Consider the following 72,089-nt stretch of genomic DNA (forward strand, 5'->3'; position numbering starts at 1 on the left):
ACACTTTATCTAGGCCATCCATTTCATCCTAAAAATAAGCGTTTACAGATCCCCAAGATCTATACCATTTTTTGAACTACAAATTTTATAACCAGTAGTGGAAATAGATTTTAAAACACCCCAAAGTATTTGCCAAATGAGGTTTGGTGGGATGAAGTTTCTATAAGGCCTAGGCTTTATGAAAATAAAATAAAGCCTCGCCTCAAATTCTCATCTGGAAATAACTATGGTGGCTCTAAGTTCAATTTTCAACACCAACAATAAAATTTGAAACTTAAAAATCGGTACAAATCTTGCGAATCTATCAACACTTATTTTAAATGGATGGTTTAGATCATTTGTTACAATATATACCATTTTTAAAGCTTGAAATCCTTTTTTTTTTTTTTTTTTTACAATCATAATGGTCAAGCCGCGATGAATGATATAAAGGTTTTACAATGCTTAAATTGCAATTTTCAATAAGTTATGAGGTGAGGCTTCACTTATTTGAATAGGGTGAAAGCTCTATCAAACCAGTTTCCTTCAAAGTGAGGCTCTACTGTTTTCTCTTTTTTTCCAATAAATCATAGGCGTTATGGAAAGTGCATCTCTTATTTCTATGAGGTTGCTACAAGGCCTAGGCTTTATGAAAACAAACGAAAGCCTCATCTCAAATCTTTGTCTAGAAAGCACTTTTGGCAACAGAACTGTCTATCGCTTTAAAATCAATTTCCATCACCGACAATGAAATTTGAAACTCGCAAATGATACAAATCTTTCGGATATTTGAACACTTATTTTTATAACAAAATAGAAGATCTAGATAATTTTTTACAATATACACTGTTTTTAGAGCTTAAAATCCTATTTTTTTTCACCACCCTGATGTTCAAGCGAAGATAGGACATATAAAGATTTTTTAATAATTCAATTGCAATTTTCAAGCCAAGATACAATATGTAAAGGTTTTTTAACGCTTCAATTGCAATTTTCAATAAGTTATGAGGTGAGGATTACTTATTTTGATAGGGCTACAGCCCTATCAAATCAATTTTTTTTTTTTTGACAAATGTTCGATCTTTTATTAATCTCTAGAAACCAATTATAGAAACAAAAATAACCAAAGAGAGAAGCTGCCCCCCCTCCCCCCCCCCGCCCCATTTGCCAATACATCAGCTAAAGAATTAGCTTCACGGGTAAACATGATAAAAAGAAACTGTGATAGAGAGGGAGATATCCATAACTCTAAGCCAAAGTGAACGTAAATCCCAAGGCATCCACTGCTCCCTTTATTACATTCAAGGAGTCGCCTTTGATCAAGGAGTCACCTTCAATCCAAACAGAATCCCTAGAATTCATCTCCTTGAAAATTTTCAACACATGATACACCGCACTTAGTTCAGCCTTATTAGCAGTAGCACAACCAATGGGACCAGCAAAAGAAAAAATAACATTACCTTATCCATTTCTGAGCACCCCACCAATACCTGCAATAGCTGGATTACCTAAGGAACTACCATCAAAGTTAAGCTTCAAAGTACCTGCCAATGGTGGTGACCAAAATGAATTGGGACGACAACTCCTACCTCCAAGCATAATGAGAATGCTGAGATTTGCCCCCCCCCCCCTCCCTTCCTTAGTGGCTGAAAACCATAACCAAATCATCGATTTAATTACATAACTCATTTTTCTCATTTTTCTTATATATAGGGTGTGGTTTGTATAGAGCCTGGGCTCTAAACAATCAAATTAAATCCTACCTTCAAATAGCGTTGAGACATGGTTTCCATATTGAAAATCTTTATGATAGCCTTAAAATATATTTTCAGCTTTATTTATAAAGTTTTAAGCTTCAAAAATAGTGTAGATCGACATATCTATGAAAACTTAAAAATCTTGAAAATTGACGGTTCAAAAATTTGTTACAAAATAAACTATTTCCAAAACTTGAAATCTTTTTTTTTTCTCATATCCATACATCTTGATGTCGAGATGATCAATTTGAAGATATTTGGGCATAAAAACAACCTCTTATAGTGAATTTTTTGTGATATACTTCAATTTGATTGTTTAGAGCCTCCCCTCTATATAAACTTTTCCCATATGTAAGGGTGCAGTTTGTATGGAGCATAGGCTCTAAACAATCAAATTAGAGCCTACCTTCAAATAGTGTCAAGAAATGTGGATTTAATATTGGAAATCTTTGTGATAGCCTTAAAATATATTTTTATACTTATTTATAAAGTTTAAAGCTTAAAAAATAATGCATATCGATATATCTATGAAAACTTAAAATTTGACGGTCCAAAAATGTATTACAAAATACACTATTTTCATAACTTTCAATGCATTTATTTTTTATGTCTATGCATCTTGATGTCTAGATGATCAATTTAAAGATATTTGGACATCAAAACAACCATTTTAATGAAATTTTTGTGGTAGGATTAAATTTAGTTATTTAATGCCTCGCTCTAAATATACTTTTCCCTATACATAATCCATATTGCTGTTACTTTTGACCTACATTTGTCAGTACATGTGTCCCTTCCACATTACACGCTACTTCAACCATCTACGACATGTGTCGACCCGCCACTTGGCCCTCTCCATAGGATACGCTTAAAATATATAAAAAATCATCAGCTTAAAATTAGAAGAACCTGGAAATTTGGATGAATGTCAATGACATATATTAAAAAAAATTAACATGAAAAAAAAAAGTATATAAATTACTCTAGGGTAACCTACAATATGATCGAATATTATCTTGGATCATATTATACTTTTCCATAATAATTAATTGTCAAAGAAAGAAATTGTCAAGATCACCAAAACTATCACATGCTACTCTAATGACTTCTTGGCTTTAAAGACATTGAAAGTTCCAAGCACGATGATCGCACGCTTTCCATTAATTTAGAAAAATGAATATTTCAACACTCTACCTATATTTATTGATTTAAGTTCAAAATACGCATAGAAAAACACATCGTGTTGAGTTAGAATAGTTGCAAATGGGTAAAATACTAAATACTTCGTATTTACGGGGTATTTCGATAAATTTCCAATTAATTTATAAGAGAAATATTTTGTGGCCCTTCACGACCAACGTATCACCATGAACTCGTGATCCATTTTCCAAAAACATATGATATTCTTTTGATAGAAATAACTTATGATTACTTTGATTCATTCTTTAGATCAACCTTAAAATAAAAAAACAAAAAACAAAAAACAAAAAAAAACCAAAAAAAAAAAAAAAAAAACCAAAAGAAAAAAGCAAAAAAAAAACAAAAAAAAACAAACTAAACTGTTTATGGTGCTAAAAAAAATGTACCATATGAATTTCCCCTCATAACTCTTGATCTTCTATTTGAGCAACAGTCAAATATGGGTGTGGTTTCTATAAGGTTGCAAACTTAAACAATCCATTTAAGGCGCACCTCCAAATTTTATCATAGCATATAATTTTGATGTACAAATAGTCTTATCTCATAATCTATTTTCATATCTAATTTTAAAATTTTAAGCACCAAAAATGATTAAAATCAAGTACATCTATAAACATATGAAAATCTTGAAAATAGACGGTCTAGATAATGTGTTGTAAGATGCATCAGTTCTGGGACTCAAAATCCTTTCTTTTTTCATAGTCATACATGAACATCGAGATGATCAATTAGAGGGTTTTTCAATATTTAAACAACCTTTTCCAATGGATTTTTGAGGTGCATCTGTAGTTCTACATTTTAAAGTTGCACGCTTATATAAACCTTTCCCATCAAATATAGGGCTTGACATAAAACTATTTCTTTCAAAGTTGTTCATAAGATAGATCAAAGATGATATGAAAATATTCAAATAAAAACGAAAATCCACTGGAAATAATTTTAGATAAAAAATTATTCAAGGAAATCATTTATCTTTAGTACAAGGTACTCACAATTAACCTTGACTATTGGATGTAAAATTAATTTGCTATACTTTTTTTCATTGACCAAGCTCAAACTTCAAAAGTAATTTTCTCGAACTTTGAAGCACACTCGAGCTATCAGATTTTCACATGATTTGGTGGTAAGTATATGTAACCTTATCAAAAGTAAATAGTTTCTTTGTATACAATCCCATTTTAGTCTACCATAAATGGGCCTTTATTTAGTCAACCATCTTACAAGGCTTGTGGACCACCATTTGTGCCCCTATTTTATTTATGCACAGTCCCGGGCTCTATTAGACCAACCCTATACAAATTGGGGATTATGTAAAGGACATGGAGTATAAAGAGCACGCCTCACCTCTCTGTAACTCAATTCAAGATCTATCTAAGATGAAAGGAGCACCTACAGTGGCGTTGCTACTTTTCTTCTTGGCCATAGCCACCTCCATGTCAGATGACTGGAGAGAGACCGTAGGCATGGGCCAACCCAAGGTGAGTCACCTCCACTTCTACTTCCATGAAGTGGGCAAAGGATCAAACCCCACCCCCATACTCGTGGCCGAAGCAAATAGCACAAAAACCTCACCAACCAGCTTCGGTAGCGTATACGTCGCTGACGACCCACTAACAGAAGGCCCCAACCTCACGTCGAAGCTTATTGGCAGGGCACAGGGAATTCAAGCAGCTTGTTCTAAGACTGAGTTCAGCCTCATCATGGCGCTCAACTTTGTGTTCACGGATGGCGAATTCAACGGAAGCACGCTCACGGTGGACGGGAGGAACCCTATACTGCAGGATGTGAGGGAGATGTCTGTGGTGGGTGGAAATGGTGTTTTCAGACTGGCTCAGGGCTATGCACAACTCCGGACTTTTTTGTTGGCCACCGGCTCATTGACCGTGGAGTATAATGTCACTGTGATCCATTACTAGCTTCTTATTTCACTGGTGTTGTCAGCTATGGCGCAAATTCTATTTGGAGAGAATAACAAATTCAGCATGTATGAGATAAAAGGGATTGTTGTTTACCAATTTTCTTAAAATTTATCAATTAATGTTTTAATATTTGGACAAAAAGACATAGCATCTCATTAAGTTAGCCGTCTTGCCTTTATCACCGTCCGGGTATCTCATCATCATTAATTAAATGTTTGGGCCTCGATCTTTTATATATATTTTTTATTAAGAATTTTTTATTTTTGAGAAATTTACGCTAATATGCCTTAAATTAGTGTATTTAAAGAATTTCATTTCAATTTTCAATTTTCAATTTTACGCGTGTAACTTTGAAATCGGGCCTCTATATATAAAGCCAAATGTGAATTGGAATCTTCAAGATCCAAAATCAAACTAGACTAAAAGATGTTGTTTTGATCTCCAAAATCAAAATAAAATTTGTAACTTCGTATCTTAAAAATCTAAAGAGGGGAAAATTTTGGAATAAAAAAAAGAGAGAGAAAAAAAAAAAGGTGACTATGTAAAATAAAAATTTTTGTGGGTGTGTCATTAAGGGTGCAGTTTGTATAGAGCCGAGGCACTCAACAATCAAAGTAGAGCACACCTTCAAATAGTGTCGAGAACATTTTTTCAATACTGGAAAACTTTGTGGCAACCTTAAAATATAGTTTTATCATTAATTATAAAATTTAAAGCATAAAAAATAGTGTAGATCAAGCAGAGCTATAAAAATCTTGAAAATTGAAGGTCCAAAACTGTGTGACAAGATGCACTATTTCCAAAACTAGAAATCTAATTTTTTCTCATGTCCATGCATCTTGATGTCAAGATGATCAATTTGAAGATATTTGGGCATCAAAACAACCTTTTCTAGTGAAATTTTTAAGGTAGGCTCTAATTTGATTGTTTAGATCCTCGATTTTATATAAACCTTTTCCTTTTTTTAATAATACTAAGTATCGAGAAAAATTTCATAAATTTCTCTTTTGTTTTTTTAAATCAATGTTGTTTCTCAAAACCGAATCAAAAAATAAATTCAAGCTCTAGAAACCAGTATGCCTTTGAAGCTACGAAGTACTAGATCTAGAAACCAGTAAGTCGTCACCCTGCATTCGTTGAGTTCAATGGATTTTGCATTCAACCAAAGGCGTGTGGAAATATTTTCTAGGGAATATTTTCACGTGAATGAATTCCTTTGCGTGAAAAGATGTATGGAGAATAATTAATATAAAAATATTCTCACATCTATTCACATGAAAGGATATTTTCACGTAAAATAATTTTTGAAAAATATTTTCACATAAAACAAACATTCCTTTTTCCATACTTTGTCTAGGACGGTTTGTAACCTCATCCGCTTTATATATGAATACACAGGTGGAATGACTAAATTTACCAAGTCCCATAAAAACAAAGACAAACTACATTACTGTCAAGACATTGGATTAAATTCAAAAATACCTCTAGAGTTACAAAATTATACAAAATTTTTTCCACAGAACTTACAATTGTTCAAACTTAGATACAGACAATTTCTTACTTGAACAATTTTTAATAAATTCGAATAGGCATGCCGTAAGGTACACTATATTCCTTCTCTCTTTTTTTCTTACTATTTAGTAAGATTCTGAACTTGGTCATTTTTCACAAATAAATTTTTTTACGTGGTTGTTTATTTTTTTTTTTAAATTGCTTGTTTTCTGCTTATTAGAAATAGCTTATTAAACATTAAGAGGTAGTTTTATCAACATACATAACCGATTAGAAACCGAATAGGTAGCTGAAACAACTTTAAGAAGAAACTAATAATATGTACAATTTTTTAGTTTATACTATAGAAACTAACAAAATTTATGATAATATCATTCTAAAGGATGAAGTTTTTATAAAGCATGAAAACAAAATAAAGCCTCCTCATCTTAAATCCTTATTCAGTAACAGAAATCTCTGTTATGGCTCTAAAATCAATTTTCCAACACTGACATAAAATTCGAAACTTAAAAAATATAAAGATCATGCTGATCTATAAACACTTATTTTTGGGCCAAATGGACGGTCTAAATAATTTGTTACAATATATGCTATTTTTAGAGCTTGAAATCCTAATTTTTCTTCACGACAATAATGTTCAAGCCGAGATGATTGATGTAAAAGTTTTCCATTGCTTGAATTACAATTCATGATGAGTTATGAGTGAGGCTTTACTTATTTTGACAGGGCTGTAGCCCTATCAAACCATTTTCCCATTCTAAATTACCAATATTCAGAAATCCCACAAAATGTTTTAGTTTAGATTCATTTTTTTTTTCAGTTCCTTTTTTTCTTTTCTTGTATTACTTTTACTTCTACCCTTGAATGTCTGATGTTTAATCTTTTTTTTTTCTTAAAATCTGAAGGTTCAAAGTTGATACTTGCAACAAAATTTCACAGAAGGTCACAAACTTCAATTTCGAACCATAAAAGGCCCGAAGTTGATGTTTGCGGGTTGGGGGGAGCCAACTTTAAATGTCCAAAGATGTCTGGAACAACTTAGGAGAAAAAAAGATTGAACTTGAGGAAAAAAAAAAAAACGACTACAGAGGCAAGGCTATAAACAATCATAATAGAGCGCACCTTCAAATAGTATCGAGAAATATGGTTTCAATACTGGAAATCTTTGTGATAGCCTTAAAATATATATTCATCTCTAATTATAAAATTTAAAGCTTCAAAAATAGTGTAGATCTAGCAGATCTATGAAAACGTGAAAATATTTAAAATTGATGCTTCAAAAATGCGTTACAAGATGCACCATTTCAAAACTTGAAATCTAATTTTTTTTCTCATGAACATGAATCTTAAGCATCAAAATAATCCCCTCTAATGAATTTTTCTAGTGAAATTTTTTAGGTGGGTTCGAATTTGATTGTTTAGAACCTCGCTTTTTCGATTCTATAGATTAGTATTGCATTGCTCTATTTTACAGCATTAAAGCACATGCGTAACGCATGTGTAACACTAGTATAATAATGAATGACTCGACATCTAATTTTTCTGCTTATGAAACTTAGCCATTGAATTGGTCCAATTGACTTGGTGTATTTTACAATTTGAACATAATTTTTAAGCTGATGTCCCTAGAAAAGTTAAATTCCATTTAGTCCTTATATTATCACCATTTCGGCCGTTGAATGTCCGATGTTTTTTTTTCCCCTTAAAATTCAAAGGTCCGAATTTGATACTTGCAACAAAAATTCACAAGATGTTTCAAACATCAACTTTGGACCTTGAAGATCTGAATTTGAGGTTTGTAACAAAAACACTCATAAAATCAACTTCCAACAAAAGGTCATCAACTTCAAATATTAAAGGCCCGAAGTTGATGTTTGCAGGGTGGGGGGGAGCCAACTTTAAATGTTCGAAGATGTTTGGAGCAACTTATGGGCAAAAAAAATATTAAACTTAGGAAAGGGGCTGGAATTGTGGTGCTAGCATCCCCACACCTAATTACCACATTGTGGTATCCATTCCTACCGTTGACACCCCCAATTTAACACCTTTAAAATGTAGCTCCCTAATCTATTGAAAAAACAAGTAGGGGCATGTCTTCCCTACTGAATTACTTAGCTCATATGAACATATGAGCCCAACGGCAAAGAATGAATCTGGGCTGATCTGACGGTCACGACATCATTCTGTATTTTAATTTTAATTTTTTTCTATAAATCCAAATAAATTGAAATTTTAGGTATGTGTTCTTCAAGAATAGGATAATCTTAAAAACATATCAAAAAATTAATTTGCAAGAAATAGATTGATCAAAATACCCCAGAAATGTTTTAGATATATTTTGTCAATTTATTTTTTGAAACTTATTTTTTAAATAGTTTTATTAGGTGCGCTTTGATGAGAAGAATGGACGCCTAAAATTTCAAATTATTTAGATTTGTAGTAAAAACATTAAAATTCAAATAAAAAATGACGTCGTGACCGTCACATAGACCCAGATTAAATCTGGGCCATTGGGCTCATATGTTCATATGAGTTAGTAGGCTAATCTCAACATTTTCTATATATATAGGAAAATTCTTCTCAACACTTATATGTGAAAATGAACAGTGATTTTGCTTACCCTCATCAACGTCCAAAGTTCATCGTATGGTCACGATTGTCCGGTAGTGTTTTATTTTCATTTGTTTTCTACAAATTGGAATAACCTAAAATTTGGCGCGTGCATACATCTTAGTGAGACGCATCTAATAAAAATATAGAAAAAATAAGTCGCAAAAAATAAATTGACTAAAATATCCCTGAAATATTTTGAGAGTAGTTTGGTCATTTATTTTATGTAAAATACTTTTTTGATATTTTTCATTGATTCACCTATTTTTTATGAACACACGTTCCAAATTTTAGGTTATTCCGATTTGTATAAAAAAAATACAAATATATCACTACTAGACAATTGTGACCGTGTGATGAACTTTAGACGGTGACAAAGGTAGGCGAAATCACTGTTTATTTTTTCCTATAGGTGTTTTGTAGCATTTTCCTCTCTCTCTCTGTCTCTCTCTGTCTCTCTCTCTATCTCTCTCTCTCTCTCTCTCTATATATATATATATATATATATATATATATATATATATATATATATATATATATATATATATATATATATATATATATATATATATATATATATATATATATATATATATATATATATATATATATATATATATGACGATGCTAGGGTGAGCCCATGGGCACTTGGAACAGTGTAAGCCCCATGGCATCTGGGCCAATCTCAATGTCATGACTGTATATCGGTAATATAATTTTAATGCTTTTTATATAAATCCAAATAGCATGACATTTGAAGCATAAATTCTTCTCATCAAGGCACACCTAACAAAATATTAAAAAAATAATTCACATAGAATAAATTGACCAAAATACCTTTAGAACTTTTCAGGGGTATTTTGATCAATTTAAATATACGAATTATTGTTTTTATATTTTTATTAGATTCGACTATTATTGAATAATTGACGCTCCAAATTTCAAGTAATTTTAATTTGTTGAAAAAAATTAAATTTCAATTATGAAATACAATTATGATAATTGAATCGGTCCATATTCAATCAGAGCCATTGAGCTTACAATGTTCCATGAGCCCATAGGCTGACAGGAGCTTTTTCTATATATATATATTAAACATGGAAGAAAGAAAGGTACGGCAAAAAATCAAACTTGGAAGCTTTGGATTCCTTTGCAAGGGAAAATGATAAGGGCTGTCTTTTGTGTTTGCTAAATAAAGCACCTAGAGGCTTTGGATTCCAAACTTATGACTGGTCCATCTTAAAGCCATTGATACTAAGGGTCTAAATGTTTTCGTAGTAGACTAATTGTTTCTAATTGTTAAAATTTATTTAGTTTTTCATGTTCATGATCTTCAGGTTAGAGATTAAATATTTTTAAAAGTTAAATCCAAAATCCATCTCAAAAGTAGATTTTTTAAAGGTGACTCATTTCTACATGGACTCATAGATATCGTGTCCAACACTAAATTAGTTTTGAAGTGCATTTGTATTCGGATATTCGCGAATGCATACACATGCAACGTTGTGTGTGTAGCTCTTAATTTTTATATCTAATCTTTTTCTAGATAAGCTTTATAGTTAATACTATAACAGAAATTTTTATTTTTATAATTTCTATGCATAGTTATCATGTAAAAGGCATTTGGAAATTTGATATTAAGTTTTTTTTTCTGTTTGCTCCTAATTATTTTCCTTATAAAACTATTTTTTTCTGTCAAGTGTTAGACTAAACATAAAATATATTTTTAAGGAGAGTGAATGCATTTTTTGTTTTTTCGCAACTCTATGTATCAGAGCCAAGTAAGAACTGATATTTATTGTTGGATCTGGATATAAATTGCTTTTAATTATCGTAGGTGGAATGATCCAACATTGGCCAAAATCAAGAAACTATAAAGACCCATGAAGGTTATAGTATTTATTATGATATTGTCTCTAAAGAAACTTTTGACAGCATATGTGTTGAGAAATTGCAAATAACATTGAATAATGTGTCTTTAATGCGTAAGAAGGGCGATGAAACGGCAAACCATATGTTTTTGCAAAGAAGACGATTTGGAAAATGGAATGTTGATTGGGTTGAATTGCGAACAGTCATTCCGGTGCATGTAAATGATGTTTTTGTCAATGGAAAACGGAGGATAATTTGGAACGTAGTAAAAGTAGTTTTTGCATGAGAACTGTGGAAGGAATGGAACAGAAGTTGACTAATAGGCAACAATTGAGAAGGTAGATGAGTTATAGAGAGATAGGGTCTACGTGATGTAAAAAAAAAAGAGATAAAAGGAAATGTATGGGAGAGAAAAATTGAAAAAAGTAGGTAGAGGGACAAGGAGAAAACCGTAGGGGAGAGATAAATGTTTTATTTAATTATTAATTTTATTTTTATTATTTCAGTTGTATTTAAAAGAGAAATATCCATTCTATGTAAAGAGGCTGGAATTGATTAAAGAATTTAGATATTTTGAAACGATCTTTAGGGTGGACTCGCTTATATACCCAGAGAGATGGTATATTCTCTCAACTGTTTTTATTTTTTGTTTTGGAAAAATATCTGCTTACCCCTTATTTTTAAGTTTCATTTCTCAATAGGCCTTAGGTTTCAAAACATATCTTGGGACATGAAAATCTTAGGTTTTATCTCTTTTAACCTTCTGGAATAATATTTATCTATTTTAAACCTATTTTTTAGCCCAAACAAATTTAAGAAATACACCCTTTCTAAATCCCATCCTTTCTCCCTCTTCTCCAAACTTCTCTCCCTCCCGTGAGTCTCCCCAAAGATACCATCCTTTTGATAGGTTTAGAAAAGATGGAGCGTAAAAGGGTTACAGAAAGTGCAACTATCTCTATTCGTCTTGATGGAAAAGAACTACAATTTATGGTCTTTCCAAATGCGACGTTTTCTTATGGGAAGAAAGTTATGGGGCTATATTGATGGTTCTGTTCCTCAACCTAAGGACGAGAATGGACGTAGTAATTGGCTTGCTATATATAGCTCTATTGTGACATAGATTATATACTCAGTTGGGCCTAAAATTGGGGCGCAACCTCACGTATCAATCTACTGCCAAAGCAATGTGGGATTATTTACATAAGAGTTATTCTCAAGCCAATACTGCATGTCTGTATACGCTTGAACAGGAGAGCATGAAGACACAACAAGGGGACTCATCAATCCATATACTCTTTCAGGTATATGGAATGAGATGGACTCGATGGAGACAGAGCCACCCACTGAAGCAGTTACTAAAGCACGAAATCGGCCTCTTTTATTTCACTTTCTTAATGGGTTGCGATCGGAGTTTAAAAGCATGAGAGCATCCATTCTTCATCGTACTCCCACTCCACCATTAGATGATTGCCTCTCAGATCTCCTTGCTGAAGAAACTCGATTAAGCTCTCTTGGGGTTTGCAAATCCGTATCACAAGATGTCACTGATGTGGCCTTAGTCGCGTCCAATTTCTCAAACAAAGATATGAATTACGTCCAAGTGCAATATTACATATGTAAACAAAGAGGCCACACGGCCGATCGATGTAAGAAGCGCATTTTTTGCAATTATTGTAAGAAGCTCGGGCATGTAATAAATGATTGTTGAAAATGCCCTCCGGCACGTGGGAAGCCTCCTACACCTAGTCAGACTCAATGGGCTGCAATCGCCTCTATCCCTAGCCCACCTAGCATGGAGGATGCCACTTCTAGTCACTCTCATTCTTCCTCCACATCGGTTACCCCTGTATCATTGACAGATCTTCACTCTATTGACTCAAGCAAGGAAAGGTGCGGCATTCACAAAGTCAGATTAGGGAAGTAGAGAACTCTTTTCATTCCAACTTTCAGCTCCTCTAAGAAGAACGTGGTTTCCCTAGGGTCATGTTTATGTGAGGGGTTTGGATAGAAGAATCATGGATCCCGATTGTCTGCAGTCATAGGCACCACTCCTGTGGGTATGGGATGAAGATGGGCACGGATAAAATCGGGCATTGTAGTTTTTGGGAACACTTGTTGTTTGAGCTAGTGAGAGAAAGGGGATTGCTGATTTTCACATGAAGGGAGCAGGAAACGGGGGCCAATGTCCTGCAATAAGGTAGAGCTTCCAATAGTTGTCTTTTCCAATAGTTGGAGCGAAGAAGATATACATGGGTTTTTAAGAGACAGAGGATGAGAGAGAAAGTGGGTTGTCTCACTTTCGTAACAACTCAAGAGCGTGCTCTTTAGGGGAAGTTCCTGCTCTCTCTCTCCAAAAAATTCATCTTAGGGTTTTCTTTCTTTGCAATTTTTTACAGTGATTCCTGCCTACAAACAGCAAGTAAGCATATTCAAGGTCAGATTCCTAGAGAGAGAAACAGAGAGATAGAGAAAAGAGAAACAGGGGAAGAGAGTCAAGGGGAAGAGTCTCAAAGGGAAGAGAAGGAGCTATTATAATCCAGTCAACATTGGAAGGAGGAAGGTTAGATAAGGAAACATCAGTATTTCAGAGGGAAGGGGAAAGAGGTTAGACGTTGGAAAGTGGGAAGGATCTCTATTTCAGAGTCTTTGACACTGTAAGTTTTCTTATTAAAAAGCTCTGATTTTTATTGTTCTTTATAGAGAGTGGGTTTGGGTGAGAGGGCATGAGAGGAGATACAGATTTTGGGGGTTTAGAGAGTGAGAGAAATGGAGTGTTAAAGAGATTTTGGGCGGCTTCACGATGGGGGAGGAGAGAGGAATCGAGGGAGGATAGAGGGCGGTTCAAGGAGCATGTAACGTAAAACATACTCTAGATGGATCTTCATCCCCCAAGCCTTTCTATTGCTCCCTCTTTTCTTTCTGAATCTCTTAAAGACTATTCTCTTCTTGTTATTGGTTACTTTTTCCCACCCTTTAATGATATCTGGGGTCTTAGCGACTTGGTTAAGAGAGCCTGGAATCGACCCTACTTCCATATGGTCTTTTCTTTCGGAAGTAACAGGACCTTTTTCTCTCTTTCCTCTACTGATGACGTTCGTAAAGTCCTCCTTATTCGAAATACCTGGCGTGTTCAGAATAAACTCTTATCGGTGGATTTTTGGAAACTGCGAGATCACGCTAATCTCAGTTCACGCTCCCCTTGTTGGGTATGATTTGGAGGTATCCCTCTCCATGCTGGGAATATGGGAGTCTTTCAACATCTAGCCAACTTGGTGGGGGTTTTTGTTGACGTTGATAGGGAATGTATGGTGGGTCCTGATCTCTTTTTTATTAGAGTCAATATTCTTAGATATGCCAAGGACCTGGCTTCCCTCATCGATCAACCTTTTTATTAGTTCAAACCTTTATACCATTGATGTCACCATTGAAGGTGAAGATTTGAAGACTGCCAACCCTCCGGCTCTGGCTCCTCTTGAAGTTTCTACTGGTAAGGAAGACTGCTCTTGGGTTGAGGTTCTTAAAAATCTTAAAGCTAGACCCCATGTTCAACCTCCTGGAGCATTTCTTGGACATGCTAGGGCTCGACCTCCATTGGTGAAACAGGGTCCTCCTCGATTGAACCCTAGACTGGTTAGGCCATGTGGCCATAGATCTGAGATTGATTCGCTTGGATTTTCTTCCTCCTTCTCGAATAAAGTTAAAATTTAGAAGCCTACTGGCCATTTTTTTGTCAAGGATTTTATGAGATTTCATTCCTTGAAACCATTAGATTTTTTGGAAAATAAAGGAATGAAGCCTTTTCTCTCTGATTTTATTTCTGACCCCACATTGCCTGCTTTTTTTAGGTGCCGCACCAAAGCCTCCTCGTTTTGGGCCTTCTCATTATGGTCTTGCCTCTTCATCCAAAGCCTTTCTTTCAAGCTCTTATCGCCTATTTTCAACTTAGCTTCCTTCCCTTGTTCTGTCACCACCTCTCCTAACCTATCCCGCACCTCTCCCCAATTCGGCCTCCACCGCCCATCTTGCTCCTCCTCTCTCTCCACTCCCTACCCATCCAACACCTTTTCTCAATACTACTACCACTGTCCGTCTTGCCCCTTCTCTCACGTCTGTTTCCACCACCTCTGTCTCTTCATCTTGTTCTCACCCTTCTTCTCTCGTAGTGACTTCTGCCTCCCCCACTAGACTCCTTACCCCTTCAAGCCCTTTCAATCATGGGACTTGCATATTTTCATTTGCTCCCTTTTCTCCCATGGTCATCCTCTTTCTGCTCTCTTCTTTTTCTCTTCACCATAATCAATTGGAGGATTCTTCCTTTCCGTTTTTCTGTGCAGTGTTCTAAGGTCCCGGATTTGACACCGTCGCCTGCTGCCTTTTAGCCGGTTGTGGTTGTTGATATCATTGATTTTGTTGAAGATGAGGTTGTCTACACCAATACCATTTGTGAACTGGCTTTTGGAACCATAATTGTGATGGATAACCTTGTGTTTGTTGCGGTCCCTCTTTCTATGGTTGAACCGAACGTACCACCACTTTGACTGGAAACTATTGGTGAGCCTCTGGCTGATGAAGCTATCTCAACAGAGATAGTTGCGGAACACCTTGTTAAAGCCTCAGATTCATCGTCCTATATCACTTCAGGCTCGGCCCCTGAAATTCATCCAGGTGCTACGGCTGATTCCAAGCCTATTCACGTGACTAAGCATCATTCAAAGACTCTACCAAGCAACCCCAGCCATGTAATTTTTAATCGTATATACAAGGGCATGGGCGCTACTTTCGTTGCTCCTCCGAAGGTGGTGCTTGCAGTCATGGATGCAGCGGTTAAGGTGGTCCAAAAAATGTCCAAAAAATTAAAGAATGAGACCCGGACAGACCTAGCCAAGCTAGCTGTGCATCATTATTCTGGTCTGACGGATGACCTGGAGGTCTCCTTACCTGCCTCAAAGGTGCTACAGAAACCCAATTTAAAGGGGACTCTAAAGCTGTGTGCTCATGGGCTAGACTGACTGCTCGTGGCTCTCGGGGCTCTTCAGTTTGTCCTTCAGATGGAGTGGTTTTCAAGACAGGTCCTATAACTTCAAAGACCCAGTCCTCTTCTAGTCGCAACGGCAACACCTGTTCGTTCAGCTCTTTTTGTCCACATGAAGAAGGTGGCTTCGAGGGACCTGGTGAACCTTCATCTTGCCAATGAAGATTATCAGTTCGAATGTGCGTGGTCTCTGTGCTTATCGACGTAAGAAGGAGGTCAATTTCTTGATTTCTAAATTTACACCTTTTGCTTTTATTATGTAAGAAACTAACTGTGCTTCACCCTCTATTTTGGATGTCAAGACTCTGTGGGGTAATGGTTCTATCTGCTTTGCGGGTGTGGATGCCATTGGATTTTCTGGAGGTCTGTGGGTTCTTTGGGACCCAACATATTTGCTCTACTTGGATGTTTTTAAATCTGATGGGTTCTTGGCAATTACTTTTGAAGGTCTTATCAGGTCTTTCCTTTGGGTGCTTATTAATGTGTATGGGCCTAAGGTTGCTACCCTTAAAGGTGTTTTTTTGGATGATTTGAAATCTTTTATTTCCTCATTGGGTCTTCTAGTTTGCATTGGATGGGATTTAACCTTATTCTCCACCCAGATGAAATTTCCACTTTTTCCCGATATAATTCCCATATGCATCTATTTAATAACTTCATTATGGGGAATGATTTATTAGATCTTCCTACTACTAGTTCTTACCAAACTTTCATCTGATCACCTCCCTATCTATCTTCATACTAAGGAGGTCTTATCTGGGCCTAGACCTTTTCGTTTTGACATTCACTTGCTAGATGAGCCTGAACTTGTGGATATGATCAATCATACTCGGGGTAGTTGTTATGTTTTGGGCAGCTTTGGCTTCCGTTGTCATAAGAAGCTAATCTGCCTAAAGCACAAACTCATCTCTTGGAAAAAAGCAAACCAGTATCAATTTAAAGGCAAGATTGATTCCACTTTGATGGACTTAGAGATGATTGAAAATTCTGTTCAGGAAAACCAAGTTTTATCCGATGAGATGATTGTTAATAAAAATTCTCTGTTTAATAAGCTACGTGATCTCTTTAGGATGGAGGAAATTTATTGGAAACAAAGATCAAGAGTTAAATGGTTTAAGAGGTAAATTTCCATAAGACTTCAATTGTGTGCATCTCTTGCTCTAACTGCCTTTTGGATTCTGTTGCTTCAATTTTGGGTGGCAAAGTTCAGAAGTTTCCCCTTAAATATTAAGTGGTTTCTATCTCGGATCGTACGCACACTCGTACAGCCTGGGACCCTTTTATTCACAGTTATCATGTTAAATTGACCTATGGAAGACCAAGATTTTATCTTTTGGTGGGCATATCACTTTGATTAAATCCACTTATGCACATCTTCCTATTTACTTGATGTCAATCCTACAAATACCTAGTGAAGTAATCCAGCTTATTGAAACATTTATGCCAAACTTCATTTGGGGTAATATGGAGGATAACTGCAGCAATTTTCATCTGGTGAACTAAGACCAGGTGTGTATGCTGTTAATGCTAGGGGGTTTGGGTATCAAAAGGCGTTAACTTGTAAACTAGGTGCTTCTTTCCAAATGGTGGTGGAGAATCTTTCAAGACTCCTCTCATATCTGGAAGGATGTGCTAATTGCTAAATATGATTTCGATCATCTCACCCACTCGATTAAAAAAAGGTTGAGGAGGCCAAATCTGTAATTCACCTCACAGATTTGGAATGATATTTATAGCTACAGAAATATTGTTTTGAGCAACATCAGATGGCTTACTGGCAATGGAGATAACACTCTTTTTTGGTTCAACAAATGGCTTGGTGATGCACATTTTTCTTCTACTTATCCTGACCTCTTTGCCAGAGTTGCTCAACCTGATGCAAAACTTTCAGAGTTGATTTCCCTCTCCCCCTCTAATTGTATGGTCTGGAACATCGGATGCTGTTACAATAGACTATCGGACATGGTTATTTCACAGCTTCATAATCTCCCCCAACTACTTGAACAAGTTTACATCACTTCTAATGCTGAAGACTTGGTCATATGAGAATCAGAAACTAACGGACGTTTTTCGGTCAAATCAATGTATAGGCTCCTTTTTATGGATCGGGTCCGTATTGTTGATACCTCTTAAGGTTTTATTTGGATATGGCTAGTTCAAGTTAAAATCCAAGACCTCCTATGTGTTGCATGTCAAAGGAAATGTTTAACAATAGACAATTTGCAAAAGACAGGTAAAATTCTTCCAAACATCTGCTTGATGTGCAAAAATGATAAATAATCTTACTCTCATCTTTTCCTTCACTGTTCTTTTGCCTCTAGCTTATGGCACTGGGCCTTCTCTCTATTGGGTTTTTTCCTCATGATACCTTTGAATCTCATCAATATTATTAACCATCTTTCTGCCAAGGGATTACCAAAAAAAGATGTTGTGATTTGGAAAATTTTCAGCAACGTAATCTTATGGCAGATTTGGTTAGGAGAACCTTTGATGGGGTGTCTCAAAGTATTAAAAGGGTAAAATATCTCATTTTAAATTCTCTTTGGAATTGGTTTTCCTTCACACCTGAAGGACGGGGCCAATTCGGACTGATATTTATATCAATATGAAATTTTTGGCTCATTCTTCTTCTCACTCTAGTCGTCCCTTTAGAACTTGGATTGCACCTCTAGAAGCTTGCCTCAAACTTAATTTTGATGGCAGCTCATTTGGAAATCCAGGGCCTGCAGGTATTGGTGGGCTTCTTCGCAACAATTTTGGATCTGTTCTTTTTGCTTATTCGGGTCCTTGCAGGTCTACAATAGCTAATCATGCTGAATTGGTTGGTCTCCTTCAAGGCCTTCATATTATCACCGACAGGGGTTTCATTGGTGATATTATAATTGAAGAGGATTCCTTGAATGTTATCAAGTGGTGTAAAAAAGAGCAAAGTATCCCATGGTCCCTATTTACTCTTTTGTTTAAAATTCAAGACCTATGTGCCTAGCCTCATTTGAGGATAAGCTTTGGGCACACCATGCGCGAAGCCAATGATGCAGCTGATAGGCTCGCTAAACATATTGTTTATCTTCCCTTTTTGTAAGTTTCTAACGATTTCATCGAATCTTTGTAATCGCATCTTTCGGAAATGCATGTAGTAGTTGATTTATGTTTTTTCAATATAAGTGGCTTGTCGGCTATTGTTCTTTGGTTATAAACTGTGATTTTTCTATCACCAAAAAAAAATTTGTAGGAAGTAGTAAAGATTTTATAAAATTTGGATAAATAATAAGAGTGGTGAGAAATTCAATTGTCACACTTCAATTTCCTTATACATATTTTATAAGGAGAAATTATCTATCATAAATAAAATAGGGAATTACATTGAGGTCTAAGTTTGCAAATTTTAAGCAAAGGTATCTCTCATTTGTTTTTCATATATATATATATATATATATATATATATATATATATATATATATATATATATATATATATATATATATCATTCTTTTTAATTTTTTTCCTCTATCCAATAATCATAACATCGGACCACTTTTTTATTTTATCTATTAGTTTTGTGAAGTGTAGGTACCTGTTCGATGTTTAGATCCTCGGACCGCTAGGTTTTTGTGAGGATTGTGTGAGTCAAGAAGTCAGAGGTAAAAAACGTCAAACCAATCCCTAGACTGTGAATTTTTGTCCAAGGATTGGTTAGTGATTCCAAGACTCAGACAGCTTGGCTTGTATAAACATTTTGCCAGCCTAGCATCCAAGGCTCTAGACCATCAATGGGATAAGAAAAAAAACAAGATCTAGTAGGTTCAGTTTTAGGAGGTTCGTAAAAATTAATTAGTAATTAATTTCTTTCCACATACCTCCATTCTCTTTCTATCCTAATAAATTAACTTTCTTAAAATTTCTCTACCTCTCCCCACATTTCAAAACTTCTCTACCGTAACTTCCATTTTCTTGTTACACATATTATACTTTATTTTTTATCCTTATTCTTGCGCCACGTGTCTCTATTTTCTCTTTTCTAATACATCTCCACCGATTTTTTTTCTCTCTCTTTATTCTCATGTACCTACTCTCAGTCTCTTCATAAATCAACTTTCTTAAAATCTCTCTTATTTTTTCTCTTCTAATAAATCTACCTCTCTCTCTCCCTCTTTTTTAAAAGTTCCTATTATAACATTTCTAAAATCACTCTACCTCTCTCCCCCTCCGATTGTTTTTTTCTCTGGTTAACTCTAAATGTTTCTAAACGTTTAATATTTTCCTCTATTTACTCTCTCCTCCCCCATAATCTCAAATTTAATTGTCTCTCCTCCCTCTCTACTGTTTTAAAATTCTCCCTAAAATCGTTATATTTAAATTTCTTTCCTCTCTTTGTCTCTATATGGTTTTCCCAACACTCTCTCCATCTCTGTGATTTCTCATCTCTATATAAGTTTGTCTCCCTCATCCTCTCAGTCATATGCAACCACATTTCTCCCCTCTCACGCTCTTTCCGTCGCATATAAGTATGTTGTATTGAATTTACTTTGGTTATTACTTTGTATTTTTTTCTTGTTTTCTCTAATGTCATGTGATGTTGAGGTGGTCTATGCTTGCAATTTTTATTTTTATTTTTGCATTGAAACATGAATACTATGATTAGAACTACATACTGATTAGGCTGCTTAATGTTTTGATTTACTCTATACAATTTTTTTTTTTTTGTATATGCCAATGGTAAAAATATTAACTACTTGAAAAGAGAATTCAGAGATCATGGTGAAAATATTAACTGAACTAAATCAATCGCATAGGTGTAAAATATTGAGCCACTGATAAAAAAGTATCTGCATACTAAATCAAGAAGAGACCAATGAGAGAGATTGAAAGCAACATAACTACCATTGTTATTTCAATAGAAAAATTAAAAAAACAATAAATTTGGGAGTTACTACAATTCCATATATACATGGCAATGAGATCGATGAGCTACTCGAAAGATAAACAATGAGCAACATGGGTTGATGACGAAGGTTCAAACCATTGCTTTCAAGGAATGGGAGAATCCCATTATCCCCTTTCTCTTGAAAGAAAGATGGCCAAGAATTTATTTTGTCAATTTTGCCATGAATCCCACCAGAAAAGCTCATCTAATTCATCCCAACAATAACCAGTCCAATATACTTTGGATGGAAATGACAGTCACCTACAGGGCCTTCCAAGACTTTCTTATTTTTTTGGGTAAATTAGTGGGGAAGAAGGCTTCTTATCCAAATTTTTCGTCGGTGGGGGAGAAGGCCTCCTACCCAAATTTTTCATAAATAGAAAAAAAACGAATATATTATTTTACAACCCTGTAATAGTGCAATTGCTCCAAATCATGTAATTATAGCTTATTCCATACAACTAAATACACATTCAGGTAATTTATCAATAATTGTTTAAATTATTTTACTTTTACATTTTAATTTATCAATAATTGTTTAAATTATTATAACTAATTACTTTGTTATAATAACTAATAATAGTAATAATTGTTATAAAGTTCATGTGACAAATATATGTGCACTTAATTATACAAAAAATATAATTGAAATCTGCAAAAAGATTCAAAATCCTAATCAAATATTATGAATATCTCATGATCAGATAAGCATAACTTTGTAATTATTTATTAAGAGTAAATAAATTCTAATGTTATTTATAGAATTTATTACTTTATATTAACTAGTTTAGCTTACATTTAATAAATTTTTTTGAAATTGAATTATATTCATAATATTATGAAATTGAATTATATTCATAATATTATCATCTCTACGTTATTAAGGTATCAATTTTTATATTTGTTTGATATTACGTTATATAGTATCAAGAGAAAGGCATATATATCATTTTACTTTTTTTGGCATGTATACCAACTTTATTATTAGTTTTAATTGCAATAAATATCTAATTATCATGGGTTGTTTATTACACATACCATGTGACACATTTTTGGGACTTTATTTTTTCAAATTTTTTAGAATAATATTTACTTATAGGTAAAAAAAAAGCGTTCGCGAACTTTATATTAAAGTAATTTTAACAAAAAAATAATTCTTTCTTTGTTTTTCTTTTTTGTATTTTCAGTTTCTCCAGTTTTAAAAATAATACTTACTTATAACTAAATAATGTATTTACTAATATACGTAAAAGTAAATTTATTTATATTAGTTAATGATATGCTTGCATATACAGAAAAAGGAAAACAAGATAGTAATTTACCGTAACTACAAATTAGATATGTAAATAATGTAATTGAAATTATTTTTAAGAAAATAATTACCTCAAAATGCAAGTCATTAATACAATTATAAGCATATTTTGAAATTTATGTGATATAAAGTTTTTCTAATTGTCTAGAAGAATATTTACTTACTAGTAAATAACATATTTACTAATAGGCCTACCTTCAAATACTATTAAGAAATGTGGTTTTAATATTGGAAATATTTTTGATAGCCTTAAAATATATTTTTATCTTTAGTCATAAAGTTTAAAGCTTAAAAAATAGTGTAGATTGACAGATCTATGAAAACTTGAAAATCTTGAAAATTGACTGTCTAAAAATGCGTTGTAAAATACACTATTTTAAAAACTTAAAATCCATTTTTTTCTCATGTTCATGCATCTTGATGTCAAGATGATCAATTTGAGGATATTTAGGCATCAAAACAACTTCATCTAGTGAAATTTTGACGTAGGCTCTAATTTGATTGTTTCAAGGCTCGGCTCTATATAAACTTTTCCCTTACTAATATGATTAATAATAATTTTAAAGTGGGTTATAAAATAATATAATTTTAATATGAGAAATTATTTTCTAATAGAAGCCCATATGTGAATATGGATCAACAAAATCTCTCTTTCTATAACTCTCTAAAAGCGAATATGCCAGTTTAAGATTAAATATATATTTTATTGACTAATATTTAATACACGTGCACCGCACATGCATATCCCTAAACTTAAAATCTAAAAGACAAAAATAACACCAGACTTAAAATCTAAAAATAAGATTAAAAAACTTAAAACTTAAAAAACCCATTGTGTCAGAGGTCACATACCAAAATTTGAGGCATCATTCATAAGGGATTTATCGACTAGTTCCAACCATAGTTACCAGGCCGCTCCGGAATTTTGCTCCGGCTTTCCGGAACCAGGATTTCGCTCGAACCCATTCCCATATTTTTGGGATGTCGCTCCAATTTTTAGGATTCTCAATCATATTCACAACGGAGCTCGCTCCCGATACTTCAAGGATCTTGCTCCCTCTACTTCAGGGATCTCGCTCCCATTAACAACGGATCTCTCTCTCGCTAAAGCACGGATTTTGGTCCCATACACAATAGATTCCGCTTCCTCTACTTCATGGATCTCGCTCGTACTGTCTCACAGAACGCGTTCTGTAACATTGTAGATGATATGTTGCAAGATGCACAATTTCTGGCACTCAAATTTATTTATTTTTTTCATACACTCGTACATCTTGATGTCCAGATGACCAATTAGAGACTCTTTCAACATTAAAACAACATTTTCCGATAGATTTTTGGGGTGCATCCTTAGTTCTACATTTTATGGTTGCAACCTGATATAAACATTTCCTATATCTTTGATTTTATAAAATACTATATAATTCTCAAATGAGTTCCCAAATTTGGATATATATATATAAAGTAAAACACTACGCAACTCCTATAGGTGAAAATGAATAGTGATTTTGCCTACCCCCATCATCGTCTAAAGTTCATAGTGCGGTCACGATTGTCTGATAGTGTTTCATTTTTCATTTTTTTTTTCTACAAATCTAAATGACTTGAAATTTGGATCGTGTATTCAACAAAAATAGGGGAATCTTAAAAAATTAGAAAAACAAATATTTTACATGAAAACAATTGAAAAAAATACCTCCAAAATTTTCAGGGGTATTTTGGTCAATTTATTTTTCACGGATAACTTTTTTTATATTTTTATTAGATGCACATCATTAAGATGTACATTTTACTAGATGCGCATCAGTAAGATGTACATACTCTCCAAATTTCAGGTCATTATGATTTTTTTAAAAAAATTAAAAATAAAACACTACGGGGCAATCGTAACCGCGTGATGAAATTTGGATGGTGATGAGGGTAGGCAAAATCACTATTCATTTTCGCCTATAGGCGTTGGGAAGACTTTCTCATATATATATATATATATATATATATTTAAAAAATTATCTTTATGTCTATGACAATAAATTTTTTCAAAAATTTGAATAAATTTATTTTACCATCTTATAACTTTCTAAAAGAAACTTCTTAAATAAAAATAAAATTTAAATATAAAAATTAATTCTTTTAGTAAAATTTTCATATAGTTATTTCTGCCAAAAAATAACGGTGATGCATTTCCCAAATTTAAGTCTAACAGTAACCATATATACTTAGGTTGTATCCAAATGTTACCCAAATCCTAGACAATATATTTTCATGTATATAAACGACAACGTAAAGCTCATTTTCGTATCATATATGTGAATTTGAATAATACTAAGATTAATCATTTATAGCATTAAAAGACTTTATTTCACACTAGATTAATGGGATTTAATTAATCCAAGGACACCAAGGATTGGTTGCGCATGGATCTAGCCGCATGGGCCATTGATAGATAGAACAATGGTTTTTATATTTAACCAAATTGATATTGCATTTGTATGTGAACAGGCTGCCGTGCTTACTTGGTGCACGAATCCATGTGTAATGGAATTGGGTTCTTCATACAAGTGGAGTTCTGCGATGGGGGCATGGACCACCATTGTGCGAAATGCGATCCTACAATGAATGGAGCTCGATTCTAGCTAAATAGGATCGTGGTATTATTTAGTTGGGGGCGAGACTCAACATTAAATGGGATCTCGTACTTGTTGTCGATGGAAACGCGATCCTAATAGATATGGGAACGCGATCCCATGTTGCATGTAACGCGTTCCTGTCAAATAGGGATCTCGATCCCAATGTATCAAGATCTCGCTTCGTACTCAAACGGGATCTCACAACCTAATCAAACGGGATCTCGCTCCATAAATACATGGAACGCGTTCCCGTTAAATGGGGATCTCGATCCCAATGTATCGGGATCTTGCTCCTTGCTCAAACGGGATCTCGATCCGTAACTTCTACCCTCACCAAAACTCGCTTCTTGAGCTCCAGAGCTTTAAACAGTCATCGATCCGGCGCTCACTGTTCCCTGAACCGGAGCCGCTCCTGCTCCCGCTCCCAGTAACTATTGTTCCAACGCAATATAGAAAGGATAATAACCATTTCCTTTCGTTCCTAGGACCCTTTGTTTCCTCACAAGACTAGAAGATTCTCTTGAACTCCCAAAATCTAAGATAATCCCAATGAGGCAAAATGATTAAGATACCCTTTTCACTTCTGAATTATTTTCCCAACACAATTTGCATGTACCATCTAATAATATTGAGGACTGAGCAAATAGAAACGGAAATGCTTTTTATAGGCTACTAGCCATAGAGAATTTATATATTTGCCTCTCTCTCTCAGCCGTCTATTCTAAATGGATGGTGGGGAAAGCTTCAGCCCTCATATCACGAGTGAACTTCTCACTGTTTGATCAGATTCGACGTCTCAAAGTATTTTATTTCAATTTTTAAAAATTATATAAATGTGAAATTTGGTGTTTCACCATCTCAATGGAACATATCTATGTAAAATATTGAAACAATATTTTCAAAAAATAAATAACCAAATTACCAAGGAAGCTTTCAAGTGTATTTTGTCATCCAATTTTTTTAAAATATTTTGTTAGTATTTTTCGAAGGTGCTACTTTATGAGTGTATTTAGGCAAGACATTTGAGTATCTACATGATTTAAAAAAAAAAAAATGGTATTTACATGATTTAAAAAAAAAATTAAAAATAAAAAAGTATTTTTAGGTATGACATTATGATTGAAGTCATTTCCCGATCCATTCGGATCGAAAAGTTGAGAGGAATGGCATATATACGCTTTCCTAGTGGCATACAGAAAGCTTTCCAAGTAACAATATCTCGTGTTAGTTATGGCGTGATACAACGTAAAAAAGATTTTAAAAAAAAGAATCAAAACGAAGGGTATGAAAACAACGTAGCCAATTGTGGCCAAATGTCAAACTTGTTAATTCGAACTCTAACATTGCCCTTTCTCCTTGGCTTATATTTCCCCACACGTGTGTTTCGCTCTATTACTCATCTTGAAATTAAAGAAAAGCCCTGCCACTAGCTCGGCTATGGACGGCCCGAGCCCGACATGAAAAATCCTGGAATTTTCATGATTGACCCGGGCCTGCAAAAATGATTTCGGGCCTAACCTAGACCGGCCCGAAAAGCCGAAGCTGGCATGTAAAGCCTGTTTCAATATTTAAACCCTATGGAAGAGGTGTGGAGGATATGCCGCCACCCAACCACCACATTTCTCTCTCTTCCACAAGCCCAAGCTTTGCCCTTCTTTGTACCCAAGTCCATCTTTTGTATCAGTCGAATAAGTCAATTTTCAAGATCTGTATAATTTTTTAGCTTCAAATTTCGTAATTGGTGATGGAAACTGACTTTAGAGCCATTGGACAGATTTCCAATGTCGAAATTGTTTTCCAAATGCACTTTCGATGCGAGGCCTTAAGTTCTTTTTATAAATCCTAAGCCTCATAAAAATTGCATCTATTCTTAAAATAGATAAAATGTTTATATCCAATAAAAGGTTTCAAAACACGGATCCGTGACCCAGATCTTCCATTTGAAAAATCAGGTTGGATTGGCGAATCAGCCACATCAGACGGTTTCTGCCTAAAAATTTTCAAAAAATCACTCATTTTTTCTTTTTTAAAATCTAGCTCTTTAGGTTAAAATATAATAAAGTGGTATTGCATTATAGTTTTTAATTATTTAAAAAAAACATGTAAATATCGATAACGTATCATATCTAAGCGTGTGTTGTCCGTTACAATCCTTTTACAGTCAACAGGAGGTTCAAAATACGAGTAGTTGTTGTGAAATGAAATTTTCTAACCCAAATTTTTCTATAAGGTTAAACATAAGGGTCAAAGGGTTTTTCTTCTCTTCCCACATTTTAATGGGAGAGGCAAAAGAAAACGAACTTTAAGATGGACTCCATCATGCATATTGCCAGTTGCTTAAAGAATGGAGGTAAATTAAAGAGAGAGAGAGAGTTTATGTCATTAAAAGGGACGCTTCGCGATTTTTTGTTCACAAAAAAGATCTCGGTTTGGGAAGGGCCTAAGGTCGTGGTTTTAGCACCCCACACCCTAGTCACAACGTTGTGGTTTTCATTTCCATCACTAACACTATTTTATTAATACCTTTAAAAGCTAATTCTTAATCTATCGAAAAAAATGGATAGAGGCTTGTCTTCTTCACTGAATTACCCAAAAAAAAAAAAAAAAAAAAAAAACAGATCTTGATTTGCAAGCCCTTATAAAAGGGCATGGAAGCCCAAAAGGATGCAGGAGATGGTTACCCAAAAGTTTGTCGATGTTCCTTATTTTGAAGGCATCAAAGGGTTTAATGCGGTCCTAGGATTCTAACATGGGACCACCAGAACACCACCAAAACAAGGCATTGAAGGGTTCAATGAGGTCTCGGATCGCCCCAAACCATAGGTCACAACCCTATTTATTGTAAAAACTAAAAAATGAAATTAAAAAGCAGTCTAAGTATCCTCAAATTGAGAGGTAATTTCATAATAAGAAAAAAAATAACGTTTTGACCGATCCTTCTAGTAATTTTGCCCAAAAACAGCCCATTTTATATTTTATATAATTATTTTGTGTCCATATGTAAATTGCTCCAAAAATTAAGGTATACTAAAAACATGTGTGGGAAGTAGGGTGCTGAACCGGTTTCTGTAGAATTGACTGGTTCTGTCAGTTCTATGACAGAATTAGTTGGTTCTATCTAGAACCGCTGGGTTTTAGGAGTGAACAACTGGATCCGCGATATACTGTAGGAACCAGATCGTCTACCACAATTCCCAATCCAAATCTGCCAATTTCGATCCGGATTGAAAATCTTTCAAGCATTGATAAAATAACAACACGGCCAAGTGACAAATTGTAAACATTATATTAACGTCAACATCACAAAAGCATAACGTGCTATACCTAATGGCAGCTAAGACTTTGCAGATAACTAACCCGTAAAGCAAGAAAAGTCTTCTAATTAGGTTACTATACAAAGAGCATGCCCTTGTGAATAGGCCCACTAAATGAGCCCATAGCTTAATTAGGAGGAAGTTATTGGTTTAACCAAGATTTTGGTGCTAATCCATCCTAAGATGAGAGGAAACACATTAGCCATAGGGCTAGCCTCCTTGTTGCTCTTGGCCACCTTAGAGGCTCAGGGCTTTGAGGATGGTGAGGAATGGAAAGGACCCCTACGCCTAGGCAAGAAGAAAGTGGACTACCTTCATTTCTACTTCCACGACATGCTCGATGCGAAGAACCCGACCCCTCTGATCGTGGCCGAGGCCAATATCACCCAGTCCTCACCCACCCTCTTTGGCATGGTCAGGGTTATGGACCAACCACTCACTGAGGGCCCCAACCTTACATCGAAGATGATCGGAAAGGCCCAAGGCATCTTTGCCTCTGTGTCCCAAACTGAGCCAACTATCTTTATGGAGATGAACTTCCTCTTCACAGAGGGCAAGTTCAATGGGAGTGAGCTCACAGTCGTCGGTAGGAACCCGATTTTGAATAGGGTGAGAGAGATGTCCGTAGTGGGTGGGAATGGGGTATTTCGATTGGCTCGCGGTTATGCTCGCCTCCGAACATACTCCTTCAACGCCACCAATTTGAATGCTATCATGGAGTACCATGTCACTGTTATTCACTACTGACTCGGCCTGATCTTTAAAATTTCTGGTGGTGCAGTTGTCCTTGTGTGCTGTAGAGTGAACCAGGTCTATTGTTCTTGGAAACGGAATAAAGTTTACTATGGATTTTTTAGATAATTAGGGGCTATTGTTTTGTTTTGTTTTCTTTTCTTCTTCTTTTTTTTTTTTTTTTTATCATAAAATCAGTTGAAAAGAAGGCCCTGTCTCCTTTTTTTAATAAAAATAAAAGAAGTAACATATTTATCTTCCAGCTCTATAGTAGGGTAGTTGAAGGGTAAATAAAAATAAAGTCTTGGTGGCAGGGCTATTGTTGACCTGCATTGGTTGTTGTTTCGTAGTAATAATTTTAAATAAAGAATTTCACTCTCGATGTAAGACTTTTTATCTCTATCGTTGGGATGTCACTTTTCTTTTTTAGGGAAGATTTTATTACTGGACCTTAGAATTCCGGTTGGGACAAGGGCTGCTTTTCTGTTTCAATCCTTTGATCTCTCTTCCAATTAATGCTTCCAACTACCCAATTTTTAACGATAATAGACTTGTGGAAATGTGATATTTTATTATTTTTTAATATTTAAACTTCTATATTCCTTAAATAAAAAAATTTATATAAGGGTGAGGCTCTAAACAATCAAATATCAAAAATCCATTAGAAAAAGTTGTTACGATACTAAAAAGAACCCTCAAATCGATTGTCTCGACCTTGAGATGTATGGACATGAGAAAAAATAGATTTTAAGTATTGGAAATAGTACATTTAGACCATCAATTTTTCAACATTTTCAAGTGTTCATAGATTTGCTCAATATACTCTATATTTTAACTTTAAATTCTATAGTTAGAGATGAAAATAAATTTTAGGCCATCAAAAAGAATTCTGATACCAAAACAACATATTTCAAGTCTATTTGAAAGTAAGTCCTGTTGAGGATTGATGTCTTGCCGTTAGACTTATATGTAGATGTGAGCTCGTAGACCTACACCAGCCTTTTTCTTTATATATATATATATATATATATATATATATATATATATATATATATATATATATATATATATATATATATATATATATATATATATATATATATATATATATATATATATATATATATGGAAAACACTACATAATGCCTATAGGCAAAAATGAATAGTGATTTTGCATATGCTCATCACCGTCCAAAGTTCATCGCTTGGTGACAGTTACCTGGTAGTGTTTCTCTTTTTTATTTTTTTTTTCTACTAATCAGAATTATTTGAAATTTGCAGCGTGTATTCATAAAAAATAGAAGAATCTAATAAAAATATAAGAAAAATAATTCGTAAAATATAAATTGGCCAAAATACCTCTGAAAATTTATGGGGGTATTTTGGTCAACTTATATTTTACGAAATATTTTTTTTTATATTTTTATTAGGTGCATCTCACTAAGATGTACACACACTCTAAATTTCAAATCATTCTGATTTATAATAAAAATAAAATAAAAATTGAAACACTAACATACAATCGTGACCTTACGATGAACTTTGGAAGATGATGAGTATAGGCGAAATCACTGTTCATTTTCACCTATAGGCATTGGGAAGATTTTTCATCTATATATATATATATATATATATATATATATATATATATATATATATATATATACTTACTATAATAAGATAAATTTTATTGCTCTTTTATATATTATAAAAATAAAAAAGGTTAAATTTTCATATCTTTCATATTTTAGATTGTCGGTACTTTCTCTCTCTCTGTCTCGTGATTATTGGGTACAATAGGGGTTGAGTTGGGGTTAGGTACCCATTTTAGGAGGTTTGAACCAAAAAATAGGGGAAAAAATTTTAGGTATGACTTGCATGTAGAACTTTTAGGAAAGGGATGTATAAACAAAAACAACAAAAAAAATGCAAGATCTAATTGTTACCAAGTTTAGGACGTTTTAAAAAGAATATGACGAAACAATGTTGAGATAAGGAGGATATGGAAATCTCTCGCTTGTGCCTCTCTTAATGGAAATCTCTCATTAAGATATGAAAAGAATTTCTTCTCGCTCTCTCAAATTAAGATATGGAAACAATGTGGAGATAATCAATGATATGGAAATCTCTCTCGCTCATTAAAAATGGAAACTCAATCTTAGATATGGTATGCCTATCTTTCTCTATCTTGATATTTATTTTCTCTTATTTACATTATTATATGAGGAAAACTTGAATTTTATTTTCTCTTATTTACATTATTATATAAGGAAAACGTTTATGTAAGGTTGCAACCTTAAAATGTAGAATTACATATGCACCTCAAAAATCTATTAGAAAGGTTGTTTTAAAGTTGAAAAACCCCCTACTTGATCATCTCGACATCGAGATGTATGGATATAAAAAAAAAAAGTTTTTAAGCATCAGAAATAGTGCATCTTACAACACTTTACCTAGGCTGCCATTTTCAAGATTTTTATAAGCTTATAGAACTCCTTGATTTTAACTATTTTTGGAGTTTCAAATTTTCTAATTAGATATGAAAATAGATTTTAAGATAATCCTAAGAATTTTTTAAAACAAAATTACTAGTTATGATAAAATTTGGAGATGCGCCATAATTGGATTGTTTAAGGTTGCAACCTTATAGAAAGCGCACCCATTATATACTAAGGCACGATACTTTTATGGAAAAAGTTTATATATGTTTGCATCATCAAAATGTAGAAATAGAGTTGCACTTCAAAATCTATCAGAAAAGGTTGTTTTAATATAAAAAAACCCTCTAATAAATCATCTCGACATAGAGATGTATAAATATGAAAAAAAAAAAGATTTTGAGTCTCAAAAAAGGCGCATTTTGCAACACGTTATCTAGACCGTCTAATTTCAAGATTTAAAAATTTTTATATATCTATTTGATTTTATCCATTTTTGGAGTCTAAAATTTTATAATTATAAATGAAGATAGATTTTCAAATAATCTTAAAAAAAATTTACCCCAAAATTATATGTTATACTAAAATTTGGAGGTGCACCTTAATTGGATTATTTAAGGTGCAACCTTATAGAAACCACACCCTAATTTATTGCTACTATATATTAATCATATAGGTTAAATTTTCATATTGATCAAATTTTAAATTGTCGGTACTTTCTCTCTCTCTTGTTATTAGTTACGCACAATAGGGATTGAATTGGGGATATGTACCCATTTTAGGAGGTTTGAAACGAAAAATAAAGGGAAAAAATAGGGATGACTTGCATGCACAACTTTTAGAAAAATGTGTGATAAAAAATAAATAAAAAAAATACACCGATCTAACTTTAAGAGGTTTTAAAAACAATGAAGAAGAAACAATGTTAGATAAGGAGGATCTAGAAATCTTTCTCTCTTGTGCCTCCCTAATTAAGATATTAAAACAATATTAAGTTAAGGATGGATATGAAAATCTCTTATTAAGATATGAAAAGATGGTTGATCTCGCTCTCCCTCTCTCTCAAATTTAGGTATCCTATAATATGGGTGTGTAGATTTCTCTCTCTTGCTTATTCACTCTCTCTCTTGTGAGTACACTCTCTCTCTCTCATGCACATGCATGTGAGATATAAAACAATTGACTTGCTGATTTGTAAAAATTAGGGGTTGATTTGCTAATTATATAAATTAGGTAGCCGAGAAAGTCGTCACTCGAGACCACCTATCACATGATCTTGTGCCCAAATTATTAACTTACGGGGGCATTTCTTTTACATGAAAATCCCACTATTATCCGCGTTTAGCATATAAATATTTTACAATAGAAAATTTGGAGTCCTTAAAACCCTACATCTACTTGTGCCATCAAATGGTCGAAGCACAATCATATATGGGGGCAGTTCGATTTGGAGTTGTTCTTTTTTTTTGTTTTTTTTGCGCCAAATTATTTTTTCACAGGTCAACATGATCTCAAAACATAAAGGGTGTTGTTTGTATAAGGCCAAGGCACTAAACAATCAAAGTAAGGTGTATTTTCAAATGGTCGAACGGTGTTGTTAAAACTTTGTGATGGCTTAAATTTTTAAAAAATATATATAATGAGACCATTGACCTTTGATACAAGGTGACCCCAATTAATCTTGACCATTGGCTGCATTTATTTCATTGTTCAAACTCAAATTTCAAAAGAAATCTTCTCGAACTTTATGACACACCCAAGCTATCAAATTTCACATCGGATGGTTATAAATAATTGTGGTTTGCCTGTGCCAAAGGTAAATGGTCTCTTCGTATACAATCCCTTATTTTCATTAGAAAATTTAAAACTTCAAAAATAGTTTATATCGAGCAAATCTATGAAAACTTGAAAATTGACAGTCCAGAACATAGATTACAAAATGCATTGTTTCCAAGACTTAGAAATATATTTTTTCTCATGTCTATATATCTCGAGGTCGAGATAATTAATTTTTGGGCATCAAAACAATCTAATGAATTTTGAGATGCACCTTAATTTGATTGTTTACGGTCTCACCCTTATATAAACTTTTTCCAAACATAAATGGAGTTCTTAGATATTCTAATTGGATTCCACCTTACCAAGACAAGTACAGATTGAATTTTGATGGGAGTTCAAGAGGTGACTTTGAATCTTTGGTGATATTCTTTCAGCTAAGGTAAAGCGGATTACTAAGGGGCCACTTTGGGCAATGTCCTTTTTATCTTATTTTGTGCATTTGCACTCATGTTACTGCCAATGAAGTTGATCTTTGGGAGATAAATATTGGTGTATCTAAACCTGAACAAGCTCAGCCATAGTCACTATTGAAGGGAGTTCTCTCTCTCTCTCTCCCTCTTTTCCAACCCTGCTTTTCTCTTCTTTTCTCTTACTTCTTCTCTATTCCTTTCTTTCCTTGTGCACCCCTGATAGTACTTGATGAATTCACTTTATCATTCAAAAAAAAAAAAGAAAAAAAAAGAAAGATGATCTATAAATAGTTGGATCCAAAACACCCCCCAAACATGCTCGACCTATAGGGGTGGTCGAGCATTAAGTGACGATGGTATTGAAAAACCACCAAATATTTTCTAATAAAAAGGTTAGAGTGAAGTATCTATCGATATCAAAAGAATACTAAAATATAAAATGAGTCAATTTGAGTTAAAATTACACGGAAGGTCGATCAACCTGGAGTTTTTTATTTTTTCAAAATTTCCCTTCAGTCTGAGGATACCATCCTCGAACAACATTTTAACCTTTTTTTTTATGTTTTTTCGATAGTAGGGCTTTGCCCTAATGTTTGGGGCACTGCGTAGTCAATCCGATGCAGCATCATCGGACCATCTTATGTGGTGATCTTCAAAGAGGTTCGAGATTGGCATCCTCAAACAGGAAAGAATGACTTTGTTAAGCATTCGGAGGCGGTATGAGGTGCCCTTTCTTGGATTGCCTTCTCTGATACTCTTTAGGGCAGTTCGTGGTTGGCATCCTCAAACGGCGTTAGCTCATTTGTTTGCTAAGAAGTAAGGTGGTCTGAGGATGCCAACTTCGAACTGCCTTCTGAACAGGGCACTATGCTACTGCTACCAGAAAAAAAACTAAAAAAATAAGAATTAAAAAGCGGTCAGAAGATGTCATCTTTGGATTGGGGCCAATTTAGGAAAAAATTGAAAAAAATATTGGTTGACTGACCTTTCACGTAATTTTTGCCCAAAATTTTCCCATTTCATTTTTGTTTTCTGTCCATACGTAAATTACTAAAAACTTAAATGTTAAATTTGGCATGCTCTCCCCCAAATTGTGTAATGCTTTTCATTTTATCTTATGTTGCCAATGTTCTCTTGCCAAGGGTTTTGGGCTGCAACATTGAGGTTTTGGGCTCCAACCCAGGAAGAAGAAAAAGAAAAATGAGAGGGCTGGTGGTCTTGCTCATGCTTCTCTTTTCCTCCATTGTCGCCTGCAAGGCAGGTGCGGACTGGAAGAAGAGCTTAGGCCTAGGGAAAGAGAAGGTGAGTTATCTCCACTTCTACTTCCACGACATAGCGAGCGGTACTAAGAATGCGACGGCTTTGATTGTGGCCATGGCTAACACCACCATAACCTCTTCGACATTCTTCGGTATGTTGAACGTAGTAGATGACCCCCTGACTCAGGGCCATGCCATAACTTCTAAGGTAATAGGGAGAATGCAGGGAATTTATGCCTCGGCATCTCAGACTGAATTCAGCCTTTTCATGGGACTCAACTTTCTGTTCACGACCGGAGAGTTAAACGGAAGCACGCTTACTATGATTGGGAGGAATCCCACTATGGAGAATGTAAGGGAGATGTCCATTGTGGGAGGGAGTGGAGCCTTTCGTCTTGCTCGTGGCTTTCTCCTCGCTAAGACCTACTCTGCGAACAAGGTCACCAGGAGCTTTGTGCTCGAATGCGATGTCACAGTCATCCATTACTAGCTTGGCTCTGTTCTGAGTTGTCAACCATTTTGTGACTTTTGATTTCCACTTCAACCATTTTGTGATTCTTTATTCCCACAAACAGTAATTTGATTTTCATGTTTGTATGCTTGGTCGAAATGCAATGTCACAGTCGTCCATTTCTAGCTTGGCTCTGTTTGAGATTTTAACCATTTTGTGATTTGTGATTCCCACGATAAATGATTTTCATGTTTGTGTGATTGTCCCCACCATGAGCTCAAGCTTTTGGAACGGGAATCGACTGCATTTGTTAAAGAAAACAAGTAATAAGGACCATTGTGTCTCCATTCCTTTAATCTCACAAGAAAAAGATAGAAAAGTATACAATGAGATCATTAAGTTTTGGTACAAGGTACTCTATGTTAATCTTGGATTTGAAATTCCGCATTTATTCCATTGATCAAAGTCAACGTTTGAAAGAAATTTTTTTGAACTTTGTGACACATCCAAACTCTCATATTTCATATTTCATATGGGATGCTTATAAATAATTGTGGACTTTGTATTAATGGAAAATGGCCTCATTGTACACTCCCTAATAACAATTCTTGTTACATTTTCGGCAGAGCGAATTGTACTTCTTCTACATTGGCTAAGAGACTAAACAAGAGTATCTTCTCAAATTGAAATTTTAGAATCCACTTTCTAACCATTAGATAGGGCTTTTGGAGACTAATTAAGAGTATCTTTTCAAATTGAAATTTTAGAATCCACTTTCTAATCATTAGATAGGGTTTTTTTCCCTTGAGTGATTCACCTACGGATTTTAAAATTTAGGTAAAGTGCGAAATGCGAGGAAATTGCAAAGAAGGTCGATCAATCTATATTTTTTTATTTTTTCAAAGTTACCCTTTGATCAACCCAAATTTTTATTTTTTATTTTAGTTTTTTCGTTAATAGGGCAATACCTTAAAGCTTGGGGCACTGTCCTACTAACGAAAAAAATAAAAAATAAAATAAAAATTGTGCTGATCAAGGCGTAAAAAATAAAATAAAAATTGTGTTGATCAACATGGCACACCTTAAACTTTTTATGCATGTTTCACATTTCCAATATACACTAAAAGCTACCCAATTTCCTACCTAGAAAATCCACAAGCTCTTAAGGGTATTCCCACTCCCAATCCTGGAAATTAACTTTCACTGAGACTCTCTCTCATCCCATTCAAAACTTATAGGAAATAGTAGTATTAGGACTCTCTTTCCCCATTCAAAGCATATGGGAACTAGTGCTCCAAGTTGAACCCCAGTATCACTATGGGGGGGGGGGCGAACTTGAGATCTTCGATATTCAAAATTACGAAATGGCTTTGTCACTTTGGATGTTCAAGATCCAAAGTGAAAGCAATTTGGGAATAAGAAAAAAGAAGAAGATGGGTGCGCTTGTAAAATAAAAAATTTTGGGAGATAATACTCTTTCCTAAAGTTTCGTCTAATTGTTGTTCGTTAATTTACATAAACCTTTGGTTTGATTTTTCTTAAACCCTAGTAGAATATTCCTTTTGTTCAGTTTAGTTTAATTTAGGTTCTCAAAAGATTTACAAACCTCGCCTAGATGGTGTTAATAGAGCAATATATTGCATACTCTATGGCTAAAAACCAAGAAAATCGTTGGTCAACTGCATAAAGTATAGTCAACTCCTGATCAGGCTTCGTAATAGTTTTTTCTTGTTTTACATTATTAAACTTAAATATGCATTAGGTAAAAATGGTTTTATTTATTTAGTAATGGGCTGTAGGTAGTCAAGGTGGGAGACTGACATTTTAAGTTCCATTTCTAAAAGAAGTAGAGGACCCGTTCCCTACTGATCTACTCAGAAAAAAAAAAGATTTTATTTAACACCTTACTTCAAAACTCATAGAAAATTGTACTTCTAGTGTTGGAAAATATTCAAATCGATCATCTCAACCTTGACCATTATAATTATTTTAAAAAAATTGGATTCCAAGCTCTAAATATAGTGTTTATATCATATAATATCTAGACCGTCCATTTCACCCTAAATATAAGTATCCACGGATCCACAAGATTTTTACTATTTTTTTGTCTTTAAATTTTATAATCTGTATTCGAAATGGATTTTAGAGTCATCATGAAGATCTCCAATGCCCAAAGTGCTTTCCAGATAAAGATTTAAGACTAAGCTTTACTGTGTTTCCCTAAAAGGTAGGCCTTAAATAAACTGTATCCTTATTTTAAGAAAAATGTTTATATAAGCAGGAGGCTCTAAATAATCTAATTAGCACGTACCTCAAAAACTTCACCATAAGTGGTTGTTTTGATGCCTCAAATTGATCAAATCAACCTCAAGATGCGTGGACATGAGAAAAAAACGGATTTCAAGTTTCGAAACTAATGTATTTTTTAACCGTCAATTTTCAAGATTGTCAAGTTTTCGTAGATCTCCTAAATCTACACTTATTTTGATGCTTTAAATTTTATAATTAGAGATGAAAATATATTTTAAGGCTATCGCAAACATTTTCAGTATAGAAACTACATTTCTTGGTACTATTTGAAGGTGCATTTTACTTTGATTGTTGGAGCCCCAGCCTTATACAAACCACACCCTTATTTTAAGGGTATGGTTTGTATAGAGCCTAGGCTCTAAACTATCAAATTAGAGCCTACGTTCAAATAGTATCGAGAAAAGTGGTTTCAATATTGGAAATTTTTGTGATAGCCTTAAATTATATTTTCATCGTTATTCATAAAGTTTAAAGCTTCAAAAATAGTACAGATCGATATATCTATAAAAACATGAAAATCTTTAAAATTGACGGTCCAAAAATGTGTTAGAAAATACACTATTTACAAAACTTAAAATCTATTTTTTTCTCATGTTCGCGCATCTTGATCTCGAAATGATCAATTTGAAGATATTTGGGCATAAAAAAAAACCTTTTCTAGTGAAAAATTTGAGGTGGGCTCTAATTTGATTGTTTAGAGCCTCGGATCTATATAAACTTTTCCCTTATTTTAATTCATCAAATCTGCCCCAACTTATTAGCTGCAAAATCATGAAAGGAAACCAAAAATGCATTTCAATCTACTTGATAGAGCATGTTTTCATATCTAATCCATGAAAAAAATTGGGCGGCGGATTTATGCACCCAGTATGGGTGGCAATGGACCTACGACCCAAGGGGTAGTAGACCTGATCTGGGATTGGGTATCCAAAAAACTGACGGATCATGTTTGAGTTCAGGTCAGGGTCTGATTGAGTCTGGCTCCCACACTATATTTTCAGATTTAGCTCTTGGTTTGGGTCTAGGTTCAGTGAATTCAGGTTTGGTCAGGTCCAAGTCCGGGTCCCATATCATTTTTCCAAGTCCAGGTTTGGCTGAACCCATACCCTACCGACCCGTTACCACCCCTAGCACAACGTTTAAAAGATCAGCTCATTTTTAATAATCGGCCGACTAACTTGGATCAGTCATTAGCCGATCCCAATCTGGCTCAATTCCAACGGTCATGTATGAAGAAATTTTTTTTCATTGTACTAATCAGCCAACTAATCGGACAAATCAGCCGATTAGTGACTTAATCGGCGATTTTTTCTAAATATCGACCGATAAATGCATTGTTATACCATTTTTTATTTATTTCTCCTTTTTTTTCTTTCCCTATTCTTCTATGGACACACGGTTTCAATGTGGCCAGCTTATGATTTCTACGCAGCTAGCCCGCATATTGTAAAAATGCGAGCTTGGCAATAAAGATATTTTTTAAAATATAACTTGATCCTAATTTTTAGAGAATATATAATCTTTACCATGGAAATCATGAATATGAAAAAATAATAACAATTTGAAAACTAGAAATAATAATCATTAAGAAAACATTTGGACTGTTAGTTAAACTTGTTTTTAGATGAACTATCTATTTGCATCCATCTATAAGATTGATGTTTTATAACTCTGGACCTCATAATGTAGAAATACGGTCCAACTCGCATGAAAGAATTTTCCTTCTTCTATATTTCTACTTAAAACTTTATTTACTATTTCAAATTTTTTATTTGCTAACTGCATGGTTTGCTGCCTTGGGTGAGTAGACTCAGACGCAACAAAGTTGGTCAGGCCCGACAAGGTGCCAAGCCCGTAGGTCCCTCCACTTGGGGGATATAAAAATTTTGCGTTGTTCATCTGATTTGAGCTTCAATCTAATGCCTACACCACCAACCCCCCGAGGGGCACATAGACACAGATATGAGAGAGATGGAAATTTATCAAACTTGTCACAAAGGGATGAACAAATTTATATTTTACTGATATTTTTAATTGAATTCTAAAATACCCAAAAAAAAGCATGGTTCGAGTTGAAATATTATAATATTTTTTAATATTATATCATATTATATTACATATTATAATTTTATTTTATTAATTTAATTTATATTATATAGTATACATTGATTACATATTAATATTATATATTTATTATATATTGATCACTGAAAAAAGTATTGCTTCAGGTGTCTAATCATTTTTTCCGAAACCCAATTATGCTTATGATATTTATTTATTTCTTTTTTTGTGTGATAATATAAACGAGAATACATGTAAATTTTAAACATTCTTACAATTTTTTGGGATTTTTTGAGTTTTTTGGAATTTTTTTACCAAAATTTCATTTGTTTTTACCAAAATTGCAGTTCCTTTGGCAATTGGACCTAAGTTTCTCAATAGGTTTGTCCCTTCCACATGATACCTAAAATGAATAAAGTATAGGAAGATACAGTTCGTCTCAACGTGCATGACCCTTCCGAGACTCCAGAGCTAAAACCTATAAAAATCATCAACGAGATTAGGGGAACGTGAGCGACTGGGCGAATGTCAACGAAAACTGAAAAGATTTTTAACATTCAAAAAATTTAAGAAGATAAAGTACAATATAACTTATTCTTTTAATAACCTATAATATCATCAAATATTAATCATATGGATCATATTATACTTTACCATAGCTTAATTGCTATTTAATTTGTCAAATAAAGAAAATGATATGTATACAATGCGACTATTTATTTTTTACAAAAGGAAGTCATAATCATTACTGACCATTAGATTCAAAATCAAGTGGTTGAGGATATATCATTGGGGACAAAATCCATAATAAAATTTCTCAACTATTGTGACATAAGGGGTGTTATTATATACAATCTTTCGCATATAGAATTAGAGCTAGTGGACAAAGTGGTTATGTGTAACCAGAGCCTTATGTGATCGTCACATACCAATGAAACTGACGGATAAGTTTTATAGACAGCTGTGAGACCAGTTTTTCTTTATGGAGCAGAATGTTGGAAGGTCAAGAAACAATATACTCATTGGATACGCGTAGCTGAGATGAGGATGTTGAGATGGATGAGTGACAAGACAATAAGGGACAGAATTCGAAATGAATATATTCGAGAGAACTTAGGTTTGATTTCAATACGCGATAAGATGAGAGAAATTAGACTTAGGTGTGGCTTCAATAGGCGATAAGATGATAAAAAATAGACTTAGGTGGGCTAGTTATATACAATGCAGACCTAGTATAACAATTATAAGGAGGTGAGAGTTGTTTAAAGTAGAAGGCTCAAAAAGGGTAAGCGGCAGAACTAAAAAGATATGGTTAGAAATAGTAAGAAAAGATATGGGGATTTATGGTCACACTAAGGATATAGCCCTTCATAGAACAAAATAGCAGATCTGAATTCGTGTAACTAATTTCATACAGTTAGGAAAAAGCTCTAATGGTGATTATTGTGTACCTTAAATGGAAAAATGGCCATGGGGGGATGTAGCTCAAAAGATTGTACCTTATCAATTTCCCCTCGATGATAAATCTAGATCGTCTACTGGGGTAACAATAAAATCTAGGGTTTTACTGACTCAAAACTTTCTTTCAAAGTTGTTCAAGGTATATAAGAGATGATATGAAATCTTGAAAATTTTCCCAACCGAGTGCTGTTACTTGGTGGAGCACCATATATAGGCTGAGGCTCTCAACAATCAAAGTAAAGCGCACCTTCAAATAGGGTCGAGAACTGTAGTTTCAAAACTAAAAATCTTTGTGATGGCTTTAAAATATATTTTCATATTTAATTATAAAATTTAAAGCAAATGCTTAAATCCTTTCCCCATTAATGGTGTTGTTTGCATACGGATGCATCCGTAGCTGTAGAGGTAAGGTGCACCTTCAAATTTTATCATGATATATAATTTTGATATAAAACGTTTTTAGGATTATTTCCAAATTTTATTTTTATATTTCTTTATAAAATTTTAAATTTTAAAAATAGTTAAAATCAAGTAGATCTATAAACATATGAAAATCTTAAAAATGGACGGTGTAGATAATATGTTGTAAAATGCACTATTTCTGAGACTTAAAATCTTTGTATTGTTCATGGTCATACATCTCGATGCCGAGATGATCAATTAAAGGGTTTTTCAACATTAAAGCTACCTTTTTCGATGGATTTTTGAGGTCCATCCGTAGTTTTACATTATAAGGTTGCATCTTTATATAAACTTTTTCCACCCATTAATTCCATGTTTCTAGTTCTTCTTCTTTTTGGTTGGGTTTTACACGTTTGAGAAAAATATTGCTACTAAACGGGGGAGGCAGGAGGGTCAAGAAAAGTATTTTGCATCTAAAGGCTTCATTTATTAAGGCACTACCATGTTATTCCCTGTAAGGGAAAAGTCGATAGAACCTAGGCTCTAAACAATCAAATTAGAGCCTATCTCAAAAAATTCGTTGGAAGATGTTATTTTGATGCCCAAATATCTTCAACTTGATCATCTCAACATCAAGATGCCTGGACATGAGAAAAAAATAGATTTCAAGTTTTGGAAATAGTATATTTTGTACCATATTTTTGGACTGTCAATTTTCAAGATATTTTGAAACATTAAATTTTATAAATAAATGTCAAAATATAGCTTAAGGCTATCACAGAGCTTTCCAATATTGATATTACATTTCTCAACACTATTTGAAGTAGGATCTAATTTGATTGTTCAAAATCACACCCATAAAGTAAAGAATAAAATAACAACATCAAAATCAAAGAAAGATATAATAACTAGCACAAATCAAATAAGGATTTTCCCCAAATATTTGAACGGAAATTACATGTGAAACAATTGCAAGAAGACCCTTCTTTACAAGTGAAACAATTGCAAGATAACCCTTCTTTTCTAGTTCATCATGCCATCCACCAACACAACCTGGCAATAAGGTTTTTCCCAAATACTTGTTCTATTTTTTTTTTGAGGTAAAGTCTTTCACAGATATTACCAAGGAGTTTTCAGACTGGGCCATGTATAAAAGAAACTACCTTCATCAACAATCTCATTGAATCCAAGATGAGAGGGAACGAAGCATTAGCCACCGGCATGGCTCCATTGTTGCTCTTCTTCTCCTCCATGCCCATTTGCCAAGCACAGCTAGGCCTAGGTGAACCAAAAGTGAGCTGCTTTGATTTCTACTTACATGACGTCCTTGTCGTAGAGAAGCCTATGGCAGTGACCGTGGCCAAAGCCAACATGAAAAATGCCTCGGCCACTCTCATTGGCGAGGTCGTCGTTATTGACGACCCCTTGACCGAAGGACCGGAGCTCACATCCAAGGTTATTGGTCAGGCACGAGGCCTGTATGCTTTTACATCCCAAACTGAGCTCAGAATGTTCGAGTCCCACCACTTAGTATTCACAGATGGCAAGTTCAAAGGTAGCACATTCATTGTGATGGGGAGGAATCTAGTTCCGCTTAAGGTGAGGGAGTTGTCAATTATTGGAGGTACCGGAGCCTTCCGTTTGGGTCGTGGTTAGGGTCTTAAACAAACCTACTCCATAGATACAACAACTCTGAATGCTATACTGCACTACAATGTAACCGTTATCCACTATTGAGGAAATGTCATTCATGTATCGTTTTAGAATGATTCTATGACTGATGAAATTTCCATGAGCTGTTTTTTTTTAAATAAAATTTCCTTGTGTTGTTTCTCCTTTACAAAGCTCTTGTTTGAGAGTGCCATGCTAATATGTATGGATGGGCATAGGGTGTACACATATCAAGGTTCATGAATGTTTGATGAAGAATAATTGAGTCATTGAGTGTGCTGGACTTTTATGCCATTAAAGACCTTACGAAAGCATGTAATCAACATCTGATATGCCTGAACAAACAACGTTAGCGGGGGAATGATTCAGAGAGACCAAGAGAATATGGTCTTGAGGGACCAAGGGAATATGATCTTGAGGGACAAAGGGAGGGACCGAGATAGGCAAATGCTATTTGCCGATACTCAGATTTCGCTTGACGTGCTAGGTCAATCCAGTTGGAAAACCCCTATTACCAGGGCACCGATGAGGATTTATGGGTTATCTTTGATGAGGTCGGAGTTGCCCATCTTTCAAAGATCTGAGCTAGATCATTGATCCGTACACCATTAGAGGAGGAGACCCAGTATGGAGTGTACTAAGTCCGTTTGAGGTAATTTTCTATTATCTCTCTTTGTGGTTGGCTAGATTTTATTTCTCATAAGCATTGTTTTGGTTTTATTTATTGAATAAATGATGTTGTAATTAATAGCAGCATGTCAGAACTACTTTTGGTTATTTATTTGTTTATTTCAGTAGAGTTTTATTGTATTTGGACATTTGTAAGTGTTCTAGTCGGTGAGAAGAAAAAAAATTAAAAACTATATACATTGTGCTAGATCACCTTGTCTAACTTTCTTCGGTATCAGAGTGAGGTGTCATGCTACCATATCTCTTTCGTTTCACTATTTTTATGAGTTAAAAGCCAGATATTTGAAAGACAATGGCTTTGTTGTCCAATGGAAAGCCTCTGAAATGATTACTGGCATGATTCCTATACCGCAAATGTCCTCTGTAGAATAGGGTTTTCTCTCTTGTTTTGGAGCATTGATATGAATAAGAAGAAGAGGTATTTCTCTAATATATACCGCAATGATACGTATGTTTTTTAGAGTAGGATCTTCTTACAAAATTTAGGTAGGAGATTACGGGGATTTGAGTGTTATGGACTCATCATTAAGAGGTGTCAATTCTAAACCTGCAAAATTCAGGAACTGTACATTGAATTCTATGAAATTTTCCACCGTGCAAATAATTTTATTTCTTAGTAATATTTTACTGTAATTCATCAAATTGAGTTTACTTTAAAAAAAAGATAATTTTATGAAGAAATCCCTTGGGGTTTGAAAGATATGATCCTTTTATTTAAGTATGAGCAAGTGTTGTTTTCTACAACGAAAACTGTTTCAGTGATATGAATGTCATGATTTTATTTCTATTCTTAACATAATGTTTTGAGGTCCACACTGAGTTTTTAAGGTGCTATTTTGAGTCTACTATCTAAAATTAATTATTTGAGAGAGAAATATCCATGGGAAAGAAAGAAAAATATTTCTTTATTAGAAAAAGGTCATCCTGAATTTCTGCGGTTTGGTATGTTTGATTGAAATGTAAATATCCATATTTGACAAGTCTACTTAACAAAGGGATATGAGGCTTACAGAAAGATAATTACTACCCTTTTGTGTCTACTTTTGAATAAAAGAAGTTTAAAAGGGAAACTCCAAGTGGATAGAGAGAAAATATAATTTTACAAGACAGTATTTATTTTAGAATTCTGCAGTTTAACATTTTTTATGACATGAATGTTACTTATTTAATTCCATGTAGAAAAATGCTATTTGGGATTCACACCATAATGTTTAGTTTTAGTTTTGAGTCTAGTTTGCAATAAAAATGGTCTCGGGAAAAAATATTTGCTAATTGAGAGAAATAATTATTATATTGAGAGGTGCACAACCTGATTTTGTTCTATGAAAACTGTATTCTGATGTGAATGTCACTAATTAAAAGAGTCATTAGATGGTGTGATTTGGCGATGACACTAAATATTGATTTTGAGTCTACTTTCATACTCAAAAACTTTCAAAGACAAACTCTTTGTGCGATGAGGGATACCATAAATTTTTCATGGGATGCTCATGTTCTATTTTGTAGTAAGTCGAAAGATATGACATGTTAAGGTACATCTTTGTACTCCTCATCATAGAAGCCTTTTTAGGACTCGTTCAAGTTTTATAGTGTGCTATGAGTATGATTTATAACAGTAAAACTTCAGAGAGAGGTAATACAATGTAGGAGAGACATGACACTCTATATGAAGGGTGCTCAATCTAGGAACTGTAAAAAACAGTAGAAACACAATACATGTAAAAGCATATTCATAATGACGGGATATGTAAAGAGACGGTGGCTGTATAGAAACTCTAAAGATCGGTAGGGGAATTGAAATTGTGATTTTTGGAGTGATGGCATGAAGAAGAGCATTTCTTCATGGTATAAAAAGGGGAAAATCCAAAGACCTAAAAAATGGACACTTCGATGACCAAGTGATTCTCCATCAGTTGTGTGCTCTCCCAATGCTACTACAATTCGTCAGTACGAAAATCCAAGATCAAGTAAGCCCCGGTACCATACACTACAAGGTATGAAATCTATCACACATTGCATGGTAAGGTCATATAGAGAAAGAGGATTCATTCATTTATTTATCATCCTTTATGCTTCATTTACATATGTATGTATTGTATGGACATTAGTTGATAGGTACTAAAAAGTTTAAAAGAGCTAGTTTTTTATTACCAAGTGTTTTTGTGCCTCTTTGTGATTGTGTGAACTAATTAAGGTAGTAAAATACATGGAGATGTAGTTTGATCAAGATCTATGGAGCTAAATATCAAACATGAGATATGGATATGACTCAATCAAATATGTAGCATATTGGGAGTGTTTCACTGGAACCCGATATTGTTGACCATCCTCTCGATAATTTATGGTGATATCGTGTGTTGCATATCATGTTAGTTAGACTTGTTTTTCGATGGACTATCTATTTGCATCCATCTTTAAGATGGATGCTTTATACCTCTGGACCCCATAATGTAGAAATACGGTCCAGCTCGCATGAAACAATTTTCCTTCTTCTATTTTTCTACTTAAAACTTTATATACTCTTTCAAATTTTTTATTTGCTAACTGCAAGGTTTGCTGCCTTGGGTGAGTAGATTCAAACGCACCAAAGTTGGTCAGGCCCGACAAGGTGCCAAGCTCGCAGGTCCCTCAACTCGGGGGATATAAAAATTTTGCGTTGTTCATCTGATTTGATCTTCAATCTAATACCTACACCACCAACCCCCCAAGGGGCACATAGACATACACATAGACACAGATATGAGAGGAATGGAAATTTATCAAATTTGTCACAAAGGGATGAACAATTTTATATTTTACTGATATTTTTAATTGAATTCTAAAATACCCAAAAAAAAGCATGGTTCGAGTTGAACTATTATAATATTTTAAAATATTATATCATATTATATTTTATATTATATTTTTATTTTTATTTTATTAATTTAATTTATATTGTATAGTATATATTGATTGCATATTAATATTATATATTTATTATATATTGATCACTGAAAAAAGTAATGCTTCAGGTGTCTAATCATTTTCTCCGAAACCCAATTTTGCTTATGATTTTTATTTTTTTCTTTTTTTATGTGATAATATAAAAAAACAATGCATGTTAATTTTAAACATTTTTACAATTTTTTGGGACTTTTTGAGTTTTTTGGAATTTTTTTACCGAAATTGCATTTTTTTCAAAAAAAATCGGGCACTAATCAGCGATCTAGTTGGAATCGAGTGGACTAACCAGATCGGGCCAGGACCGACTAGTCGGCCCGATCCGTTGTTTTGATCTAGGGACGCACAATAAACTATACCCTTAACTATTTATTTATTTTTATTGCAGTTGCTTTGGCAATTGGACCTAAGTTTCTCAATAGGTTTGTCCCTTCCACATGATACCTAAAATGAATAAAGTATAGGAAGATAAAGTTTGTCTCAACTTGCATGACCTGTCCGAGACTCAAGAGCTAAAACCTATAAAAATCATCAACGAGAATCGGGGAACGTGGGCGATTGGGCGAATGTCAACAAAAACTGAAAAGATTTTTAACATTCAAAAAATTTAAGAAGATAAACTACAATAAAACGTATTCTTTTAATAACCTATAATATGATCAAATATTAATCATATGGATCATATTATACTTTACCATAGCTTAATAGCTATTTAATTTGTCAAATAAAGAAAATGATATGTATACAATGAGACTATTTATTTTTTACAAAAGGAAGTCACAATCATTACTGACCATTAGATTCGAAATCAAGTGGTTGAGGATATATCATTGCGAACAAAATCCATAATAAAATTTCTCATCTATTGTGACATAAGGGGTGTTATTATATACAATCTTTCGCATATAGAATTAGAGCTAGTGGACAAAGTGGTTATGTGTAACCAAAGCCTTATGTGATCGTCACATACCAATGAAGCTGAAGGAGAAGTTTTATAGACAACTGTGAGTAGAATGTTGGAACGTCAAGCAACAATATATCCATTGGATGAGTGTAGCTGAGATGAGGATAATGAGATGGATGAGTGACAAGACAAGAAGGGACAAAATTCGAAATAAATATATTCGGGAGAACTTAGGTATAACTTCAATAGGCGATAAGATGAGAGAAATTAGACTTAGGTGTGGCTTCAATAGACGATAAAATGAGAGATAGTAGACTTAGGTGGGCTGGTTATGTGCAACACAGACCTAGTATAATAATTATAAGGAGGTGAGAGTTGTTTCAAGTAGAAGTATAACAATTATAAAGAGGTGAGAGTTGTTTCAAGTAGAAGGCTAAAAAAGGATAAGGGGCATAACTAAAAAGATAAGGTTAGAAATAGTAAAAAAAGATCTGCGGATTTATGGTCACACTGAGGATATAGCCCTTCATAGAACAAAATAGCAGATCTGAATTTGTATAGCTAATTTCATACAGTTAGGAAAAGGCTCTAATGGTGATTATTGTGTACCTTACATGGAAAAATGGCCATGGGGGAATGGAGCTTAAAAGAATGTACCGTATCAATTTCCCCTCGATGATAAATCTAGATTGTCTACTGAGGCAACAATCAAATCTATAGTTTTACAGACTCAAAACTTTCTTTCAAAGTTGTTCATGGTATATAAGAGATGATATGAAATCTTGAAAATTATCCCAACCGATTGCTGTTACTCGGTGGAGCACCATATATGGGCTGAGGCTCTCAACAATCAAAGTAGAGCGCACCTACAAATAGGGTCGAGAACTGTAGTTTCAATATTAAAAATCTTTCTGATGGCCTTAAAATATATTTTCATATTTAATTATAAAATTTAAAGCTTCAAAAATAGTGTATATCGAACAGATCTATAAAAACTTGAAAATCTTGAAAATTGATGGTCCAAAAATGCGTTACAATATGCACAATTTCCACAATTTGAAATCCGTTCTTTTCTGATTTCCATGCATCTTGATGCCGAGATGATCAATTTGATGATATTTGGGCATCAAAACAACCTTTTCTAGTGAAAGTTTTGAGGGGGGCTCTAATTTGATTGTTTGGAGCCTCGGCTTTATATAAACTTTTTCCTTATTTTATTTGAGCAGTTTACAAGGTCTCCTGAGACTATAAAATTTTTCCTTATTTTTATTTGATCATTTTACAAGGTCTCCTGGGACTACAAACTTTTTCCTTATTTTTATTTCAGCATTTTACAAGGTCTCCTGGGACCACCATATGCGTGGCCTTATTTTATTCATGCAAAGTCCTCATTAAGGTCAACCTAATAAAACTGTGAGGACAGTGGGGATTGTCTCTCTGCAACTCAATTCAAGATATATGAAAGATGAGAGGAGCACCGACCATGGCATTCGCCTTGTTGCTGCTTTTCTTCATGGACATAGCCACCTCCATGTCAGATGACTGGAGAGAGAGGCAAGGCATAGGCCAACCCAAGGTGAGCCACCTCCACTTCTACTTCCAAGGAGTGCTCACCGGACCAAACCCCACATCCGTACTCGTGGCCGAATTGAATAGCACCCAGGCCTCACCGACTAGCTTCGGTAGCATCTACGTGCATGACGACCTACTAACAAAAGGCCCCAACCTCACTTCGAAGCTGATCGGCACGGTACAGGGAATTGAAGTAGTTTCTTCTCAGACAGAGTTAAGCGTCACCATGGCCCTCAACTTTGTGTTCACGGATGGCGAATTCAATGGAAGCACGCTCACGGTGGTCGGAAGGAACCCGATACTGCAGGATGTGAGGGAGATGTCTGTGGTGGGTGGAAATGGAGCTTTCAGACTGGCTCAGGGCTATGCACAACTCCGGACCATTTTGTTGGCCACCGGCTCATTGACTGTGGAGTATAATGTCACTGTGATCCATTACTAGCTTCTTATTTCACTGGTGTTGTCAGCTATGGCGCAAATTCTTTTTGGAGAGAATAACAAATTCAGCATGTATGAGATAAAAAGGATTGTTGTTTACCAATTTTGGTAAAATTTATCAATTAATGTTTTAATATTTGGACAAAAAGACATAGCATCTCATTAAGTTAGCCGTCTTGCCTTTATCATCGTCCGGGTATATCATCATCATTAATTAAATGTTTGGGCCTCGATCGTTTACATATTTTTTTTATTAAGAATTTTTTATTTTTGAGAAATTTACGCTAATATGCCTTAAATTAGTGTAATTAAAGAATTTCATTTCAATTTTCAACTTTCAATTTTACGCGTGTAACTATGAAATCGGGCCTCTATATATAAAGCCAAATGTGAATTGGGATCTTCAAGATCCAAAATCAAACTTAGACTAAAAGATGTTGTTTTGATCTCCAAAATCAAAATCACTGTGATCCATTGCTAGCTTTTTATGATAAAAGGGGTTCTTGTCTACCAATATCTTTCTTCAGATTCATCAATAAATGTTGTAATTTGTGGTGTGGCATTACTTGATTGATGAGAATCGCGATGGATGCAATTTTGCCTCGAAGACATCTTTCTTGAGGGGAATGAAGAAGACTAGGGACCACAAAAAGCCCTTAAATCTTAATCCTCTATGCTCCATAGGACAAAGTCTCATCAAGTTAGCCGTGTTGCCTTTTATCATCAGGGGGTCTCATTATCATTTATTGAATATTTGGAGTGCTCGATAGTTTACAATTTTTTTATTAAGGATGTGTTCTTTTTGTTTGAGAAATTTAAGCTACTAACCCCTAAATTAGTGTTGTTAAAACAATTTCCTCAATTATACGTGTATAGCCTTTTTATTTTTTTTATACTGATCATTGCTTTTTCGGTTCGAACGAAGGAATCCATTACATATAATCCAAATTGGATCAAGTTCTATCGTTGATCAGACATTTTTATATGAACAGTACAAATCGGAGTTTGAAGAAGGAGAAGCAGAAGGAGGAACCCTCGACCCGTAACATATAGAGAAAGATTTATTCAACTACATAGTTTGGGCTCCTAGAATATGCCGCATTGTATCGATTTTTTATTAAGGATGCGTTTTTTGGTTTGAAAAATTTAAGCTACTAACCCCTAAATTGGTGTTGTTAAAGAATTTCTTCAATTTTACGTATATAGCCTTTTTACCTTTTTTTTATTTCAAAAATACCACCATTTTGATTCTTCAAATTGATACATGTGGTACAAATCACCGAGCGTTAACCAATTAAGCACGGTCTCTTTCTTTAGTTTTTTATATATTTGGGACGTGTAGTTATCAATAAGATTCACTATCTAAAAATAAAAAATAAATGATTCTAATAAACTAAAATAACCAGGTACCCCTTAAAATTGTTGGGGGCACTTTGGTTATTTTATTTTATAAGAGGGGTTTTTGTAACAGCGTACCCACTGAAAACTACATATGCCCCAGTTTCATCTAAAATGACATGTAAAAAACATAAAAAAAATTATAGCATGTTGTGTACTTTAAACCATCAAAATCACGACTCGACAATAAGAGCTGTGCCAAAAATATTGCTCGCCACTAGATGCCACTTGCCCAATGATAGGTTTTTCTCTCTACAGTGTATCTTTAATCTTACATCCCACCCATACATATCCATTAATGGTGCTAATTGCATACGGATGCATCCGTAGCTGTAGAGGTAAGGTGCACCTTCAAATTTTATCATGATATATAATTTTGATATAAAATGTTTTTAAGATTATTTTAAAATTTTATTTTTATATCTAATTATAAAATTTTAAATTTTAAAATGATTAAAATCAAGTAGATCTATAGACATATGAAAATCTTAAAAATTGACGGTGCAGATACTATGTTATAAAATGCACCATTTCTGAGACTTAAAATCTTTGTATTTTTCATGGTCATACATGTCGATGCCGAGATGATCAATTAAAGGGTTTTTCAACATTAAAACTACCTTTTTTTATGGATTTTTGAGCTGCATCCGTAGTTGTACATTATAAGGTTGCATCCTTATATAAACTTTTTCCATCCATTAATTACATGTTTCTACTTCCTCTTCTTTTTAGTTCGGTTTTACACGTTTGAGAAAAATATTGCTACTAAACGGAGGAGGGCAGGATGGTCAAGACAAGTGTTTTGCATCTAAAGGCTTCAATTATTAAGGCACGACCACATTATTCCCCGTAAGGGAAAAGTCTATAGAACCAAGGCTCTAAACAATCAAATTAAAGCCTATCTCAAAAATTTCATTGGAAGATGTTGCTTTGATGCCCAAATATCTTCTAATTGATCATCTCAACATCAAGATATCTAGACATGACAAAAAAATGGATTTCAAGTCTTGAAAATAGTATATTTTGTAACGCATTTTTGGACCTTCAATTTTCAAGATATTTTGAAGCTTTAAACTTTATAAATAAATATGAAAATATATCTTAAGACTATCACAGAAATTTCCAATATTGAAATCACATTTCTCAACACTATTTGAAGTAGGCTCTAATTTGATTGTTTAGAGCCTAGGCTATAAGCAAAACCACACACATAAAATAAAGAATATAATAACAACATCAAAATCAAAGAAAGATATAATAACTAGCATATCCCAAATCAAATGAGGGCTTTCCCCAAATATTTGAACGGCAATTCCAAGTGAAACAATTGCAAAAAGACCCTTCTTTTCTAGTTCATCACGCCATCCACCAACATAACCTGGCAATAAGGTTTTTCCCAAATACTTGTTTTGTTTTTTTTTAAGGTAAGGTTTTTCACAGATATTACCAAGGAGTTTTCAGACCGGGCCATGTATAAAAGAAACTACCTTCATCAAACATCTCATTGAATCCAAGATGAGAGGGAACGAAGCATTAGCCACCTGCATGGCCTCATTGTTGCTCTTCTTCTCCTCCATGCCCATTTGCCAAGCACAGCTAGGCCTAGGTGAACCAAAAGTGAGCTGCTTTGATTCCTACTTACATGACCTCCATGTCGCAAAGAAGCCTACGTCAGTGACCGTGGCCAAAGCCAACACGGCAAATGCCGTGCCCACTCTCTTTGGCGAGGTTGTTGTTATTGACGATCCCTTGTCCGAAGGACCGAAGCTCACATCCAAGGTTATTGGTCAGGCACAAGGCCTGTATGCTTTCACATCCCAAACCGAGCTCAGTTTGTTCGAGTCCCACAACTTAGTATTCACAGATGGCAAGTTCAAAGGTAGCACTCTCATTGTGATGGGGAGGAATCTAGTTCCGCTTAAGGTGAGGGAGTTGTCGATTATTGGAGGGATCAGAGCCTTCTGCCTGGCTCATGCTTATGGTGTTAAACAAACCTACTCCAACGAAACAACAACTCTGAACGCTATAGAGCACTACAATGTAACCGTTATCCACTACTGAGGAAATGTCATTCATGTATCATTTTAGAATGATTCTATGACTGATGAAATTTCCTTGATTTGTTTTTTTTTAAAATAAAATTTTCTTGTGTTGTTTCTCCTTTACGAAGCTCTTGTTTGAGAGTGCTATGCTAATATGTAAGGATGGGCATAGGGTGTACACATGTCAAGGTTCGTGAATGTTTGATGATGAATAATTGAGTCATTGAATGTGCTGAACTTTTGTGCCATTAAAGGCCTTACGAAAGCATGTAATCAATATCTGATATACCCGAACAAACAACTTCAGTGGGGGAATGATTCTGAAAGACCAAGAGAATATGGTCTTGAGGGACCGAGGGAATATGATCTTGAGGGATAAAGGGAGAAATCGAGATAGGTAAATGCTTGCCGATACTCAGATTTCGTTTGACGTGCTAGGTCAATCGAGTTGAAAAACCCTATTACCTGGCCACCGATGAAGATTTATGGGTTATCCTTTGATGAGGTCGGAGTTGCCCATCTTTCTAAGATCTGAGCTAGACTATTGATCCGTACACCATTAGAGGAGGAGACCCAGTGTGAGGTGTACTAAGTCCGGTTGAGGTAATCCTCTCGTATCTTGCTTTGTGGTTTGCTAGATTTTATTTCTCATAAGCATTGTTTTGGTTTTATTTATTGAATAAATGATGTTGTAATTAATAGCAGCATGTCAGAACTACTTTTGGTTATTTATTTGTTTATTTCAATAGAGTTTTATTGTATTTGGACATTGTAAGTGTTCTAGTCGGTGAAAAGAAAAAAAATTAAAAACTATATACATTATGCTAGATCACCTTGCCTAACTTTCATTGGTATCAAAGTGAGGTTTCATGCTACCATATCTCTTTTGTTTCACTATTTTTATGAGTTAAAAGCCAGACATTTGAAAGACAATGGCTTTGTTGTCCTATGGGAAACCTCTGAAATGATTATTGGCATGATTCCTATGCCGCAAATGTACTCTGCAGAATAGGGTTTCCTGTATTGTTTTGGAGCACTGATATGAATAAGAAGAAGAGATATTTCTCTAATATATACCGCAACGATACTTATGTTTTTTAGAGTAAGATCTTCTTACAAAATTTCAGTAGGAGATTACGGGGAATTGAGTGTTATGGACTCATCATTAAGAGGTGTCAATTCTGAACCTGCGAAATTCAGGAACTGTACATTGAATTCTGTGAAATTTTTCACCATGAAAATAATTATATTTCTCAGTTATATTTTCCTGTAATTCATCAAATTGAGTTTACTTTAAAAAAAAAAAAAAATTTATGAAGAAATCACTTGCGGTTTGAAAGATATGGTCCTTTTATTGAAGTATGTGCAAGTGTTGTTTTCTACAATGAAAACTGTTTCAGTGATATGAATGTCATGATTTTATTTCTATTGTTAACATAATGTTTTGAGGTCCACACTGAGTTCTTAAGGTGCTATTTTGAGTCCACTATCTAAAAATAATTATTTGAGAGAGAAATATCCATGGGAAATAAAGAAAAATATTTCTTTATTGGAAAAAAGTCATCCTGAATTTATGCGGTTTGGTGTGTTTGTTTGAGATGTAAATATCCATTTTTGACAAGTCTACTTAACAATGGGATATGAGGTTCGCAGAAAGATAATTACTGCCCTTTTGTGTCTACTTTTGAATAAAAGAAGTTTAAAAGGGAAACTCCAAGTGGATCGAGAGAAAATATAATTTTACAAGATAGAGTTTATCTTAGAATTCTGCAGTATAACATATTTTATGACATGAATGTCACTTATTTACTTCCATGTAGAAAAATACTATTTGGGATTCACACCATAATGTTTAGTTTTAGTTTTGAGTCTAGTTTGCAACAAAAATGGTCTCAAGAAAAAATATTTGTTAAGGCGCATCTTTGTATTGCTCATAATAGATGCCTTTTTAGGACTCGTTCAAGTTTTATAGTGTGTCATGAGTATGGTTTATAACAGTAAAACTCAGAGAGAGTTAATACAATATTGGAGAGACATGACACTCTATATGAAGGGTGCTCAATCTGGGAACTGTAAAAAATAGTAGAAACACAATACATGTAAAAGCATATTCATAGTGAAGCGATATGTAAAGAGACAGTGGCCGTATAGAAACTCTAAAGATCGAAAAGAGAATTGAAATTGTGATTTTTGGAGTGATGGCATGAAGAAGAGTGTTTTTTCATGGTATAAAAAGGGGAAAATCCAAAGACCGAAAAGATGGACACTTTGATGACCATGTGATTCTCCATCAGTTGTGTGCTCTCCGAATACTACCAAAATTCGTTAGTAAGAAAATCCAAGATCAAGTAAGCCCCGGTACCATACACTACGAGGTATGAAATCTATCCCACATTGCATGGTAAGGTCATATAAATAAAGAGGATTCATTAATTTATTTATCATTCTTTATGCTTCATTTATAACTTGGCTAGTTTTGTACATATGTATGTATTGTATGGACATTAGTTGATAGGGACTAACAAGTTTAAAAGAGCCAGTTTTTTAATACCAAGTGTTTTTGAGCCTCTTTGTGATTGTATGAACTAATTAAGGTAGTAAAATACATGGAGATGTAGTTTGATCAAGATCTATGGACCTAAATATCAAACATGAGATATGGATATGACTCAATCAAATATGTAGCATATTTGGAGTGTTTCAATGGAACCCGATATTGTTGACCATCCTCTCGATAATTTATGGTGATATGGTGTGTTGCATATGTTGAGGATCTCATGTTAAAGTCTCCAAATATTTGCCGAGAAAATATCTGTATATTTGTTAGATTTTGATAAACAACTTTTAGTCGTGTTTCGTTTTGGATAAAATCGTAAGATAGATTTATGTTTGTTGGCTGTTACATAACTTAATAAATAAGCAAAGGTGTATATGGTAAATTGATTTTGAAGACTGAATACGTTCATTTGAAAGAAGATTGGACCTCTTAAGCAAAAAAACCTAGGTCAATAGTTATAGTTTTGAGAAAACCCCTTAAACTTGCGAGGTCCACTAACTCTTTATAGAAAATCATTCAAACCTTCATGTTATTTTCTAACTATTGCTTGTGAAAATATACCAAATCAAGAGTTATGATAAAAAGGAAAAACATCGAGTCTTGAAAGTATTTTATAAAGATAGGAGAAAGTGTCTTTTGTCTATACTATAGTTTTAAACACCCATATGTCATGACTCATATTTTTTAGTATCGATCATATGTCTTGTGAGTTAGTTTGTTGGAATCATCGATTACCTAATACCATGAACTATAGAGAAGGCCGTCTTGGTAGGCCTCTTTGACACATATTGTGTGGATAAGATAACTTGGTTTGTGTGGTTTACTACCAAGAGATTAGTGTGGTTGAACCTTTATGGTTTAAGAAAGTTTTGCATATGGCAAAACCAACGGGCATTGAGTTTTTTTTTTTTTTCTCATAAGGCTTGTTATACTACTTCATGACATAGGCATGAGAATGCTGAGAAAATACATATTATATGTGTTATAATTGAGTGGGCGCTTCAACAGTCCCACAATTATTTCAATTACTTGGATATTCAGATTTACATGCATTCTATTATAGGAGATCCAGATAAACTCAACATTCCAGTGGGAGTAACTACTGGTGTTTGACGGGCCAACTCGAACAACATACTATAATTTTTTTCACCCATAGAACTCAAATGTGTGGCACTAGTTGTACGGCCACAAAAGGGAGCAGCTTGATTGAAGAACTCTTTTGAGATGCAACCCCATGCAATGAGGGTACATGATGATCTTCAGTGACCATAAGTCCATGATTCGCGACGTGACATGAAAGATGGACTACGATCACACTCGGGATGCTATCCAAGTAGCAAAGAGAAAGAGGCTTCATGACTCTTGCAGGAGCTGCATCCATAAATCCTAACAAAATAGGTAAAGCGTCACCTCAAAGCTTATCTAAAATTGGAGTTTTGGAGTATGAAAACTTTCAAATCAAACATCTTGGTCTTCACCATTATGATTGTGAAAATCAAGACTTCAAGTACTAAAATTAGCATATATATATACTGTAACACTTTATCTAGGCCATCCATTTCATCCTAAAAATAAGTGTTTACAGATCCCCAAGATCTATACCATTTTTTGAACTACAAATTTTATAACCAGTAGTGGAGATAGATTTTAAAACACCCCAAAGTATTTGCCGAATGAGGTTTAGTGGGATGAAGTTTCTATAAGGCCTAGGCTTTATGAAAATAAAATAAAGCCTCGCCTCAAATTCTCATCTGGAGATAACTATGGTGGCTCTAAATTCAATTTTCAACACCAACAATAAAATTTGAAACTTAAAAATTGGTACAAATCTTGCGAATCTATGAACACTTATTTTAAAATGACGGTTTAGATCATTTGTTACAATATATACTATTTTTAAAGCTTGAAATCCTTTTTTTTTTCTACAATCATAATGGTTAAGCCGCGATGAATGATATAAAGGTTTTACAATGCTTAAATTGCAATTTTCAATGAGTTATGAGGTGAGGCTTCACTTATTTGAATAGGGTGAAAGCCCTATCAAACCAGTTTCCTTCAAAGTGAGGCTCTATTGTTTTCTCTTTTTTTCCAATAAATCATAGGCGTTATGGAAAGTGCATCTCTTATTTCTATGAGGTTGCTACAAGGCCTAGGCTTTATGAAAACAAAAGAAAGCCTCATCTCAAATCTTCGTCTAGAAAACACTTTTGGCAACAGAACTGTCTATCGCTTTAAAATCAACTTCCATCACCGACAATGAAATTTGAAACTCGCAAATGATACAAATCTTTCGGATATTTGAACACTTATTTTTATAACAAAATAGACGATCTAGATAATTTTTTACAATATACACTGTTTTTAGAGCTTAAAATCCTATTTTTTTTCACCACCCAAATGTTCAAGCCAAGATAGGACATATAAAGATTTTTTAATAATTCAATTGCAATTTTCAAGCCAAGATACAATATGTAAAGGTTTTTTAACGCTTCAATTGCAATTTTCAATAAGTTATGAGGTGAGGATTACTAATTTTGATAGGGCTACAGCCCTATCAAATCAATTTTTTTTTTGTTGACAAATGTTCGATCTTTTATTAATCTCTAGAAACCAATTATAGAATAAAAAATAACCAAAGAGAGAAGCCCCCCCCCCCATTTGCCAATACATCAGCTAAAGAATTAGCTTCACGGGTAAACATGATAAAAAAAAACTTTGATACAGGGAGAGATATCCATAACCCTAAGCCAAAGTGAACGCAATTCCCAAGGCATCCACTGCTCCCTTTATTACATTCAAGGAGTCGCCTTCGATCAAGGTGTCACCTTCAATCCAAACAGAATCCCTACAATTCATCTCCTTGAAAATTTTCAACCCATGATACACTGCACTTAGTTCAGCCTTATTAGCAGTAGCACAACCAATGGGACCAGCAAAAGAAAAAATAACATTACCTCATCCATTTCTGAGCACCCCACCAATACCTGCAATAACTGGATTACCTAGGGAACTATCATCAAAGTTAAGCTTCAAAGTACCTACCAACGGTGGTGACCAAAATGAATTGGGACGACAACTCCTACCTCCAAGCATAATGAGAATGCTGAGATTTGCCCCCCCCCTCCCTTCCTTAGTGGCTGAAAACCATAACCAAATCATCGATTTAATTACATAACTCATTTTCCTCATTTTTCTTATATATAGGGTGTGGTTTGTATAGAGCCTGGGCTCTAAACAATCAAATTAGAGCCTACCTTCAAATAGCGTTGAGACATGGTTTCCATATTGAAAATCGTTATGATAGCCTTAAAATATATTTTCAGCTTTATTTATAAGGTTTTAAGCTTAAAAAATAGTGTAGATCAACATATCTATGAAAACTTAAAAATCTTGAAAATTGACTGTTCAAAAATTTGTAACAAAACAAACTATTTCCAAAACTTGAAATCTTTTTTTTTTTCTCATATCCATAGATCTTGATGTCGAGATGTTCAATTTGAAGATATTTGGGCATAAAAACAACCTCTTATAGTGAATTTTTTGTGATATACTTCAATTTGATTGTTTAGAGCCTCCCCTCTATATAAACTTTTCCATATGTAAGTGTGCAGTTTGTATAGAGCATAGGCTCTAAACAATCAAATTAGAGCCTACCTTCAAATAGTGTCAAGAAATGTGGATTTAATATTGGAAATCTTTGTGATAGCCTTAAAATATATTTTTATACTTATTTATAAATTTTAAAGCTTAAAAAATAATGCATATCGATATATTTATGAAAACTTAAAATTTGACGGTCCAAAAATGTATTACAAAAGACACTATTTTCATAACTTTCAATGCATTTTTTTCTTATGTCTATGCATCTTGATGTCTAGATGATCAATTTAAAAATATTTGGACATCAAAACAACCATTTTAATGAAATTTTTGTGGTAGGATTAAATTTAGTTATTTAATGCCTCGCTCTAAATATACTTTTCCCTATACATAATCCATATTGCTGTTACTTTTGACCTACATTTGTCAGTACATGTGTCCCTTCCACATTACACGCTACTTCAACCATCTACGACATGTGCCGACCCGCCACTTGGCCCTCTCCATAGGATACGCTTAAAACATTTAAAAAATCATCAGCTTAAAATTAGAAGAACCTGGACAATTGGACGAAAGTCAATGACATATATTAAAAAAAAATTAACATGAAAAAAAAAAGTATATAAATTACTCTAGGGTAACCTACAATATGACCGAATATTATCTTGGATCATATTATACTTTTCCATAATAATTAATTGTCAAAGAAAGAAATTGTCAAGATCACCAAAACTATCACATGCTACTCTAATGACTGCTTAGCTTTAAAGACATTGAAAGTTCCAAGCACGATGATCGCACGCTTTCCATTAATTTAGAAAAATGAATATTTCAACTCTCTACCTATATTTATTGATTTAAGTTCAAAATACGCATAAAAAAACACATCGTGTTGAGTTAGAATAGTTGCAAATGGGTAAAATATTAAACACTTCGTATTTACGGGGTATTTCGATAAATTTCCAATTAATTTATAAGAGAAATATTTTGTGGCCCTTCAAGACCAACGTATCACCATGAACCCGTGATCCGATTTCCAAAAACATATGATATTCTTTTGATAGAAATAACTTATGATTACTTTGATTCATTCTTTAGATCAACCTTAAAATAAAAAAACAAAAAACAAAAAACAAAAAAAAACCAAAAAAAAAAAAAAAAAAACAAAAAACAAAAGAAAAAAAGCCAAAAAAAAAACAAACTAAACTGTTTATGGTGCTAAAAAAAATGTACCATATGAATTTCCCCTCATAACTCTTGATCTTCTATTTGAGCAACAGTCAAATATGGGTGTGGTTTCTATAAGGTTGCAAACTTAAACAATCCATTTAAGGCGCACCTCCAAATTTTATCATAGCGTATAATTTTGATGTACAAATAGTCTTATCTCATAATCTATTTTCATATCTAATTTTAAAATTTTAAGCACCAAAAATGATTAAAATCAAGTACATCTATAAACATATGAAAATCTTGAAAATAGACGGTCTAGATAATGTGTTGTAAGATGCATTAGTTCTGGGACTCCAAATCCATTCTTTTTTCATAGTCATACATGAACATCGAGATGATCAATTAGAGGGTTTTTCAATATTTAAACAACCTTTTCCAATGGATTTTTGAGGTGCATCTGTAGTTCTACATTTTAAAGTTGCACGCTTATATAAACCTTTCCCATCAACTATAGGGCTTGACATAAAACTATTTCTTTCAAAGTTGTTCATAAGATAGATCAAAGATGATATGAAAATATTCAAATAAAAACGAAAATCCACTGGAAATAATTTTAGATAAAAAATTATTCAAGGAAATCATTTATCTTTAGTACAAGGTACTCACAATTAACCTTGACCATTGGATGTAAAATTAATTTGCTATACTTTTTTTCATTGACCAAGCTCAAACTTCAAAAGTAATTTTCTCGAACTTTGAAGCACACTCGAGCTATCAGATTTTCACATGATTTGGTTGTAAGTATATGTAACCTTATCAAAAGTAAATAGTTTCTTGGTATACAATCCCATTTTAGTCTACCATAAATGGGCCTTTATTTAGTCAACCATCTTACAAGTCTTGTGGTCCACCATTTGTGCCCCTATTTTATTTATGCACAGTCCCGGCATCTATTTAGACCAACCCTATACAAATTGGGGATTATGTAAAGGACATGGAGTATAAAGAGCACGCCTCACCTCTCTGTAACTCAATTCAAGATCTATCTAAGATGAAAGGAGCACCTACAGTGGCGTTGCTACTTTTCTTCTTGGCCATAGCCACCTCCATGTCAGATGACTGGAGAGAGACCGTAGGCATGGGCCAACCCAAGGTGAGTCACCTCCACTTCTACTTCCATGAAGTGGGCAAAGGATCAAACCCCACCCCCATACTCGTGGCCGAAGCAAATAGCACAAAAACGTCACCAACCAGCTTCGGTAGCGTATACATCGCTGACGACCCACTAACAGAAGGCCCCAACCTCACGTCGAAGCTTATAGGCAGGGCACAGGGAATTCAAGCAGCTTGTTCTAAGACTGAGTTCAGCCTCATCATGGCGCTCAACTTTGTGTTCACGGATGGCGAATTCAACGGAAGCACGCTCACGGTGGTCGGGAGGAACCCTATACTGCAGGATGTGAGGGAGATGTCTGTGGTGGGTGGAAATGGAGTTTTCAGACTGGCTCAGGGCTATGCACAACTCCGGACTATTTTGTTGGCCACCGGCTCATTGACCGTGGAGTATAATGTCACTGTGATCCATTACTAGCTTCTTATTTCACTGGTGTTGTCAGCTATGGCGCAAATTCTATTTGGAGAGAATAACAAATTCAGCATGTATGAGATAAAAGGGATTGTTGTTTACCAATTTTGTTAAAATTTATCAATTAATGTTTTAATATTTGGACAAAAAGGCATAGCATCTCATTAAGTTAGTCGTCTTGCCTTTATCATTGTCCGGGTATCTCATCATCATTAATTAAATGTTTGGGCCTCGATCTTTTATATATATTTTTTATTAAGAATTTTTTATTTTTGAGAAATTTACGCTAATATGCCTTAAATTAGTGTAATTAAAGAATTTCATTTCAATTTTCAATTTTTAATTTTAGGCGTGTAACTTTGAAATCGGGCCTCTATATATAAAGCCAAACGTGAATTGGGATCTTCAAGATCCAAAATCAAACTTGACTAAAAGATGTTGTTTTGATCTCCAAAATCAAAATAAAATTTGTAACTTCGGATCTTAAAAATCCAAAGAGGGGACAATTTAGTAATAAAAAAAAGGGAGAAAAAAAAAAAAGGTAACTATGTAAAATGAAAAATTTTGTGGGTATGTCATTAAAGGTGCAGTTTGTATAGAGCCGAGGCACTCAACAATCAAAGTAGAGCACACCTTCAAATAGTGTCGAGAACATTTTTTCAATACTGGAAAACTTTGTGGCAACCTTAAAATATTGTTTTATCATTAATTATAAAATTTAAAGCATAAAAAATAGTGTAGATCAAGCAAATCTATAAAAATCTTGAAAATTGACGGTCCAAAACTGTGTGACAAGATGCACTATTTCCAAAACTTGAAATCTAATTTTTTCTCATGTCCATGCATCTTGATGTCAAGATGATCAATTTGAAGATATTTGGGCATCAAAACAACCTTTTCTAGTAAAATTTTTAAGGTAGGCTCTAATTTGATTGTTTAGATCCTCGATTTTATTTAAACCTTTTCGTTTATTTAATAATACTAAGTATCGAGAAATATTTCATAAATTTCTCTTTTGTTTTTTTAAATCAATGTTGTTTCTCAAAACCGAATCAAAAAATAAATTCAAGCTCTGGAAACCAGTATGACTTTGAAGCGACGAAGTACTAGATCTAGAAACAAGTAAGTCGTCACCCTGCATTCGTTGAGTTCAATGGATTTTGCATTCAACCAAAGGCGTGTGGAAATATTTTCTAGGGAATATTTTCACGTGAATGAATTCCTTTGCGTGAAAAGATGTATGGAGAATAATTAATATAAAAATATTCTCACATCTAATCACATGAACGGATATTTTCACGTAAAATAATTTTTGAAAAATATTTTCACGTAAAATAAACATTCTTTTTTCCATACGTTGTCTAGGACGGTTTGTAACCTCATCTGCTTTATATATGAATACACAGGTGGAATGACTAAATTTACCAAGTCCCATAAAAACAAAGACAAACTACATTACTGTCAAGAGATTGGATTAAATTCAAAAATACCTCTAGAGTTACAAAAGTATACAAAATTTTTTCCACAGAACTTACAATTGTTCAAACTTAGATACAGACAATTTCTTACTTGAAATTTTTTTAATAAATTCGAATAGACATGCCGTAAGGTACACTATAATCCTTCTCTCTTTTTTTCTTACTATTAGTAAGATCCTGAACTTGGTCATTTTTCACAAATAAATTTTTTTACATGGTTGTTTATTTTTTTTTTAAATTGCTTGTTTTCTGCTTATTAGAAATAGCTTATTAAACATTAAGAGGTAGTTTTATCAACATACATAACCGATTAGAAACTGAATAGGTAGCTGAAAACAACTTTAAGAAGAAACTAATAATATGTACAATTTTTTAGTTTATACTATAGAAACTAACAAAATTTATGATAATATCATTCTAAAGGATGAAGTTTTTATAAAGCATGAAAACAAAATAAATCCTCATCTTAAATCCTTATTCAGTAGCAGAAATCTTTATTATGGTTCTAAAATCAATTTTCCAACACTGACATAAAATTCGAAACTTAAAAAATATAAAGATCTTGCTGATCTATAAACACTTATTTTTGGGGCAAAATGGACGGTCTAAATAATTTGTTATAATATATGCTATTTTTAGAGCTTGAAATCCTAATTTTTCTTCACGACAATAATGTTCAAGCCGAGATGATTGATGTAAAAGTTTTCCATTGCTTGAATTACAATTCATGATGAGTTATGAGTGAGGCTTTACTTATTTTGACAGGGCTGTAGCCCTATCAAACCATTTTCCCATTCTAAATTACCAATATTCAGAAATCCCACAAAATGTTTTAGTTTAGATTCATGTTTTTTTTCAGTTCCTTTTTTTCTTTTCTTGTATTACTTTTACTTCTACCCTTGAATGTTTGATGTTTAATCTTTTTTTTTCTTAAAATCTGAAGGTTCAAAGTTGATACTTGCAACAAAATTTCACAGAAGGTCACAAACTTCAATTTCGAACCATAAAAGGCCCGAAGTTGATGTTTGCAGGTTGGGGGGAGCCAACTTTAAATGTCCAAAGATGTTTGGAACAACTTATGAGAAAAAAAGATTGAACTTGAGGAAAAAAAAAAAAAAGGCTACAGAGGCAAGGCTCTAAAAAATCATAATAGAGCGCACCTTCAAATAGTGTCGAGAAATATGGTTTCAATACTGGAAATCTTTGTGATAGCTTTAAAATATATATTCATCTCTAATTATAAAGCTTCAAAAATAGTGTAGATCTAGCAGATCTATGAAAACGTGAAAATATTTAAAATTGATGCTCCAAAAATGCGTTACAAGATGCACCATTTCAAAACTTGAAATCTAATTTTTTTTCTCATGAACATGAATCTTAAGCATCAAAACAACCCCCTCTAATGAAATTTTTCTAGTGAAATTTTTAGGTGGGCTCGAATTTGATTGTTTAGAACCTCGCTTTTTCCATTTTATAGATTAGTATTGCGTTGCTCTATTTCACAGCATTAAACTACATGCGTAACGCATGTGTGAAACTAGTATAATATTGAATGTCTCGACATTTAATTTTTCTCCTTATGAAACTTAGTCATTGAATTGGTCCAATTGACTTGGTGTATTTTTCAATTTGAACATAATTTTAAGCTGATGTTCCTAGAAAAGTTAAAGTCCATTTAGTCCTTATATTATCACCATTTCGGCCGTTGAATGTCCGATGTTTTTTTTTCCCTTTAAAATTCAAATGTCCGAATTTGATACTTGCAACAAAAATTCACAAGATGTTTCAAATATCAACTTCAGACCTTGAAGATCTGAATTTGAGGTTTGTAATAAAAACACTCGTAAAATCATCTTCCAAAAAAAGGTCATCAACTTCAAACATTAAAGGCCCGAAGTTGATGTTTGCAGGGTTGGGGGAGCCAACTTTAAATGTCTGAATATGTTTGGAACAACTTATGGGCAAAAAAAATATTAAACTTAGGAAAGGGGCTGGAATTTTGGTGCTAGCATCCCCACACCAAATTACCACATTGTGGTATCCATTCCTACCGTTGACACCCCCAATTTAACACCTTTAAAATGTAACTCCCTAATCTATAGAAAAAACAAGTAGGGGCATGTCTTCCCTACTGAATTACTTAGCTCATATGAACATATGAGCCCAACGGCAAACATTTAATCTGGGCTGATCTGACGGTCAAGACATCATTTTGAATTTTAATTTTAATTTTTTTCTATAAATCCAAATAAATTGAAATTTTAGGTATGAGTTCTTCAAGAATAGGAGAATCTTAAAAACATATCAAAAAATTAATTTGCAAGAAATAGATTGATAAAATACCCCAGAAAAGTTTTAGATATATTTTGTCAATTTATTTTTTGAAAGTTATTTTTTAAATAGTTTTATTAGGTGCGCTTTGATGAGAAGAATGGATGCCTAAAATTTCAAACTATTTGGATTTGTAGAAAAAACATTAAAATTCAAATAAGAAATGAGGTCGTGACCGTCACATAGACCCAGATTCAATCAGAGCTATTGGGCTCATATGTTCATATGAGTTAGTGGGCTAATCTCAGCATTTCCTATATATATAGGAAAATTCTTCTCAACACTTATATACGAAAATGAACAGTGATTTCGCTTACCCTTATCAACGTCCAAAGTTCATCGCATGGTCACGATTATCTGATAGTGTTTTATTTTCATTTTTTTTTTACAAATTGGAATGACCTAAAATTTGGAGCGTGCATATATCTTAGTGAGATGCATCTAATAAAAATATAGAAAAAAAAATTCGCAAAAAATAAATTGACTAAAATATTTTTTTGATATTTTTCATAGATTCACCTACTTTTTATGAACACACATTCCAAATTTTAGGTTATTCTGATTTGTATAAAAAAAATACAAAGAAATCACTACTGGACAATCGTGACCGTGCGATGAACTTTAGACGGTGATAAAGGTAGGCGAAATCACTGTTTATTTTTGCCTGTAGGTGTTTTGTAGACTCTTCCTCTCTCTCTCTTTCTCTCTCTCTCTCTCTCTCTCTCTCTCTCTCTATATATATATATATATATATATATATATATATATGAAGATGCTAGGGTGAGCCCATGGGCACTTGGAACAGTGTAAGCCCAATGGCATCTAGGCCAATCTCACAGTCATGACTGTATATCAGTAATATAATTTTAATACTTTTTATATAAATCCAAATAGCATGACATTTAGAGCATAAACTCTTCTCGTCAAGGCACACCTAATACAATATTAAAAAAATAATTCACATAGAATAAATTGACCAAAATACCTCTAGAAATTTTTAGGGGTATTTTGATCAATTTAATTATACGAATTATTGTTTTTATATTTTTATTAGATTCGACTACTATTGAATAATTGACGCTCCAAATTTCAAGTAATTTTAATTTGTTGAAAAAAATTAAAATTCAATTACGAAATACAATTGTGATAATTGGATCAGTCCATATTCAATCAGGGCCATTGAGCTTACAATGTTCCATGAGCCCATGGGCTGACAGGAGCTTTTCCTATATATATATATAAATTAAACTTGGGAGAAAAAAAGGTACGGCTAAAACTCAAACTTCTGGGGGATATTTCTTATGTAAGAGTAATTTAGAGAGACATTAGCATAAATTTTTATTCCTTTTAATTTTTCCCTTTTATCCAATAATCCAAACATCGGACCGCTTTTTAATTTTATCTATCAGTTTTGTGAAGTGTAAGGACCTGATCGATGTCTAGATCCTCCATCAGCTTGGTTTTTGTGAGGATTGTGTGAGTCAAGAAGTCAGAGGTAAGAAACGTCAAACCAATCTCTGTACTATGAATTTTTGTCCAAGGATTGGTTCATGATTCCAGGACTCAGATTGCTTGGCTTGTATAAACATTTTGCAAGCCTCGCATCCAAGGCTCCAGACCTTGAACCACTATGATTATGAATTTCATAGTCCATAGTTCAAGTTTCCAGCCTTGACTGCTTGGCTTCCACAATGTTCACAGGTGGCCTGTATGTTAATTTCTAGAGAAAGTAGTCGTACGCGTTAGCTCGTCAATAAGATATAGAAGTCCACGGAAAAAAGGCGAACACAAAGCTCACCTGAGAAAAGGGGAACTCAAAGAAAACCAAGAAGCAAATTGGCAATTAAGACAACATACTGAATGAGGACCAAATAGTTGGAAAAGTGTTATGATGATAATTATTGAATATCTGGGTCCGACCGATGAATCTGAGTTAGGCCACGTAAAATTTTCCAAAGAAAATTAAAAAAATAAGAAAATAAAAAAATAAAAAAAAACATTCGGGGCATTGCAATACAACATCTTGGGGCATTGCCCTACTAACAAAAAAATCCAAAAAATATAAATCAAAATTCGTGTTGATCGATGGGCAATTTTGACAAAAATAAAAAAAGTGGGTTGACTGATTTTGTTTGTAATTTCCACAAATGAGTGGTGCATTTCGTAATAGACCTAAAATTTTAGCGTTGGTACATAAATCACTTAAAAAAAGAAAAGAAAGAAAAACATATCATCATAGCTCCTTTTATTTAGTCCATTTGAAGAAGCTAACATTTTCTAAGAGATGAAAATGTTAAAATAAACAATATGACCTAAACCATAATGTGATGAAAATAGATACTTATTAAACACTACTAAATTAGTTCCATAGTGCATTTGTATTCGGATATTCATGAAAGCATACACAAGCACCTGTTGACTATCAAGTTAATATTTTCAAATTTTGTGTCCCACATCCATAAATTTTGAGTTTTACAATGATTGTGTTGCTTTAAACTTTGGAAAAATTAAAAGATAAAATAAAATACTGCCCGAAATTCAGAACATCAGACTGAGGGGAATAATTGGAAAAAATAGAAAGGGAAAAAAGAAGAAGAAGCAATGGTCCGATATGTAGAACATCAGACTAATGGAGCTCCTTGATGAATTTTGAATCTCCAGGTAATTACACTATTTAACACGTGTGCTGCGCCTGCATGTATGTCAATTTATAGAGACACCAGTAGGCCTTTTTGACACGGTATCTCATCCAGAAGATATACAAGTCCAGGAGTTGAATCCTATACTTTGTGCTAATTAAACGCTAATAAAGCTCACCAAAGAGAAGGGCAAAAAAAGGAAACCAAGAAGCAAATTGGCAAACTGCGCATAACAAGAATTTAATTAAAAGCCATCCATCTCATACATGATTGCTACGCCAACCATAATAAGCGGATTAATTATTCCAATCAAGGTTCAGGGACTTAGGCCCATACAATGTGGGTGTCAGGTAAGAAATGGCAAGCAAAACTGTGATCCGCCTTCACCCCTGCGGGAAGAGCAGCAAATGAATGTGGGTGCCAAGTCCAATCGCTTCCACTATGCTCTTATCTTCTATTGCTTCAGTTTTGGGTGGCAAAGTTGAGAAGTTCCCCTTAAATATTAAGTGGTTTCTATCTCGGATCGTACGCACACTCGTGCAGCCTAGGACCCTTTTATTCACAGTTATCATGTTAAATTGACCTATGGAAGACCAAGACTTTATCTTTTGGTGGGCATATCACTTTGATTAAATCCACTTATGCACATCTTCCTATTTACTTGATGTCAATCCTACAAATACCTAGTGAAGTAATCCAGCTTATTGAAACATTTATGCCAAACTTCATTTGGGGTAATATGGAGGATAACTGCAACAATTTTCATCTGGTGAACTAAGACCAGGTGTGTATGCTGTCAATGCTAGGGGGTTTGAGTATCAAAAGGCTTAAACTTGTAAACTAGGTGCTTCTTTCCAAATGGTGGTGGAGAATCTTTCAAGACTCCTCTCATCTCTGAAAGGATGTGCCAATTGCTAAATATGATTTCGATCATCTCACCCACTCGATTAAAAAAAGGTTGAGGAGGCAAATTCACCTCACAGATTTGGAATGATATTTATAGCTGTAGAAATATTGTTTTGAGCAACATCAGATGGCTTATTGGCAATGGAGATAACACTCTTTTTTGGTTCAACAAATGGCTTGGTGATGCACATTTTTCTTCTACTTATCCTGACCTCTTTGCCAGAGTTGCTCAACCTGATGCAAAACTTTCAGAGTGGATTTCCCTCTCCCCCTCTAATTGTATGGTCTGGAACATCGGATGCTGTTATAATAGACTATCGGACATGGTTATTTCACCGCTTCATAATCTCCCCCAACTACTTGAACAAGTTTACATCACTTCTAATGCTGAAGACTTGGTCATATGAGAATCAGAAACAAACGAATGTTTTTCGGTCAAATCCGTGTATAGGCTCCTTTTTATGGATCGGGTCCGTATTGTTGATACCTCTTAAGGTTTTATTTGGAAATGGCTAGTTCAAGTTAAAATCCAAGACCTCCTAGGTGTTGCATGTCAAAGAAAATGTTTAACAATAGACAATTTGCAAAAGACAGGTAAAATTCTTCCAAACATCTGCTTGATGTGCAAAAATGATAATTAATCTTACTCTCATCTTTTCTTTCACTGTTCTTTTGCCTCTAGCTTATGGCACTGGGCCTTCTCTCTATTGGGTTTTTTCCTCATGATACCTTTGAATCTCATCAACATTATTAACCATCTTTCTGCCAAGGGATTACCAAAAAAAGATGTTGTGATTTGGAAAATTTTCAGCAACGTAATCTTATGGCAGATTTGGTTAGGAGAACCTTTGATGGGGTGTCTCAAAGTATTGAAAGGGTAAAATATCTCATTTTAAATTCTCTTTGGAATTGGTTTTCCTCCACACCTGAAGGACGGGGCCAATTCGGACTGATATTTATATCAATATGAAATTTCTGGCTCATTCTTCTTCTCACTCTAGTCGTCCCTTTAGAACTTGGATTGCACCTCTAGAAGCTTGCCTCAAACTTAATTTTGATGGCAACTCATTTGGAAATCCAGGGCTTGCAGGTATTGGTGGGCTTCTTCGCAACAATTTTGGATCGGTTCTTTTTGCTTATTCGGGTCCTTGCCGGTCTACAATAGCTAATCATGCTGAATTGGTTGCTCTCCTTCAAGGCCTTCATATTATCACCGACAGGGGTTTCATTGGTGATATTATAATTGAAGAGGATTCCTTGAATGTTATCAAGTGGTGTAAAAACGAGCAAAGTATCCCCTGGTCCCTATTTACTCTTTTGTTTAAAATTCAAGACCTATGTGCCTAGCCTCATTTGAGGATAAGCTTTGGGCACACCATGCCCGAAGCCAATGATGCAGCTGATAGGCTCGCTAAACATATTGTTTATCTTCCCTTTTTGTAAGTTTCTAACGATTTCATCCAATCTTTGTAATCGCATGTTCTTGTGAAGCATTGCTTTAATAAAAAATAAAAACAATTGTCGCAAGAAAAAAGAGTATAACTCAATAGCTGATGATTACGCTAGGATGGGTGCTAATGCTCTAACAGTAACTATTTTGTAAGGATTTTATTTTCCTTTTTCTAGTCTTTCGGAAATGCATGTAGTAGTTGATTTATGTTTTTTCAATATAAGTGGCTTGTCGGCTATTGTTCTTTGGTTATAAACTGTGATTTTTCTATCACCAAAAAAAAATTTATAGGAAGTAGTAAAGATTTTATAAAATTTGGATAAATAATAAGAGTGGTGAGAAATTCAATTTTCACACTTCAATTTCCTTATACATATTTTATAAGGAGAAATTATCTATCATAAATAAAATAGGGAATTACATTGAGGTCTAAGTTTGCAAATTTTAAGCAAAGGTATCTCTCATTTGTTTTCCATATATATATATATATATATATATATATATATATATATATATATATATATATATATATATATATATATATCATTCGTTTTAATTTTTTCCTCTATCCAATAATCATAACATCGGACCACTTTTTTATTTTATCTATTAGTTTTGTGAAGTGTAGGTACCTGTTCGATGTTTAGATCCTCGGACCGCTAGGTTTTTGTGAGGATTGTGGGAGTCAAGAAGTCAGAGGTAAGAAACGTCAAACCAATCCCTAGACTGTGAATTTTTGTCCAAGGATTGGTTAGTGATTCCAAGACACAGACAGCTTGGCTTGTAGAAACATTTTGCCAGCCTAGCATCCAAGGCTTTAGACCATCAATAGGATAAGAAAAAAAACAAGATCTAGTAGGTTCAGTTTTTAGGAGGTTCGTAAAAATTAATTAGTAATTAATTTCTTTCCACATACCTCCATTCTCTTTCTATCCTAATAAATTAACTTTCTTAAAATTTCTCTACCTCTCCCCACATTTCAAAACTTCTCTACCGTAACTTCCATTTTCTTATTAAACATATTGTACTTTATTTTTTATCCTTATTCTTGCGCCATGTGTCTCTATTTTCTCTTTTCTAATACATCTCCACCGATTTTTTTTCTCTCTTTATTCTCATGTACCTACTCTCAGTCTCTTCATAAATCAACTTTCTTAAAATCTCTCTTATTTTTTCTCTTCTAATAAATCTACCTCTCTCTCTCCCTCTTTTTTAAAAATTCCTATTATAACATTTCTAAAATCACTCTACCTCTCTCCCCCTCTGATTGTTTTTTTCTCTGGTTAACTCT

At 33.9% G+C, this 72,089-nt stretch overlaps 1 protein-coding gene, 1 non-coding gene and 5 pseudogenes across 3 annotated transcripts; all 7 read left to right on the top strand.

Moving 5' to 3' along the window:
- Positions 1-4,226: 4,226 nt before the first annotated feature.
- LOC18441663 (dirigent protein 22) lies at positions 4,227-4,947 on the top strand. Its single transcript, XM_011627785.3, has one exon. The coding sequence runs from the start codon at positions 4,256-4,258 to the stop codon at positions 4,850-4,852; it is 597 nt and encodes a 198-aa protein (XP_011626087.1). The 5' UTR covers positions 4,227-4,255; the 3' UTR covers positions 4,853-4,947.
- A 23,297-nt stretch (positions 4,948-28,244) lies between these two features.
- Positions 28,245-28,808, top strand: LOC148780603 (dirigent protein 22 pseudogene; annotated as a pseudogene).
- Positions 28,809-34,567: 5,759 nt separating this feature from the next.
- Positions 34,568-35,229, top strand: LOC18428179 (dirigent protein 22). The gene has a single exon (XR_016040743.1). It is a non-coding gene; the product is annotated as a dirigent protein 22 (transcript).
- Positions 35,230-42,615: 7,386 nt separating this feature from the next.
- On the top strand, positions 42,616-43,080 carry LOC148780604 (dirigent protein 21 pseudogene; annotated as a pseudogene).
- A 6,032-nt stretch (positions 43,081-49,112) lies between these two features.
- LOC148780605 (dirigent protein 22 pseudogene) lies at positions 49,113-49,643 on the top strand (annotated as a pseudogene).
- Positions 49,644-52,552: 2,909 nt separating this feature from the next.
- Positions 52,553-53,098, top strand: LOC148780606 (dirigent protein 21 pseudogene; annotated as a pseudogene).
- Positions 53,099-61,388: 8,290 nt separating this feature from the next.
- On the top strand, positions 61,389-62,238 carry LOC148780607 (dirigent protein 22 pseudogene; annotated as a pseudogene). The gene has a single exon (XR_016039955.1). The product of XR_016039955.1 is annotated as a dirigent protein 22 pseudogene (transcript).
- The last annotated feature ends 9,851 nt before the right edge of the window (positions 62,239-72,089 follow it).

The sequence above is a fragment of the Amborella trichopoda genome, chromosome 9 (genome assembly GCF_054954075.1).
Source record: "Amborella trichopoda isolate Santa Cruz 75 chromosome 9, AtrichopodaSantaCruz75HAP2 v2.0, whole genome shotgun sequence".
Classification (NCBI taxonomy): domain Eukaryota; kingdom Viridiplantae; phylum Streptophyta; class Magnoliopsida; order Amborellales; family Amborellaceae; genus Amborella; species Amborella trichopoda.

Excerpts from the sequence above, each read along its gene's own strand:
- LOC18441663 (XM_011627785.3), top strand. The coding sequence starts at position 4,256 with ATGGAGTATAAAGAGCACGCCTCACCTCTCTGTAACTCAATTCAAGAT.